Source organism: Capsicum annuum, chromosome 5, assembly GCF_002878395.1.
Source record: "Capsicum annuum cultivar UCD-10X-F1 chromosome 5, UCD10Xv1.1, whole genome shotgun sequence".
Taxonomy (NCBI): Eukaryota; Viridiplantae; Streptophyta; class Magnoliopsida; order Solanales; family Solanaceae; genus Capsicum; species Capsicum annuum.
Genome location: NC_061115.1, coordinates 58916006 through 58978891, shown reverse-complemented (window position 1 = coordinate 58978891; position 62886 = coordinate 58916006). Strand labels below are relative to the sequence as shown.

At 36.2% G+C, this 62886-nt stretch overlaps 1 protein-coding gene across 2 annotated transcripts; it reads right to left on the bottom strand.

The window, feature by feature from the left end:
- Positions 1-3051: 3051 nt before the first annotated feature.
- Positions 3052-30734, bottom strand: LOC107870711 (CCR4-NOT transcription complex subunit 11). 2 transcript variants are annotated; one of them, XM_016717321.2, is made up of 12 exons: positions 30372-30734; positions 28961-29068; positions 26473-26559; positions 25876-25929; positions 25544-25689; positions 25158-25308; positions 24936-25073; positions 5233-5304; positions 5066-5139; positions 4728-4869; positions 3944-4022; positions 3052-3388 (listed from the first exon to the last, which is right to left on the bottom strand). In XM_016717321.2, exons 1-12 carry the CDS (start codon positions 30672-30674, stop codon positions 3291-3293), a joined length of 1452 nt encoding a protein of 483 aa, XP_016572807.2. In that variant the 5' UTR covers positions 30675-30734; the 3' UTR covers positions 3052-3290. The 2 variants fall into 2 exon arrangements, with proteins under 2 accessions (XP_016572807.2, XP_016572808.2); XM_016717322.2 differs by lacking the exon at positions 3944-4022 and having other exon boundaries at positions 30372-30689.
- Positions 30735-62886: the final 32152 nt, after the last annotated feature.

The window sequence follows — 62886 nt, the reverse complement described above, 5'->3', positions numbered from 1 at the left end:
TTTTTTAATAATAAAACTATTATCACATTAATTCTTATATTATAATAAGAAGTAATTAAAATATTTAATTTATTAATTTATTTAATAAAACATTTTTTTTATTTTGATTAGATTATCTTATTTTTATCATTTGTTTTTAGAGATACCAATAAAACATAAAGATAAAGATATCATCTAACTATTTTTAGACTAATAAAAATATTTAAAAAATAATAAATAAAATACAACAATAAATACTTAAGAAAATAAGTGTCTTATTAAAGGACTTGGACAATCCTTTGATACCATCATATTATATTCATATGTTGTAATAGTATCATTAAGAAGTGAAGCAGACATTCATGACAATGTGGGATGAGCTTGTGTTGAGCCCATAGAGTGCTTTCTTCAACTTGTATATTTTGTTCTCCTTTCCTTTCTCTGCATAACCATATATAGATATGATGTGATGATATCGTTACGGACTAAAGCAAACTCCAATGATACCATGTTACTATTACATACTAAATGTATCATGGAGGTCTAACTGAAGAATTGAAGAATACATCAATGATACTTTTACGGTATATAGATATATTCTGATGGTATCATGGAGGTTACAATTGAAGCAGACATCAATAATAACATATAGTATATAGATATATTGTAATGGTATCATTATAGACTAAAACAAATGAAAAGAATGGATATAAAAAGAAAATCAAATTAAATAAAAATAAACAAATAAATAAATGAGAAAAGGCAGAAATAAAAATAGGATCGAAAAATGTGCAATTAGATCGTGGTGAAGAATAAAGAGTATTGTGATTTGAGGAAAAAAATGAATGAAAAAGGAGATAAAATTAAAAAAATGAAAAATAAAGAGAAAACAAAACATAACAAAGCGCAAAAATAAAAAGAACCAATAATGAAGAAAGAAAAGATAAAAATAAAATACCCAATAAAATCTCATAAAGAGAAATTAGAGCAGAGAAAAAGTAGTGAAATAAATTTTAAAAAAAATAAATGAGAAAATAAAAGTAAATACAATAACAATATAAATTAGGTTATGGTGTAAAATGAAAATAAACAATAAGATAATGTGAGAAAAAATTAAATGACAAAATGAGGAAAAAGAAGTTGAGAAATGAAAAGAAAAAGAATTGAAAAAAAAGATAAATAATTAAAGCTACAAGGAAATGAGGCATTTTTTGAAATTAGTTAGAAAATAGTTTGTGCAGGAGGACATTTAGTTGTAAATAATTTGCTCCTATGAGTATGATTTACTTTCCCTAAATATTTTAGATCTATTATTTGATATTAAAGGCTGGCCTTTGAGGCCATTTTAAATTTTTATAAAAAAAAAAAGGGAAAAGGGTTAAAAATACCCCTCAACTTTAAAACAATTGGTCAACTTTATCCTCCGTCATACTATCAGGCCAAATATGCCCTCACCGTTAACAAAGTTATTATTTATACCCCCTAAAATGGATGGAAAAACCCAAATCAACTAAAACTATTCAATTTTGAAAAGAAAAACTACCCATCCCAATTTAACCCGCTCCGACCCAACCCATCTAACTTACAAGTCTCATTGTAGCTCTTTAACTCATTTCTCAAGTCCCCTTAGCATCTCTAATATTTTTGTTCTAATTTCCTCTATATACAAAGTTTCAAACTTTTGGAAAAACTAATCAATGCAAAAGCGTGATAGTTGATATTAGTCCATTTGATTTTGTCATTGTTGCAATTAGGAGAAATACAAATAAATCAGCAAAAAAAAAAAAGACGAGTCCATGTCGTATTGTTGAAAACATGTTTTCCACTTCATAAGTAGGCCATCATAGATCTATAAGGGATTATTGATCATTCTAGTGATGGTATTCTTAACTAATAAAGATGAAGGATATGTATCACTTCTTGGTGTTAGTATGCCCATGAGAATTGTCAGATGGGATTTTAGCTTCACTATAATCTATTTGGAACCCATGCATTTTTGTTTCGCCTGTAATATCTTTCTATTGTCTAGATTGGACATTGTTTTGGTCTACAGCTGATGAAATTTCAGCAGTGGACTATGCTTACAATTTAAAAATTATCCATAATGCTGATTTTTAGTAGGCACAGTGCTATTCAATATCATAACTAATTGTATCGCAATGAAAACTCAATACGTTCTTAAGCTGTAGGTTGCTTTCTAATCAGCAAACAAGTTTGGTGAACACGTTCGATGCCACCACTGATGCAATTGCCGCATTCAACTTTAAAGAAATGTAAAGGGTAGAAAGTGGAGAGGAAGAAAAGGTTGAAGGACCGGAGATGGGAGGAAGCGGGAGAGGAACAGCAAGAGCACAGTTTCATTGGGAGGTTGTTTGGGTTATAAGTTAGATAGGTTGGGTCGGAGCAGGTCAAATTTGGGTGGATGTTTTTTTTTTTTTCAAAATTGAATAATTTTAGTTGATGTGGGTTTTTTCATCCATTTTAGGGGTATAGATGACAACTTTGTTAACAGCGAGGGTATATTTGACCCAATAGTATGACGGAGGGTTAAGTTAGCCAATTTTTTAAAATTAAGGGGTATTTTTGACCCTTTTTCCTAAAAAAAAAAATATATATATAGGACAAGATTGAACTTCGAGCATACGCATCATGAAAAAGGATAGTTAATAGTGAAAAGGATTGTTAATATACATGCAACTGTTGCGACAGAACCTTTCATCATACGAGGACAATTATTTGGATATGCCCAAAATTTCTAGCTCCACAAGTTCTGGCTATTAGGATAGTACAAAAGTTGATTTCCAGCAACTCAACCAGTAAAATACTGGTAAATCTTTAGCAACTCGACCAGTAAAATACTGGTAAATCTTTAGAATCTTCGGCATAAGCGAGCTGTCTTTCGTTTTTGGAACATCTTCCATCATAATTTTATTTTTTTTTACTTATATTTTCCTTTAGCTTATTGAATTGAAATTAGGTGCACGACGAGTATATCCTGACCTCCACCAACTTTCATGCATTTCTAATGCAAAGCTTGTATTACAAGAATGACCATAAAAGCATGGTCCATGATTGACAAGAATAAAACCATTCTTCTATTGTTCCATTTTTAGGATTTGGGAAAATGAATGTACTAACTGTGAAATAAACTTTATAATTATAACTTTGCTGATCCAAGGATACAATGACCCCGAATTGGGTGCTAACTACTTGGAAGAACGGAATCAGAACAAAAGATAAATAAAAACACATGTACACATGCTACATCAAAGAAAACTTTCATCGGAGGAATGGGGTGAACGAGGCAGCATCTACTCCAATGTCTTCAGAAGCCTAAACAGCCCCGCTGCCTCTCTAATCCTTGAGAACTCGATACAAAATGCTTGTACTTCAATGAAGAGATCATGGACTGCAATGAACAAGAGGCAGTTTAGTGCTTGGCCAACAAGTATATTATTTCAGCTTACCTGGTATCTCAGATTTATGTTGTCCTTTAAAAAGCCAAACAAAGAACTAGGAACCAGCTATTTCACCAAATAAAATGCAAATATACACTAGTGAATAACACTAAAATAGATTGAAAGAACAGATTTGAAGCAGGGTGCACTACGAAATGGATAAAAGCTTGGTCAAACCATACAGTCCACACATTTTGCACTTAACAGCAGTTTACCAAGACTAGGCTCAGAAAGTTGCTGCAAGCTGATGTACCAGATTTCGGTGAGAACAGCAAATTAACCCAGGCATTAAAGGTTGTTGCTTTGATGCAACTAGCCTCTCGTAATTACTATCCCAGTCATCCTCCGTTGCAACCCCACAGATAGACTGGCACTCACGCCCCAGTTGGTTGTTCATTTATTGTTGGGTTCTCAAACTACTCATTATAAACGGTATGCAATATATGTAGCTTTTCTATCTATTTATCAAGTCCTGTAACACTGAAGTGATGATAATAGACACTTACCATTAATGATCTTATTCCGGATCAAGCTCTGAAGGAAAACACAGACAAGTCTTACAAGTCGGTTTTGCATATATCTATCCTGAAATTTTGGAAAAGTGGAGTATGTAATAACGCAACCAATGATCATAACATCATAGATTCTAATTATGCTAGTAGAAGGAAATCAATGTGTGTTGTTAACACTCAATTCATATGTCGCAGATCCTCTCCTTCCTAATTTAGAAGAACTATTTTGTAGGTCTTCTGAAATCTTCAGAGGCAATGAGAGTCTGTCTCTTCGTCTCTTCCACCATTACATCTCCCATGTATGCATTAGAGTCATTGCCACCAACTAATATGACAGAAGAATACAGTATAACAGATTCACATCCAATGATATTAAACATCAGTTCACTGACATCTGCTCTATACCAGCTATAACAAAAAGAACTACATGATTGAAACAAAATGAGACACAAAGGCCATTACAATCTTCAGAAACAGGATAGTTGCAGGCAACGATTACACTGTTTACCCACATTAGCAGTATTTCACCCCTTAGAACATGTTTTATGATAGAAAGTCATCAAAGAACCTACAGAAATGTGTCTACCAAAACACTAACCTGAAATTGAGGTGCAAAATATGGGTGAGAAACTAACTCAAGAATAGCATGGTGACCCAAGCAACTCATGATCAGAAAAGAGTTTGATTAAGTCACACTCTAAAGGACATAATAATTGCCAGCCAAATAGATTGAGTGAAAGTTTCAATTAATAAGAAAGAAGTTACGCAGATAGAGGACCTTAATATTCTCACAGGAAGATATACAATTGGTGATGTACATATGTATAAATTCAGTTGGCAATTCAACTGCTTGAGTGAGCCTGTTAACAACTTCCATAGAATGAAGACTCATCTCCATATTAACAAGAACTGTAAAATATCTGCAACCACAAATAAAGTGCAGAATATCAGAATGTGTGGAATTCGGTGCAAAAATCCAAACAAAACACAGAATGCTAGTTCTGCAACTTCCAACAAAGATGGTTTGAATAAACTACCCGACACTTGGTGTGCATACATCACAAGGGTATCAGGTATGCTAATCAATGAACAAGGGAACAAGAAACAGAGACATACTCTGCAATCTCCGGCGAATTGACCAGCTTAACCAGAACTTCAACTGCAATAACAGGATTGTTCTCCACAAGTTCCTGAAAATAAACATAATTCTTCAGAATCAAGCAAAGCCACTAGCTATTAGGCACTCACAAATCAAAATACATTTAAGGTTGCAGAAATCATACTGGCAGCTTCCTTGGTGTCAACCCACAATGGTAGACAAGCTTTGGATCATTTGCCAACTCCAATAGTACTTGCTGCTTGAGAGTACAAGAAACACTTTTCAAAAATGACTAATGTATGCAACAAAAGTCTCAACAAATGTGCGTGAAAAAGAATTATGAGCCTAATGAGCTTTCTCGATAAAGATTATTTTGAAGGAATGAACAACTTTGTTCGGATTTTTAGAGAATGATCGAATCACAGAACGACAACCGAAAAGTCTAAATCAATTGACTTCTACTTTCCCCTGCCTTTGTTCGAATTCCTAGATCTAACCTATTTTGTATATAACATCAGCTAGTTAAAGGGGGAATGAAACCTTTCAATGGAAGAGAGAACTGTGATCTCTTGTTTTTTGCTGAAATTCGACTTACTGATTTATTCCTCAGAAACCCCTTTAAATAGGAGTCTTATTACAGCAATAGGAAGTCTAATCTTGTGAAATAGGAAACACAAATCCTATTCTAAACTAATAACTATAGCTAAATTTAATCCTTAGGGAACTATGAAACATAAATCCTATTTTAGAATAATCAGAAAAGCTACTTAAATAATAATTAAATACTTAATTTAATTTGCTTAAACGAATACACAACAAACTTAAATGTAATGAAGATCTGAAAGAAGGAAACAAAAACAACAAAAAATAGTGTGGTAGTCAAAACAGAAGAAAAAACAGACAAGGATAGATATCACAAGCAGGCACTACAATACTACGGCTAATACAACGACAAACACCAACAAGCCTAAACCCTCAAAAAGCAAGACAACAATCCTACCCAACCTACCTTTAAAGAGCAGGGACCATTGCTCTTTAAAAAGGGAGTTAAGCCTGGAAGGGAAGAATAGCTTCGAGAAAGTTTTCTCATTGAGATATGCAACAAAGTCCCATTACTAGCATACTCGGAGGACAAGGTCAACCACGTGTGTCAGTCACGCCTAATGGAGATGGAGACATCATGTTGGGTTTGAAAATCATATATTAAAGTCAGCTGCTGGATGCTAACTTTGAAGGCTTTTGGGGATGGCATTGGCAAGTGTCAGACATTTTGACAACAGTCGAGAGTCCCATGTTTGTTGAAGGAATAGATTGTTGTTTCCTTGCATGGTATTGGCTCACAAGCTATACTTTGAGGTTGAGTTAAGCCCAAAATCCTTCTTCACAACAAAGGACAAAGAACGAAATTCTTTCTTAAGATCTGTATGCGTCACCCAAAGGCTAGAGGCATCGAGGTTATGGTGGGATACCTTTAAATGGTTTGGCGTTTCTAGGATAATGCCAAGATCTTCGAAGGAGGTAATGTTTTGTGGTCACCAGGTTATACTATGTGACTCATTTAGAGAGAGCAATAGGAGAGATTTTAAAGGAGAGGAGATGAGTTCTGGTCAATTCGGTAATCTTTGTTCCCTTGTTTTCTTTTTGGTGCACCACGTAACTCCTAATAGCTAAGTTGCGCGGACTCTTCACTTTTGACTCCAAAAATACACTACTTTAGGAGTATCCGACATGCACCCATTGACATTTTTGAATATTCCAAGCAACATAGCCTACTAGTATAGAGCATTAGGTGTCTTTTGGGGAGAACCATAATCTGTAGGGCTCTCTTTTGTTTTGTATACGGCCAAGATGGCAATCCAAGAAACTCTAGGCCAAAATGGATAAAGAGAGCTCAACAAGCTAGAATTCCATGTCAACCAGGAGAATGGGGAAGAGATGCAAAGCAAGATTATTACTGGATGGATGAAAACAAAGTCGAGAATCATAATTTGGAATATGAGGGACTTGAGCATTAGCGGGGGAAATACATATGGAGAAAACTGTTGGCTCATAAACAGAGAGCAAACATATGCTACTCGTGAAAAAACAAGCTTGAAGATCACATTGAGAGAGCAGGAAATACAAATTTGAAACAAAATGGGTGGGACATGTAACCTGGTTCTTGTTGAATTATTGTATGGAACTAGTAGCATGGGCAGAATTCTTGCAATCGCTTTTACAACATTAGTGAAGTTCTCGAGCTTGTAACACCATGTTGATTGGCAACTACTAGAGTGTGTATATATGGTCGTAACATTGTTCGAGGAAAGGGTAGATTTTGGTTTGAGATGTCACCGGTTAAGAGGTTGTGTCTGGCTTTTGTATAATACCACCAGGTAGGCAATAGAAAAGAACAACAGGACATACATCACAATGGTTGAATTCTCTAAATGGTAGAAGATTGCCATTAGTTGACCCTTCAGTATTAGGCGGAAATTTAGTTAATAGAAAGCAGACAATGCAAAAGAAGCATCAGGGATTGACATAATTCTATTTTCCACTATGCGGGGTGATGAATTGAAATCAAGCAATCAGTCCTCTTCTTCCTCAAATTGTATCCGAGCTTTTGTGAGAAGTCTCTTCAGGGAAACCAACACCACCATAAGGATCGGAAGGATCGGAAAGCTAAGGCCAGAAGAGCACAGTAAACCCTTCGATAGCTGAACCTCCAAGTGCCCTCACGCGCCAACAATAGTAGTTCTTTATCAGTGTGTCAGTCCACGAGCAGAGTGCAGTGAGGAATTTTTCGACAACTCCAAACCTTTGATCGTTTTTTCCAGAAACACGCCTGGTGATCCCAACTGAAGCCCAATCATTATCCAGAAGTTACGAATCTGGTCATATTTTCATCAAGAGAGAGCCCTTTTGCATAAAATATCTAAGGGATTCCTCAATTCGGGCCGAAGAAGCATTGTCACTCGATCATTATCAAACTGACTGCAATCTTTTTCACGGAGTCCCCAATAACCGAATACTTTTGTCTGTAAATACTGCATATTAGATTCTGTCCGTGAAGATCCCTCCAGAGCGCCTTCTACTTCTAATTGGCCATGAACTAGATCAAAATCATTATTAACAAGTCCATAAGAAGTGATCCAATTTTTTGTCGGGTCCGTATAAAGACCAAATGATCTTGAGCGACCGACAGAACAACTCAAAAGATAAAGAAGTATCATTCATCCATTCTTTTTATTGTCTGAATATTCAGGAGCTAAATTGCATTGATTTATCCTAAATATTTCATTTCAATTGAAATTTGGTTATTCATCATGTACGAGGATCCCTGCTAAGCATCCATGGTTGATGGTAAAAGCACCAAACTCATAATTGGCGAATTCGTTGGTTCAATTCCCTACTGGATGCACGCCAATGGGACCCTCCAATAAGTCTATTGGAATTGACTCTGTATTCTGAATTTCATTTCCATTTTCCACCGGCGATAGCAACCATGGAGGCTCAATCCATTGAAGGACAAGGATAAAGAAGCCTAGGGAACTTAAAGAAGGTCCATGACAAGATCCCAAACAAGGAAATTTTGGGTCACACTCAATTGACTTCAATTAGCAATTAAAAAATATCTTATGGTGATGATACAATATCACAAGGCATCAAATTAAGTCATCAACTTGAAACACTTACAGGTATGAGTTTCAAGACTAGTCTTCTTTTGGTTTAGTGCCAGTTACCTTCTTGTTTGTGGGGTTATTTTCCACCAACATATGGCCGGAACTTTCTTAAGGGAGGAAACAGTTTATTCTATAATGTTGGATTAAAGTCCCGTTACTATAAGCATGTCATAAGTAGTTTTGATGAATGTTTGTTATAATCACCCCCTATTTATAGTTACCCCTTTCCTCAAAAAGGGAGAAAAAAAAAATATCCCCTCTATTTATTTAATTGTTGACACTATTTTTTCAACCAGAGAGTAACTACGTGTTTAAATCCATTACTTCAGTTACCTTGAATCTGCAAAGGAACGATGTTTTAGAGTATTTAAGTCTCTGAGTTCTAAATGACAGAATTTCCTGTCCCATATTTTTCTTTTTTTAGCTGGCTTCAAGGGTTAATTATTTGGTTGTAGAAGGTACAATTTCAACTGGTTTTAATATCCACAGAATTTGAATTCCTCTCCTATTTATTCATGCATTAATAGTCAAGATCTCCTCTTTATTCATGCATTAATAGTCAAGATACCACCATTCTATGTGCACTGATTGTTTGAACTGAATGTTAAATAAGAAGAAGGTTTTAGTTTGTAATGTACCTTTACTAGGTGTAAATATTGTGCAGAAACATGGTATGATTGGGTTGAGTGCAGTCGGAATTTAATGAAGGTTAGCCTTAAAGTCATAAAGTGGTTAGCTTCAGTATTTATTAAAGCCTCAAAGGAACAGGGGAAGCAATTAGGAGATGGAAGATGGAGGACCATTTCTCAAAATTTTATTGCACTCTTAGATACAACGGAACGGAAGATACATCCAGCTTTATGGACATTCAAGGGCGAAGAAAATGAGTAATTATTACACCGGAATCTACATATAAGGTCAGTTGGGGAAACATTGCACATAAATTTGCGAACTTTGTCTATGAACCAGAAAGGGAGCAGGAGCCACACATAATCATTAAGCAGCTGTTTGGACCCTCTTTTGAAGAGGCATTCAACAGCGATAGATGGATGGCAGGGACAACAAAGAAGGCGCAAATACGAACTGTACATGATCGCATAAAGATCACAGGTGGTACATCAACCTCTAAGAAAGATCTGCTGGACAGATGCGTCGTCGGATAATTTCAGAGCCCATCACCGGAGATTCCAACCTTGAATGATGTGAAGAGATGGGCATGCAAAATCTGGAAGTTAGATATAGGTGTTAGATGAATGATGGCAAATTTTCGTTCGGACTTCCATCAAGAATAGCTGCAGAGCACATCTTGTCAAGAGAATGGATGTGTAAGAAGATGAAGCTGAATCTCGTCTGGTGGAAGCCAACTACGGGTTGTCGGCCAGCAGAAGTAAGGTCGCAGAATATGTTCAAGAAAATCGGAGATCAGTCTGGGGGCTTTATTGAGATGGAAGAGGAGACTTCTCTCAAAAACCGTTTGCACTGGGCTCATATCAGAGTGAAAGGGGATGGGACAATGGTGTTGAGGGAGATAGATGTGACCGGCGAGGGCTTTGTATACACACTTCCAATCGGGTGCGAAATACTGGAGACAGTGAAAGGAAAAGAGGAGATAAGGGAAGAAAAGGGTTTCGTTCCGGTGGATAACAAAGGATGAAAGTTCTTTTTGGAGAACGAACCGGCAAATTTCAAGGCAGGCCATGTGGAAACCTCAAGAGATGGAGAAAATTCAAATTAGGGGTTTGGGGTTGGGGGTTGCATGTGGTCAGGATTTGAAAGGAAAGGGGCCATTTTCTGCTATAGTGGGAATGAGGGGGACAATTGGGCCTTGGATTGTCAGAACCATAAGTAGTGGACCACTCCCGATTTTTTTATCTCTGAAGCCCAACCAGATGATATGGTAAATATTGAGTTACATGCAAATACTACAAACATCAACAACAAACAGGTACGAAAACCTGAGTAATCAAGGAGGGAAAAAGGAGAACAAAATAATTCAACTCTAGCAGACTCAAGGGAACTCAACAGCAGAGGGCGCAACATAGGTAGATATGGGTGAATCTGCGAACCACAATCCTTGTTGCAGAAGATGCAATCCCAATCAAAACTCCACCACCAGTAGAAGAAAATGCTCAAAGATTGAGACCCCTGTTTGGATTCAGCAACACGTCATCAGATCGAGAACAGAATTTGGAGTAGACTACAAAGGGTGTGAGGATAAGGCAAAAGAATTATTCAGGAAGACTGAAAACAACAAACAGGAGATCAAGGGAAAACATGGAGAGCAAGAAATCGTAAAGAAGAAGGGGATGAATGAATTGAAAGGATTAGAATTGAATACCAAATTCATGAGAAATGGCACCAGAAGTAGGGGGATATTTGGCTATAAAAGATTAAGTTGAATACAGTGTTCTGGAATGTTAGAGGGTTGAATGTTCTAGAAAAAAGGAGTATGATCAAGAATATCTTACATACCTAGAAAGCTAATGTGGTGTACTTTCAGGAAACAAGGTGGAGCGGAATATTGCAGACATAAGACAAGAAGTTCGAGGGAATAGATGGGTCAACTATTGGAGGCAAGTGGGACTAGGGGACGTATTGTCATAATGTGGGATAGAAGGGTATGGGAAGGTGAAATTAGTAGGGTGGCCCCTATACAGTGTGTTGTAGGTTTTCTAGGCTCTCCGGGAAAAATCACAATTTAATTGGCATCATCCAGAGAGAATGGTGGGAATGGTTGGGTAGCCATTCAGCAGGTGACTTTACCTTTGGTCAAGTTCGACAAGAGAACAAAAACAGTCAGCTTTGGTGGAGAACTGAGGCAATAAAATGTCACCACAAGGAAATGAGAGTTCAGCAAGCAACAATAGTGATGACACAGTGGTGGAGGGAAAAAGAAGTTGGAAAAGATGGTTTTCCTTTTCTCTTTCTTTCTTTTCATTTTCCTCGTCATTTATTTTATTCTGATTCTAACATTTTCTTGTGAAGTAAGATGGTTTCATAAAAAGGTGTGAAGAAGATGCAATAAGTACAAAAGATAAGCAGTACTTTGCTTCACTACATAAGTAAGGCATGCTAAGACCAAAGAGCTAACGAAGTCCAAAAAGATTTCCAGCAATATTTACAAGGGTTACGATTAGGGGTGGCAAATGGGCGGGTTGGGCCGAATTTGGGCGGGTCAAAATGGGCTAAAGCAACAAATGGATCATTGTCCAACCCGCCCAAAATATAGATGGGCTAAGATGGCTTGGGCCAAGATGGCTATACAATGGGTTATTGCCCAATCCGCCCAACTTAACCCATGATTGAACAAGTTACCATTCTAGTAGCAATTTAAGTTGGAATGATATTTTTAATTTTCTTTTTTATATTTATATTATTATATGTTCACGTAAAAATAACATATGAAAACTAAAAAAATTTAATAAAAGCATTTGTATATATATTTAACACAAAACAAAGATAACGAATAAGATAAGAGAGGCTGAAAAAGAAAAAAAATATGATTTTTTTATAAAAATATTTAATTTTTTATTTTTTATTTTTTTTGGAGGGGGGTAGGGAGGGGGGCTAAGAAAAAAGTTTTGAAATTTTTATAAAATACAAATTGAAAAAAATTAATTGTTAGGAGGGGGGCTGGGGGTGGGTCTAGGTATGGAGGGGGTGGGGTAAGAAAAAGTTTATTCTTTAGTAAAAAATTAAATTTTAAGAAAAAAGTATTTTTTTTAAGGGGGTGGGGGTAGGGGGGCATATTTAGGGAGCTGGGGGTAAGGGATCGTGTAAGAATCTATATTTTATTAAAATCTTCTTTTTTGAGGAGGGTCAAGGGTAGGGGTAAAAAATGACTTTGATTTTTAACTTTTTAGAAAAAAAATTTAAGTTTTTTTTTTTTGTGGGGGGGGGGGTGTGGGGGTGGGAGTAGGGGGGTGGGGGTCGGGTAGTGCGATGGTGTAAGAAAAAAATCATTTTTCTTCATTCAAAAACTGATTTATTACTACAGTTATTTCAAGATGAAAAAAGAATATAATAGAAACAACTAAGGATATTAAAAGTAAAATTATAAATAATAGGGTTAAACATTTTTATGGGTCAAAATTGGGCATCATTATTAGCCCATTTGGGTTGATGATTTATGATGGGTTCACTTGGGCTAGCCCAAATCAGCCCATCTTCAAAATCACTCTAGCCCAATCCATTAAAACATGAGCGGGTTGGGCAGGCTAAATGGGTTTGGGCTAATTTTGCCACCCCTGGTTACAATGTTCCAACAAAAGATGGAAGCTAACAACCTAGCTTTCAAGAAGTATGTAGGAGTTTAGATTCCATTAAAACATCTACGATTTCTTTCTGTCCAAATACGCCAAAACTAGTTGTTGAGCTCATTTTCCAGATCCTTTTGATGGCCTTATCAACTCTCCAAAACAATAGCACTCTTAAGCTTCTTTGATTGATTTGGCAAAATCCAACTGAGTCCAAAAAATTGAATGGAAAAAGCTCCAAAGTTTTGTCGCAACTATGCAGTGAAGGAAGAGGTCACTAATACTCTCTGAGCTTTACAGGTACATGTAACTTCTGCTTACAAGCTAAAAAACTTCTATTACTGAGGTTATCTTGTGTCAAAGGGGCACCACCATCGTGTGCTATCCAGGTGAAGCAAATTATCTTGATAGGTAATCTAGTCCCTCTATATATATATGCTTCCAATGTTATCTTCTATCCATTCTGTGAACAAATGTGGTTTTAGGCTACTTAAACTGAACTTGACCTGTCTATACAAGGATCGGTACTATCAAGATTATTACTAGTTGAATATTTAGTTTGATATATTACCTATATAGAACACATAAAGTAAATTATTTTCTGATGTGCCTCAAGTTATAAATACTTATTCCAGGAGGCCAAAATAAACAATTAAAAGACTTAGTAACTGTCTCAAGTAACTATCATGAGACAGTTACGGGGTAGTTCTTTCTGTAGAAAAAGGGGAAGCGCAGTAGAGGAGGGTATGCAGGAAAAAGGAAAAGGGGATTCCAGAGAGTTCTAGCCTCTCGAATGTCTAGAAATGTGGGAGAGTTCTAGCCTCTCGAATGTCTAGGAACGCTGAAATCTATGTAAATTTAGTGTTATGTATTGTATAACTGAAGTTCATTCAAGTAGTAGGATATAATTTATAGTGTTAGTAGTGTTTTTAGTGTTAACAATATCCGAGTGGCTGTTTTCAGAATTCTGGTTATAAAATCAGTGTATTTAGTACTACCTCCGTCCCAACAGAATTTAAGAAATAAGTGATGACTTTGTAAAATTTACAAAATTGCCTCTCTTAAAGTTATTTTAATGTATACTTTTTAATTGTCTTTTCTTAATAAGTGAGACCCACTAAGGATAAAATGGGAATGATACCATTAAATAGTTACCAAATAAGGAAAGGTAACATTCTTTTTGGGACGGACCAAAAAGAAAATGGCGACACATAAAATGGGACGAAGGGAGTATAAAAGATCAATATTTGTTCAAGTATTTACTATTTTTCTACAGAAAGTCCATCAATTTTGCCATCAGAGTAGTAACGTTCGGGTATGGTGAGTAAAATAAAGGGACGCACCGAATAGGTAGAGACTAATTTGACGGGGGTAAGAGAAGATGTCAGAAAACTAGAAGGATGGTTAGAAAAAAAAAAGTCTCTTGCAAGAATTGAAACCCAAGGGCGAACTGTGACGGCAGAAGCATCCCCTTCTCATACCAGATCCATCGGAAACCAAGAAGAGGGAAGCAATGTCAAGAAGAGGGAAGCAATGTCAACTTGGCTGGAGGAAAAAACGGGAAGAAGTTTCAAAAACTACAATTACCAGTTTTTGAAAGAGAGGATCCTTTAGGATGGATTTTCAGAGTGAAACGATATTTCGCAGTGAATGAAATTTCTGAAGTGGAAGATTACGGGCAACAGGTGTTTGTTTGGAAGGAAAAGCCTTACCAATGGAATCTCGGCAACAAATGTCAACCTGGGAAGACTTTAAAAGAGAGTTTTTGAACCGATTTCATGATTCTCAAAAAATCAACCAATATGTTGTCTTAATAGGGTCTGAGTCTTAATAGGGTTGAAGCAGACTACCACAGTCACTGTGTTTCGTGAAGAATTTGAAAAGGTGTCAGCATCTATGAATGAGGCGTCTAATGAAATCTTATCGGGAGCGTTTTTAAATGGTCTGAAAGAGGAAATTTGTGAAGAAGTGATACTTTTACGGGCTCAAACATTGAGGTAGATAATCGAGATGGCTCAAAAGGTGGAGGATCGAAATTCTGTTTTGCAGGAAGTTCAAAGTTTCAAATTTGAACCAAATACGGGAAGTTCATGCAATAAACCAGTTGGGTTTTAGACCCAATTGTCCTCGAGTCGCAAACATACTTGAAACACGTGACTCAAGAACTGGATCAGTAGTATTAAGTAACACTGATTCACCAGTGCATACTGCCACAAAGTCTGCTACTTCGGCAGAAAAATCAGAGGGACAATTCAGAAGGTTGTCCGATTCAAAATTTGCTCGGAAAAGACAACAAGGGTTGTGTTTCAGATGTGATGAAAAATTTGGCCCCAATCATCGTTGTAAAAATAGGCAACTTAACCTATTAATTATTTCAGAGGCACCCAAAAAAAATGAAGGTGATATGGACGAATTTTTTGAGTCTACCGAAGAAGATATCGTCGAAAGGGAAACTAAGAGTACTATGATAGTGTAGAATATGCAATTATCGATCTGCTATTTGCAGATTTTCATCTTGAGGACAAGGTGACTCTTATAGAGAAGGGTAATGATGATCCTCAAGTTATAAATACTTATTCCAGGAGGCCAAATAAACAATTAATAGACTTAGTAACTGTTATGAGACAATTGTGGGGTAGTTTTTTCGGTAGAAAAAGGGGCAGGGCAGTAGAGGAGGTATTCAGGAAAAAGGAAAAGGGGATTCCGGAGAGTTCTAGCCTCTCAAATATCTAAAAATATGGGAGAGTTCTAGCCTCTCGAATCTCTAGAAATGTTGAAATTTGTGTAAATTTAGTGTTATGTATTGTATAACTGAAGTTCATTCAAGTATTAGGATATAATTTATAGTGTTAGCAGTTTTTTAAGTGTTAACAATATCCGAGTGGTTGTTTTCAGAATTCTAGTTGTACGTTTAGTATAAAAGATCAGATTTGTTCCAGTATTTACTGTTTTTCTGCAGAAAGTCCATCATTTTCCTACTTTTCTACCTTCAAGAGCAGCAAGGAGGCTAGTAGATCACTGATTTCTCAATCTTGCACCTACTCCTGAAGGGAGATTCCAAGTGTTGCCTTCCCTGTTTTGAGCAATAGTGGAACCTGACTTGCAGTAAATTTGAGATGGGCGAGGAAATGTATCCATCAGTAAGGAGCTTCCAAGTATCTATCCTCCCAGAATTTAATATGGGTTCATCCCAAACTTCAGAAGTACTAAAAAGACTCACTTCCAAAGCTCAATTATATTTTTCCAAAGACGAACACCATGATGGGTTGTGATATTTTTTGGACACCAGTGATTGTGAACCCCACATTTAGCATCGATGACTTCCTTACAAAAGTCAGGTTCCTTCACTGTGTCTCCATAACCATTTATGAGCATGGTCTAATCGTGGGACTTCATATCACTAATAGCCAACCAACATTGAGAATTTGGTCAAGTAACACCGGATCAAGTGAAATTTGGGACTTTAATGCTTCCTCGACAATGAAATGTTTTTTCATATATGTCCAGCTGCTTAAGAACTGAATTTGGAATGGAAGATAGTGACATGTAATAGCTTGGTGTGATGTCTAGAGCACTATTAATATTTCTGCTTTGAATATTTTTTTAATTGCAATAATAATAGCCAGCACTTTATAAGAGTAATTAACACTAACGTTGATCACATCAAAATTCGTCACCACTACATAAACATGGCTAAGCATCAAAGAGGTTTATTAAGACATTCCGTCAGGTTAAGGTACTTAAACAGGAAAACCAGGAGTTTTAATGCTGGTTTTAAAAATTGGAACAAGTGCAGACGTTGATTTAAGTATGAAGTCAAGAATTAAATTAGGGGAATGGTGCTGAAAGAATATGATATTGAAACAGTGAATGTTGAAGGCCAGGTGCCTCTCAATTAGGGGTGCGCATCGGTCGTTTCGGTTCGGTTTTTTATATTATCGGTTCGTTTTATCGATTTTCGATTTTCGATTTTCAAATATGTTATAAACCAATAAACAAACCAATAAGATATTTTTATCGGTTTTCGATTTATCGATTTTTAATCTTTAACAGTTCGGTTTTCGGTTTAACCGATAAGAAAATACTCATAAAATAGAACTAGTAGTACCTAATATGAAAAAAAATCGAATCTTAGTTGCAACCAAAAATCCTACATGATGTGTTTTAATTTACAAGAATCTTCAAATTTAAACTAAATGTTGTTAGGAGAAATTAAGAGTTTGTATAACTATTTTAGTTTTGTCAGAAAAATTAAGAGAAATATATAATAAGTCATATAAAAGTAGGTGGAAAGTAGTAATTTAGTGAATTCTTATTGGGTTATCGATTTACCTAATAACCCAATAAGAAAAAACCCAAACCAAACCAATAACCCAATAAATTTTTTTATAAAACCATTAAAAAAACATTAACCCAATAACAATAAACCAATAACATTTTTATCGGTTCAGTTTATTGGTCGGTTCAGTTGTTGCATACCCCTACTCTCAATTTACTATAATACAGAACGAGCAAGGAATAAAACTATTCATGTTGTGTTACATTCTATAGGCGACAAGTAGTAAGAACAGTAGACAGTGGAGATGGACAAAGCAATTAGGTTCAGAACCATCTTTGATGGACTCATCCAAAGTAATGAGGAGAATTCTGCAAGTTTTTATCTCGAAGTTAGATGAACAAGAGTTTCTCTTTAGGCAGAGATCAACACAACAATGAACATAAAAACATAGACTTGCCAGAAAATTGCCATTCCTCCTGGGGACAATGCTATGTTATACATCTTTGGATTGGTCAAAAAAGAGTCACTGGAGATGAATTATATGTTAATACAATTGCTGCAGACAAGGACATAGGCACACGCATTTTGATAAGAAGTTCCCAATTTTGAATTTAGACATTCAAATGATAAGCATATACATACAAGGCAGCCCAGTGCACTAAAGCTCCCGCAATGCGCAAGACTCCGGGAAAGTTCCGGACCACAAGAGTCTATTGTACACAACCTTACCTTGCATTTCTACCAGAGGGCTATTTGGGTTATGGAGATTTCACCACTGTTAGATACCTTCCAAGAACGAAAACTGCAATAGAATTTACCAAGACTACAGATTTCTCTGATTTTATTGAGGATATGGAGCTGGTGGATCTGGAACGGTCTGGGGGAAATTTCACATGGAAGAAAGGTGATGAGACGCGCAATATGTTCAAGAATGGACAGGTTTCTCCTCTTTTTTTTTTTTTTTAAAAAAACGAGATGCCAGCTTCAAAAACAACCGGCAGTCTATTCTACACAGAATGACTTCTAATCAATCGTAATTGATGTTGCAATGTGGAGAATGGGAAACTATAAAGTCCTATTTCAAGTTTGAAATTTGGTGGCTAAACATAGAAGGCTACAATGAAAAGACTGAAAAATTGGTGGGACTCTTTCAACTACAATGAAAAGCTTGATTACATACTGGCTGCCAATTGAAAGCTCTAAATGGGAAGTTGAAGTAATGGAGTAGGACAGTTTTCCGGAACTTGGGCATCCAAAACCAAAATGTCTTAATCCAACTAGCTGACCTGGAGGAGATGCAGGAAACACAAAGCATTAGAGGAAGAAGAGATAGCCTCAAGGCTAGATCTTACTATTGAATTTGAAGATATAGCCAAACATGAAGAGACCGCATGGAAGCAGAGATCCAGGGCAATATGGCTCAATCAAGGGGACAGGAACACAAGCTTGCTTTTTCCACAGACAGCAAATGCTCATAAAAGAATTAAACAATTAACAAGCTGAAAGTTAGAGGAGAAATCCAGAAGAGGTGAAGAAAGAGATTGTACTGTGGTTGGAGAAATACTACACTGACTAGAGACCACAACTAGAGATGAGGAACTACCCCATGATTGATGAAGGCGGCAACACGTTCTTGATGACACCATTTGAATCACAGGAGATACGGAACGGTATTAAAGCATGTTCAGGTGATAAAGCCCCAGGTCCACATGGCTTCTCTATGGCCTTTTTCAACCAATGTTGGGAATTATCAACTCAGACCTAGTCGCAGCAGTGCTGAATTTTCATGAGAAAGAAGTTTTTGAGAGAAGCCTAAATGCCACTTTTGTGGCTTTTAATTCCCAAGGAGGTGGGAGCAGTGGAGCTAAATGACTTCAGACCCATTATCTTGATTCTTTGGTTTACAAGATCATTGCCAAACTACTCGCAGAAAAATTGAAAAGGGCTATATACAAAGGCTAGTGCATAGATGGCAGATGTACTTTATCAAAGGTAGACAAAATATGGATGCAATTCTGATAGCAAAAGAATGTGAGGTACGAGCAAAGAAGTCAACAGCCATGAATTCTGTGTAAGCTGGACACACAAAAAACTTATGACCATTTCAACTGGAATTTTTTAGTTCAAATGTTGCAGAAGATGGGATGTGATGGATCAAACCATGCATTAGCGAAGTTAAATTCTCCGTATTGCTTAATAGAACCCCAAACGGTTTTCCCTTCTCAGAGGAGTTTTGAGGCAGGTTGACCCCCCAATCTCCATTCCTTTTCAACTTCCCAATGGAAGGAATGAGTAACATGATACAGGTGCAGGTGCAGATCTAGAGGTCAGATGATCTATGTTTTAAGATTAGGGGTACGGATACAGAAATGCAGTTAAAAAGAATTCAAATATCTAAAATAGTTGCTTCTAAATTATGAGATTATGTGGAAAACATACAGCGTATTATGAGGAAAAAATATTGATCAAGAGAAGAATCCCAAAAGGTGATACAAGGAAAAGGACTAACATAAAAATTTTTACATGTACTCAAATTTCTTCAATTTCATCTCAGATTTTGTTTTGATTCCCGAAATCATTATATCCGTCCCGCATTTCTCCATTGATTTTGGTCAAAGTACCCAAAATTGATTGACCAAATCCGGTACGTATCCCACACCCATGTCTTGTCGACACGGGTGCGGCACCAGAGTGAATAGTCCGAAGAAATTGATCGGAGACCACCTCTCTACCCTACAAAGGTAGGATAAGGTAGGTCTATGCATACATCCTACCCTCCAAGACCCCACTTCTGAAATTACATTGGGTATATTGTTGCTCAATCAGCTTCAAGTAGCAATTAAAAAGTATCTAACGGTGGAAGAGGAGTTCAAAGCCCAAGTGAGATACTTTATTCAAGTATTGCAACTATTTGGTACCCAAATTAAGGACCAAAAGAAGGCAAGTTGGGCCTGTGCTCCCACCCAGAAGCAACGCCAACAATCCAAAAGATCAAAACTAATATTCAACTCTAGTTCTCTAGAATCTTCCATTAAGGCTTTGACTAATTAAAACCTTGACCCCCTCACCCCCAACCCACCACTCGAAAACCCCACCTTATTTACATTAGTTTGACCACTTTTAAAGCTTATTGAACAAAGTGATGGCAACATTCTATGCAACTAGGGATTCCACTAGCATATTAAATTGTCTGACTATTCCCATTGCATTCCATGGGATGGCAACCCTCTTCTAGGCTCTTATATAAACGGGAGCTTTCATCTTCATTGTAATCAAGTTTGAATTAATAGTAATATTAGTAGCCTTGTGGCTGTGGAGACCTCTAAGATTCTCTTTACGAGTTTACCTTTTTGTTCTATGGTAGCTTGAATTTCTTCAATGGTATGATTCCTTATTTGAGTTCCCTCCCTCATATTCTTCTTCTTCTTAACTGAATCACTGCTTCTTCTAGGGTCTGTCTGGGAAGCTACTAGGTAAGTGGAATTGTTGTAATTACTAGGGTAGTAATTACACATCCTAGAAATTGTGACGACTAGTTTGTCTGTCATAACATAATTACAGTGTAATTACAAGCATACTGTTTAGTTGCACAAATGTAATTACACAACTAAATTACTTCTAAAATGAAATTTAATCATCAAAAGTTTAAAGTTATTATTGGACAAATATGTCATTAACTAGTACTAAATTAGGTATTTAAAATACATATTGTTTCTTGAAAGTATTTTAATCAATAATATTGTATTTGTAACTAACATCGTAAAAAGTGATATATAAGGGATTGGCTAACATATATATATATATATATATATATATATATATATGGCGGAAAAAGAAAGAGGCTTAGAAGTACTGCAATGACAGTGACAGATTTGAATTGTCCACATAGATTTGTGCAAATAGTTTTTTTGGAATTTGTTTGCACTCTATTGAAGGTGGAAATGAAACCCATCTATTTAACTTTGACATAATGAACTCAAACGTTTAATCCAATACTCCTATTAGGATAAATAAATGATACATTTGTTCCTGATTCTTTTGTTGTCTCAGTCCACGCTGGAGGGGTTAAGCTGGATGGAGGAAGCTGGAAGGAAGTTGGGCTTTTCTTATGAAATGACAAAAATGTATTTAATTTTAGTGTGTTGGAAACAAAAGCAGGGGCATTTAAGGAAATTAAGAAATGGGTATATTGCTAGCATACTACCTTCACGTAGAATGTTAGCAAAATCCATAATAAATTAAACTAAGTAATTTAATATATATATATGTGTGTGTGTGTGTAATTTATTAAAAAAATTAAAAGAACACAATTTGTAAGAACACGGCATGTTTAAAAAAAAAAGATTAATATTTGTCAACATAATGTCATAATACTATTCATATATTTGACAAAAGACAATCTATGAATTGTAAGTGAAAAATGAACATGTGAAATAACAAGTCAATAATACTACAACAAATAAATTGTACCAAAAATACAATTTAAATTCAAAATTCAAAACAAACAAGTTTAACATAATACACTTACGTCAAATTTCATTATAACATAAAATAAGTTTCAACATAACTTAAGTAAATACAAAAAGGAAAAACTCAAGTCTTCAAGGAAGGGTGTTATGGTTAGCTAGGCCTCAGAATAGAAAACAACTAATTACACAATCTTTGAAGTAAACTATGACATCTACAAGCTTTTTTTAAGCCTGTATCCCCCTTCTATCCTAGTCGAACCTCCTTTGGTATCTGTTCTACTACAAAATTGTATTTATGGTTATATTTCTAAATTGTTTCCAGTTCCTAGCTTTCCATATATATGAACTATGGCTCCCAATATGGCAGTGATCAGATCCTTTTGTTGTTGCCTCCATGGCCTCCTCTTGATCCACTGGATAGTCTACCTTACTACTCCCGTCTGCTGTTGTATTTCTGACCAAGTTGCCAATGTGTTCCTTACTACCATTGTCCAAGGGCATTCAGCAAGCATATGCTTCTGAGTTTCTATAAGTCCGGTATCACACATGCAACAAGTTTCATCCTGCACAGGCATCTGTAATCGCTAACCGTGTTGTTATCAAGCAATTCCGACAACTTCTTTCTATGGTTGTGTTCGTCAGCCTATCCCAACATTCCCCAAATTTTTTGTCAAGTTAAACAGTATTTTTTGGCAAATATCGTCAACTTTTTCAGATTTTTTCACTGTTGCAGCATGTATCTTGCATCACTTATCTTCGACGGTTATATGAACCTAGGTTACAAAAATGGGATCCAATTTGTTGAATAATCAAATGAATTCTCTATCGGATTATATTGAGTTCCTATAGTACAAAGCAAGTAAGTAGACAACCTCTAAGATAGCTTTGATTGTTATACAGGTACTAACTAGTATTGTCAAAGGCGTGCTTAAACCCCGATGAGAGGCTCGAAACGTGTTGAGCGCTTCATCTCACTTAATGTGCACTTCAGTGTCGTCATCAAGGTTCTAAGGCATTCTTTCCCTTGCCAATGAGCCTCTTTTGAAGAAGTGACACTAAACAATTGATATTTCACTATATCATAATTTTCTTTCAATTTCTTTGTTCGCATATTTGTCATTCATGCTTATAATTATTAGTCTTGGACTAAACATTTGTACTTATATTTGTTACTCCCTTTGTGCCTTTTTTTAATTAAAGCCCGCATTTTATTTGGCGTTTTGCGCTTAAAGCCCCAACGGAGCTTTTGATCATATTTCTAGTGATAAATTTGTTTCCACTACTATTTCCTACTCAATCTCTTCCAACAATCACAATGGCCAATACGTTGGTCTCAAAACATAGCAGCGGGAATAGGTCAAGCTAGTTCACTTCCTTACCTTTGAATCCAGTTATTTACGTTCCTAGTAATCCTTTTAATCTCATATTCAAGTCACTTGGCCAAAACACTTAACTACTCTGTTTTATTTTCTGACGACTGTTTTTTTACAGGAACGGTGTCCAGGGATGTATCATTGCTGCCGAACGTCAATCACATTGACTTCATTACCTTATCCTTCCTAAATCACTCACGTCTTGTCCTACTTCAATAGCTTGTCCTATTACCTGGTCACCGAATCTATTAAAAGGTCAGGACATCCACGTTTATCAAAACTTCAAAAACGGTACCTGGTTTGTCTCACTTATCCACTCTAGATTGTGAGTCATGTTAACTCGGTAAGCATACTCACTCCCATTTCCCTCGATGTCCTGATAATTGGAAAGAGTAGTTCACTTTAGTCATTCAGATATTTGGGCCTCTGGGCAGATCAGTTCAACCTTGGAATTCTGTTACTTTGTCAGTTTCATTAATGATTATTGATTATTCCAGGCGCACTTGCATATTCTTGATGAAAAATCGACCTAAGTTGTTTCTATTTTCCAGACCATCCACGCTGAAATCAAAAATTAGAACTGGGGTTTCTATCCAGACATTGCGTAGTGATAGTGCCCCAAAGTATTTATCTTCTCCATTTCAGCAATTCATAAACTCTCATGGGATCATTCATCAAAAATATTGTCCTTCTACATCTCAGCAAAATGGGGTAGGCTTAAAAGAAAGAATAAACATCTCACTCGGACCGCTCGGACCGTATTCATATAATCTCATGTTCCAATGCATTTTTGGGGGATGCAGTCCACCACATCCTGTTATCTTATAAATCACATGCCACCTTCAGCTACCCAGAATCAAATTCCATACACTATTTTGTTTCCTCACTCACCTTTGCTCTCTTTTTGACCCCGTGTCTTTGGGAGTAAAATGATTGGGACAACTCATCAGTTAGGGATACGACAACATATTAACTGGAGCTCAAAGAACAGATCCTTTGACCGTTTATCAGAATACAGAAATAGAGTTGGCCCTGCATCCCTGTAGTGGCATTTTGTCTAAACCTTTTCGGTCTCAGATTGGTGATTGCCAAGAAACACCTAGGAACTTAAACAGGAAAGGTCTGAGAAAAAACAAAAGAAGAAAATGGAATACCATCCCAGCACGCATCTGGTGGACATTATAGAAGGAACGAAATCCCCTAGTGTTTTTTATGACAAGGCTGACTCCAGTTGAAGATTAAATGCAATTGCATACTTTTGCTTACTCTCTTACGTAGAATGGGGTATGTAGACTCTATTAGACTACCAGTTCCTTAGAGTAATACATATTGCACCACCTGGTACCAGACTTGATAAAATTAAATTTACATCACTGATATAAGAAAAAACAAAAAAAAAATATCATCCATCCTGCTTCGATCTACTAGATAGCTACTTACCTGGTTTGACAGCGGTCAAAGTTGGCATGGTCAACTTGCAAAACTAATGAAAATAAATGTTAATCAACCCAGATATGTAGTTGAACCTCCAAATCTTTCTTCTCTTTTGTGGAAATTCAGAACCATAAAACCAAGGATGTTTAGCAAGTACGAATAAGCAAACTTGACCTACACCACATAATCAGTTCCACGTAGTCACTTTTCTCATTGGTATGGAACCCTACATTTTTTTCACGAAGGTCAATCATGATAACATATCACAAGGAATGGCCACACAAATCCAAGACTAAGATTGGCTTTCTTATCAGGGGAAAAAAACCTTTAATTTGTGAATCATCTCATTTAGATAATAATAAAACCTAAACAAGCATGCAGTTAACAATATCCAGCAGGAAGCATATGCACCTCTTGTTGAGCAGGTACAAGTGGACCTTTTAGAGCTTTTGCAATCAAATCCCTGACTGCCGCTCCTCTGCTTGTATCGGCACACATCCCATGATCCCATAGAAGCTCATAATTGTAATTGGGATTTAGCCACACTAGCTGCACCAAATTCGAGGGTATATCTAACAGAATCCCAGAAATTGATCAACTTATTCCCTAGAAATAAACACATGTAATCCTTACCTCTCCATCCAATACAGGTAGCCTGGGAGGATGAGGCCTTATCCATTGAGGTCCTAATCCTTCCAATGACAAATTTGATAACAAACCAGTTATAGTCTCGTCAACATCCCCAGATCCAATCTTAGGCTTAGATCCAGGGAGAAGATCAAACCTGAAATCGCCCAATGTCAAATATTACACAATGTCCAACAAGAAACCAATGACTGACTTGAGTTCTCAATGCAAGATTAATATGACAATTAAAAATTCACTGAAAACAAATTGGTGTTGGTGGTGCCTTTTTTTTTTTTATTTTTCTTTTTTGGGTGGGGGGGGAGGGGGGGTATCTTTGCTGATAAGATGGTAATCTAAACGGGATATCAAGAAATAAAAGTGTGGAGCTATACTCTAGTGAATTGCTGTCACAGCCACGAGGTACATCACGGTCTGGAATGCTATTTTTCACAGAATTGTTCCTGAACAAGCATTGAAACTGTTCTGGTAGAGCTTTGTTACCATATTGCTGTTGCAACTGCTCTCGTTGTGGGAAAGACTGTGAAGTTCAAAATTGAGGCCAAAGAAGACAAGTTATATGTATATGCAACCACCAGTAATAAAAAAGAAGATATGAGAATACCCCGGAAATTTGCTGTTGACAGTTTTTAATTATTTGCATTACATATACCCATATTGTGTATCAAATTTCTTATAAGCACAAAAAATATTATTGGTCACTTACAAGTTGTGAAGTATCGAACATTTTCATGTGATCTGTTGCCGATTGTTTAAGAACCTGCAATGAGTCATTACTTCTGATACGGTTCTAATACGAACAAAAACAACAACATACCCAGTGTATTCCCACAAAGTGGTATCTGGGGAGTGTAAAGTGTACGCAGTCCATACCACTACCTCAAACGAAGTAGAGAGGAAACAATAGAGCCCCAGCTCAGGACAAAAGGTTCAAATACGAAATAACCTCAAAATAATCACTCGTGGTACTCGAGTTATACATCAAGATATTTTAAAACATACCAGAATTATAAACCAAATAACACTGACCAAACTTGTAATACTTTTTTCCCTTTCCTAGTGCTCGGAGTGAGTGGGACGTGACATAAATTAATTCCTCACTTCTGACAAGCTTATAATTCAGATTCTCCTATGATTTAGGAAATTCATCACACAGACAACTACATCCCTTGGGTTAAAAATGATCTCACGCAAAATACCACTGGTTTAAGCGTTGAACATCAGATAAGCACAAAACCAAAACCAGGGTTTTTACCCTCTAAACAAGACCATTGTACATACAACAGGGAAACAATAGTTAAACCTCTCTGCTACTGGTTGAGCTGGCTGAGCCCAACAACTGAAGAATAAAAGCCCTTTCACGTTGTTCAGCTCCTTCGTCACAGGCTGCCTGCAAATAAGCAAAACAAAGAACCACAGTGAAAAAAATCAATGGCCAGTAAATCACAACTATCAAGGAATTTAAGCAAGAATATACCATGCAAGTCACATTAAGATCTTCTCGCTTACAGGTGAAGAAAGTGATTACTAACTTCATAGCGCTTGCAAGCTCATTAAAACATAAGTGTGGCTGGGGAGAGGTGAATGTGAAGGGAGAGAGTAAAATGAGATGGACAGTTTGTGAAAAAGAGATCAGCTACCAAAGCAGTACCTATTCTGAATTCTCTCAGTATTGGTCTACAGCTCACAGAAAAATGTATTGTCTTTGCCTCTTCTATTTATTTATTTTTTTGAGTCCGGAGCCTTACAATTTCCAGTCTTGACATTTGAAAGTTACCCACATATATAGCTATTTATACTACCCCTTCTCTTGAAAATATTGACAAATTGCATGCACCTAAATATCCAAGTCATAATAAGAATTTTATCAAGTCCAAAGCAGGTTAGAAGGACAATCCAGAATCTGCTCAGCTCCATACCGTACCTCTTCTTTTTACCATCTCGTCAGCAACTAAGTTTGATTACCTCTAAGCTTCCCCATTCCATACCGCGAACAGTCTACATAAGGATAATACATAAAAATTTCTTTATACTACTACTTAAAATTTAATGAAACATTTACCCATATGCGTAATGCATATGTTACATGTTTTACACTGCTGCAATAATTCTTGGGTTCCTTTCTCTTTTATGGAAATGTGGTTTCGGGTAAGTTTTCACACAACTCAACTAATTCCGTTAGGTACTTGCTAGTTGTTACCTACCACTAACTCAGGTAATTACTGTGTATCTGCTAAGATCCGATACCTGGGACCTCATGGTTCTCAACCCACTTCATTGACCACTAGCTTGGGTTTCACTTTATATGAAAAGATGACCTTACCTTCTCGAAATTATTGGGTTTTTTCCTCGTCTTCTTCAGTTAAACCTTGAAAGCAGTAATTTAGTACATATTGCCCGTTATCTTCTTTTGTTGAAAAGTCATGCTATAGCTAACTTTAGGATTAAGACAATTATAGGAGCTACAAATGCTAGAGGCAGCAGGAAGATGATTATATTTATATCCAGAACAGGCAAACTATAGTAAGGAGTTGCAAAAGCTTACCCTTCCACTTGCACTCTCTCTGCATCCTCACCAAATCAATTGCTGCACATTATGTTGATCGGACTCGGGTGCAGTTACCCAATACATGTGCAGATCTATAGGTCGGGTTCTTCATCACACAAAATTTTAGGATTCAAGGGTGTGAAACCGAGTGCGGGACAGGTGAAAGGATGCAACCAATAAATGTATAATATGACATTTTTTTTGATAATCATGGTTTCCGGGCCAGCTCCGCGCACCTCAACTAATTCCACGGGATACCTGCTACCTCCCACTAGGTAACTCTGTATCTAAAAAAGATGGGAAAAAATCACCAAATGTTTCTCTGTGTTGGCAATTGAAACTCAACCCAACTTCATTAAACCACAAGGCCACACTCCCAGGTGCATGTATATTATGACATATATAAGTATATATTTCAATTAATTAAAGTTATTAAATAAAAGCTAATTAAATTTAATTCTTTGTAAACACATAATATTCATTCATAATTCCATTTTTTTTTATAACCGTGGTGTTCAGACCATACACCTCGACTGATTCCATGGGATACATGCCACCTCCCACCAGCAGCAGGTACTAGGTAACTCTGTCCACCAAGGCTAGAACGGATGGGAAGAAACCACCTAGTGTTTGTCTCTATTGGGAATTGAACCTGAGACCTCATGGTGCTCAACCCAACTTCATTGAACCACTAGGCCACACCCTTGGGTACCCGTCAATCCATTTTTTCATGAATAACTTTCTGCCATCGCTTAGTATTTTCTAACTCTGTAGGCTCATCACCTACCTCAAGATATAACTGAGATTTAGGGAAACCTGCAACAACCCATTTCTTCAACTCACTACCTGTCACCATTGTGGTGTACAAACTTAGTTTATGGAAACTAAGGAAAATAGAAGAAAAGAATTTCCATAGAATTCTGCTTAATTTTTAAATTTTTTTTTTTTAAAAAAGGAACCACAAGCAGGAATGCATGAGATATTATATTGCTGGTCATCCTAACATTGCAAAATCTGAAATGAGTACAGTTCTAAACATTATGAGAATCCACAAAAAAAAAAATCAAAAGAAATCTTTCAGAGAACATATGCAGCTATTATTAGAATAAATACATTTTGCATATTACCAGGCATCAGCCAAATTGCAACACATGAAATGAGAGCTTACCGGGCATCAGCCAAATTGCAACACATGAAATGAGAGCAAATGGAATCATAAGGAACATTTAAAACGGGCACTTACATTTACCAGCAACGAAATGAACGGATTTGAAGAAGGCACTTGAGGGGAATAAACCTGCTGAAGAATTGCAAAAGCAACTAATCTCTGAGCTGGTTCAAGAAGTTTTTCCTGCAGAGAAGATGGTATGTTTAGTTGTTAATAGCTGTAAGTTGCAAAACTTTCCTTTTCAACAAGATATAAACATCCAACATGAGAAAAGGTCACCTTATCATTCAACTAAACAAACATTTGAAAACCTTCTAATATTCTACTACATGAATCTATCAAGAACAGGCACAACCTCAGCGTATCATGAAAAAGATTACAGTACAGACGAAATAGATAGTTTCTCAAACAACTTTTGAATACCACTTAAAAGACCAAAACAAAAAGGACGGAAGAATGTTGTGGCTTTTCCTAAATGTGGAACACAAGGACCATGGGAGAATCTATATCCGAGCCAAACCTCTCCGCTTGTTCCAAGTTCAAAAGAATGGAAGACGGTTCCCTCCAGCATGCAAAATCCTGATAGCAATTTCTTTTCTTTTTCTCTCTAGTGCACACCAGCTTGCGTGCACCTCAACTATTTCATTGGATAACTGTTACCTCTCACTAGCACAAATTCCAACTAACTCTACCCACCAACAGTTAAGCTAACTCTACCCGCCAACACTTAAAACAGATGGGAGGAATTCATGCACTGTCTCTACTGGGATCAAAAGGTTGTTAATTTAACCCTCAACCACTAGGCCACACCTGGGTTCCTGATGGCAATTTCTTCAATTAGTTAAATATTAAGGTTGCACAAACACCACCCTCCCAAGACCCCACTAGTGGGATTTCACTGTGTATGTTGTTGTTGTAGTTAAATATTAAAATTCCTCACATAAATCTCATAAAATTAGTTATTCTGATTTGCTTTTAGCAAATCTTGCAAGTCAAAACTTTCTGTGTGCACTACAATTAACTATTCCGTTATTTTTCGCTTGAAAACTCAGTTACTGTCACAATAGCAGGTCTTCTTAAAGTACCAAAAACAAAAAGAACATTTTATTCCCTGCCATGAAACATTTCTTCTTCTTTTTCTTTTCTTATTCCTTTCTGTTTCCAGGAAATTTATAAGTTCCATATGGTAGTTGGAAACCTGTATTGCTTTAAAGTTCAGAAATTTAATGCCTCTTCATCTCCAAATTCTTGGTTCGAATTGCTTAAATCATTAAATTCAATCGCGGAACGAAACAAGACTGCCAAATGAACTTTACAAAAAGGCGGGAAAATGTCAAAAAGTAGTCACCAAAACCCTATATGGACAGGAAAAATCCTTCTTTTACATCACAGCCCGATTCAAACCCTAAATTTATTTCAAAGGTACTACTCTTCTAGCCATTTGGAAAGATATATAAATAAACAGAAAGAGAAAAAAAAGATTTACGTCAAGGATTAAGGCGAGAGAGATGCAGGCATAAAATTGTCGATGGGGACGGAAACTGGATATAAAGTCGGCGACGATCTCATCGAACGGGCGATGATCTCCGGCTTTGAGCAACGTCAACAGCGTGTTGGATTCTTCTTTCCCTAACATCTTCTCTCTCACTCGCACACACTCAACTCGCCGCTTTCTTGTTCTATCTTTTGCAACTCCTTTTCTCCCTGTGATAAACAAAGGAGGCAAAATAATAAGAGAAAATTGAACAAAATGTGTCTTTTCAAGTTTGTATTTGGGTATTGATGACATTAAGCAACTTTCCGAACACAATTAGAGCCCGTTTGGCGAGGGAAATTTTTCCCTTTTTTCAGAATTTTTCCGGAGTTAAAAATTATGGTGTTTAGTTATAAAGCTTCAGAAAATAATTTTAAAAAATTTTCCGAAAAGGAAAAATAGGTTTTTGTTGTTTTCATAATTTTTCAACTCCAATTCCAACTTTTATTATTATTACATATAACCCTAATCTTTTAAATTTTTACATAAAACTCTCCTTATAATATTACTTTTTCAATATTACGTATATAGCAGTTTTAAAAAATAACATAATTATAATTTCAAACTTAATGCTATCCTAACTAATATATATCTATTTTTCTCTCTCATCATTATTTTTATCCCTTAATTAATTTTCTCCCTTATTTAAGACATTATTTTACTGCTAATTTATATTTATACTCATAAATATATAAAGTATTATATTTATACCCATAAATATATAAAGTATTATATTTATAATAGAAATATACAAAGTATGTTATATATAAAGTTTAAATCATGTATATATCATATACACATATATAAATATACAAAGTATTAAGAAACATACTAAGCATATTTATAATATAAATATACAAAGTATCATATATATGAAGTTTATACCATTATATACCATATACACATATAAAAAAATACAAAGTATAAAGAAACATACTAAGCATATTTATATATTTATGGTATATGATATAATATACCATAAATATGCAAAGCATGTTTTACGTAGAAATAATTTATTCACATACGGTAAAATCTTTCATGTATAAGAAAATTAAAGAAATAAATTAGCGGCACCCTAAAATTTAATAACAAGTCATCATTTACTATTTTTTAGGAACGAAAAATGAAGGAAATAAATTAAATAAATTTCTAAAAAAATAGATTTGTTTGAAAGATAATATTTGTTGCCTAAAAAAACAGAAAGCAGTGATCTGTTAATATAACATCTATATTTAAAATTTTTAAATATGATAAAACGGCTATTAATGTAAATATTATATATGTCATAATTGAAATTCATTAAATATGGCCATGTATATGTAATTATTTTTATAATAGTGGCTAATTGTGTTCTTTTTCCATTAGTAGGTAAATTTTAGTTGGGTGATTTTGATAGTTTGTAAAAGTTAGGGTACAAAATCATATTTAAAAAAGTTTTTCAAAAGTCAAGAAAAAAATTCAAAAAAGACATGGCCAAACACAACTCCAACTCTTATTTCAACTCCAACTCCGAAAAATTTTAGTTTTCATGGTCAAACGGCTACTTAATAAATTTGATTAAATTAATTATGAACTTAATCAATATTTTTAAAAAATTTATAATTTTTTTAAAAAATATAAATTAACCTACATCACAAAACTCTTCTCTCTCCAAATCGATTGTCTTTTCTCTCTCGAGATAGTTTTTCTCTCAAACTTCTCCCAATTAACAGTTATGTAAATTTCTTCCTTTAATTTCCGGCAATAAATAATTGAGAGTTCTTGCGCGCATTTCTACTTTCAATCGTCAGTCGACGTGACAGCATTCTCCGGCGACAACAGTTTTAAGTTCTTCATTGTTCCTTTTCGACTTTCACAGATAAAAAAAATAGAATTTTTAGTTATGAAGAAAAAGAGGAACTTGAGTTAACTTCTCTTCTAGTATGAGTAAACAATTTCCATATTTGTTACTTAAATTTGAAATGGGAACTTAAGAAAATCCTAATTTGTGGTATTTCTTAAAATCCTAATTTGTGGTATTTCTTAAAATCCTAATTTGTGGTATTTCTTCTCCTTTTTCTAGAGTGAAATATGATTTTTTTTTGTTACTGTAGTTCTTGTTGTCAAACATTGATGTAAAAATAGCGAGAGTTGAATTTCAAATTTTTCTCTGAGACATCTATTGTGATCAAATCTAACAAACAACTGTTGATTTGTTGGTGTTTGTTGTTTTTTGAAAAAAATAATTTGTTGTTTGTGTTTGTACAATGTTAGTGTTATTGATAAATGTTGATGTTCTTAGTGTGTGTTTGTACAATGTTATTGTTGTTGGTCTTAGTAAAAATGGTGTATTGATAAATGGTGATATTGTTATTGTTTCTATTGAATAAATTTTGCTACTGATTTGTGAACCATATATTGTAAAAATAAATAAATTATTCCAATAGATGAGTCATATATTGCAACAGATGGTTCATTTGTTGAATAAAATACTAATAGTTATTCCAACAAATAACAGTCCAAGACTTTTTATTTCTTTCAACAGATATGTAATCTGTTGCAACAGATGACTCATATGTTGGAAGAATCTAAACCATATTGACAGTTTGATTTCTTCCAACAGATCACTCATTTATTCCAATAGATAAGTGATGTGTTGGAAGAAATCAAAACAGTACTGAAACTGTTTTTATTGTTTCCAATAGATGAGTGATCTGTTGGAACTCTTATTTTAATGTGTTGTACTTGTTAGATTTACTATTATCTTTTATTAAATGATGCATTAATCAATTATAATCTTTTTTTATTTTCCTCTTATTTCTAGGTAATACGGCGCTCAAAAGAAAAGAAAATAAATTAAGCCCAAGTAAAGGAATAGGTGAAATAGCTAGGCTACATCCACCACTATATGAATTTGTTGTACAAGCGATATCTCAATCTAAAGCAAAAGAAAATGAACACAAGGAAAAGGAAAGATTCAAAAGGGATGTTGAATTTATTTCAAAAATTCAACATGATCCAAATGATAATAGCCCTTACATTGAAAAGTTTGTCAAAACCCTAGTATTGATAGTTTTTCTGTGAGAATGTAGTGTGTGGTACCACATATTTAACTGGTGATTGTGTGGTAAAGTCAGGCATGGAAAAATCTTTTGATACCTTCAAAAAAATATTTCGAGAACAAAAATTAGATTCTTATTAAGGGACAACTGCTTCGGGAAATATCTTGATTTGCTGGAGGACAACAATGCTCGTTTCCAAATGACCATGGTGTATGATCTTCTCAAGCATAGGTTTATATATGAAAATAAAGATAAGATGGATGGGGTGTGGATAAATTACTGTGGCATGTCAGTTTGTTATGGTTGGAAGGAGTTTGTCATGGTTATTGGACTAAAATGTTATCCTCATTCTCAACTTATACATATTCTAACACAAAAAACACCCCGCACACCATAAGGCAAAGGTAAGTCAAGTGATGGTGATGACTTGTTGTCCCTTGTTGGTCCAAGCTTCAAAAACAAAAATATGATAGAAGACTTAAAAGGTAAAAGACTTTCAAAGAAGCATAAGCAATCATTGTACTTGATTTGGTTTGTACATAATATTCTTTAGGAGAGAAACATTAACAACAACATACCACTTGGTTTAACAAAGCTCTCCAAGGATCTTGAGGCATTTAACAGCTATCCTTGGAGTTATGAAAGCTTCAAAATGACTGTCAAATATTTGTTGACTCCATTAATGTCAAAGATAGTCAACTTATATGGCTTTCCATGGGCTTTTATGGTAATCTTTTTTATGTTTTATTTATTTTTTATTGAATGATGCTTTTGATTTATAAGCATAATTTTATAGGATTGGGCATTTGAAGTAATTCCTTATCTCAGACAATATGTGAAGTACTAAGAAGAAGTTTTATGTCCAAGAATCTTGAGATGGTTGTTGGCCAAAATAATAAAAAAGTAAATTTTCTTGATCTTTTCAACTCCTCGGAGAAAGCAATAAGTCTAATTTTAATTAAATTTTTATTTTAATTAATGATTTACTTAAATAATTTAATCATCATTCTAATATATGTACTTATTTATTTTAGATTGTACATCTATGGCTTGTTCCAGCTAATTGAGAGTTGAAGATGACATTTTTTTCCTACTTGACAATCTATGCAAACTTTATCGGACCCTAAAGTAATTGATAGAATAAAATAAAAATTGACTGGAGCAACAACCATTAAAAGAAAATCACTTTGTGAGGGTGGGCTTATTCTTGGTGTTGTTGTTATTCATGGTGCTACTGGTGATGGCGGTGGTGATGGAGTTGTTGGTAGTGATGGTAGTGGTGATGGTGCTATTATTGATGCTTCTCTTATAGTTTTTTAAACAACAAATCAGTATGATTTTGATCAAATTGGTTTTACTGATTTATGTGGTCGATTTTTCCTTTCTTTAATTTGGCATACTACAGATTTCTCACACAGAAAGGGTAGTCAATCATTTGAGATCTTGTATGTCCTAACTTATATTGTGCATGCAAATGTCAAGAGTGCAAGGCAAAATATTATGGAGTGATTAATTCTATTAATACATTAACTGTTGTTGTAAAAAATTGACATATAAGAGGGGTGTGATTCCATCAAAGAGGATTTCAAATTCATTCACTCCATTAAAGATTAAGGCTAAAAGGAAAAACAAACAATTTCTAAGGTATTATTAACTAATAAAAGAAAAATTGCAACTCTTTTATCTTGCATTGTTGAGCAATGTACAAGGGCCACAAAAGAGCAACATAAGCTGAAAAAGGTTATGTTCAACATCTCGGATGAGGATCTAACACAGTTGATCAACATTTATTCGAATGAATTGCGGATAGACTGTTAAAGGTTCATGCCAATAGTTAACATAAATCATTTTAAAAAATATTAATTCATATAATTCTTCTTATACAAACATAACATGATATTATTAACACAAATAAATCATACAGAAAACAAAATGACGAACACTACAAAGTGAACCAATTGTGATACAAGTCAAATAGCCGCCTTAGCTTTTGATGACATCTTTAGAGGCCAACATCTAAAAGGTTTAAGACTTGTTCACCCTGAGGGCACAATGATATGCAAGGAAGGCCCGTTTTAAGCATGACTTAAAGAAATCCTATGTGTGGAAGGTTGCTTGGATACTTACATTGATGTTAACCCGAGAACCACAAGCCTTGAAGTATGATCCATACTCGATTTTGAGACCATTGAAGAGGCACCATTCATTCAAGTTATAACCCACCTTGGTCGCCCCTTTATTAAGGGTATTTTGGATACTGCACATGGTTATTTACACACTATGGTCGTCCCTCTCATTAAGGACAAGGTGGTCTTTTTGTCTTCTTTTGTAATATACTATAAGTAGGACATTTTAGGTCTTCTCTCTTTAGTTTATGAATGATGAATGTATGAAATATTTAAAATCCTCTTTCTTGAGAGTAGAACACCTTAGTATAGTCTTAGTTAGGGCTTGGAATAGCTATTGTAGTTTAGGGCTTGGAAAAGCTAATATTGACCTTTGCTTGGAAACGGTGGATCTTGAGGTGAGTTGATTCCCTTGGCGGTCACCGTAAGAGTGTGGTGTCGATTATTACATTCATTAGGGGTTAGTGTTGATATACACTTGATTCTTAATCTTGTAATAACCTATGTCTCACTAACTATCCTTTTCTTTCTTGTATTCGTATATGTGCTTGTGTTCTAGTAATCCAACCCGTGAGTTATTATTACTGTTCATCTTGTTGTTGTTCATTATCTCGTGGTTGTTAACATAGTTTGCGTTGGCTGTTTTGGTGTGTTAAACACCTTTGTTCATCTCATTTTGTTGGTTGTTTGTTGAATTCGAGAGTTGGTCTCTAATAGGTCCTCGGATCTTATGATTTGTGACTATTTGGAGTGTGATTTCGTGTAACCCTTGTCTTTCTTGTATCATTTGGTATCAGAGCATAGCTTGATTTTGTTCATATAAGATCAATATTGGGCTAGCTTGCTTGAAAATACAAAAAAAACAGATTTGGTGTTCTTAGCCGAGAAAGTTGTTGTTCTTGTTGTTGTCTTGGCCGAGACTTATTTGTAATTCTAGATCTAAGTGTCTTTTGTTTGTCTTGTTGTTACAAGTGTTAGTTTTGTTATTCACTAACACTTTGAGTCTAGATCTAGATTTGAGCTTGAAAAGTTGAAGTTGTTGTAAACAAAAAAGGTGGCTGTGAGTTGATGTTATTGTCTTGGCTGAGTGGTGACATTCTTGTGGACTTGGGTTGGATGTTTTTGTTGATGTTGTTTTTGTTGTGGTTGTTGTGTTCTTGATGTTCTTCACATCTTTCATACCTTGTTAATCATAAGGTGAAAGTTTGATCCAAAAGGGTGAAGGAAAAAAGTGTGAGAACTTGTTAAGTCTTGAAAGACCTTTCACCCACCAAGGACTTGTCAATCGCATCTCAACCACTTTCCATGAGACAAGGGTCCATGTTTTAAGGAAAAGTACTACAAAAGTCAAGTTTTGAAGTTTAAAACTTGAAAAAAGGCTCCAAGACTTATTTTTCCCTCCTTAAAACAAATTCCATCAATCCAAATTAAAAATGGCTCAAGACTTGGACTTTGGAAAATACAATTATAGAAACCGCAACTAATACGTGGTTGCCACGTCATCATTTTACTGTTCATGCGACTTTATTAAGATCAAATTTTAGATTCTTAGTTTCATTTTATTATTTCATTAGTTTCATGTATTGATTCTAGAATTAATTAACAACTAGTAATCACCTACTTAGTTGTAGATTAATTGTTCAATCCGTTTCTTTCGTGTCTTCTTTATTTGTGTGCTTTTCTCATTTTTAACTCGTAGTAACTTCTTTGTTTAAAGTTCATTAGTAAATTTTATTTTTGTGTCTTGAGTCGATCAAACAAGAATCCATTTCGGCCGCCAAGTAGAATTGAAATACTATTGACTACCGGAGTATAAGCAACTTTCAATATTCGCCGCTCCAATTGTGAAAATCATAAATATGAGTGTATACAAGTGTTGGTGAAAAGCTTTTACTACTAATCTTGGTTGTTCATTGTATAGATACTAAGGTGATATAAGGGGAATATGTCTTCGATAGCCGGGGATTATTGTGACTACAACATGCGAGACTATGATTATAGTAAAGGGTTTTATGGCTACGAAGTTGAGGGAGATTGCGGAGGCTATGAAAATAGCCATGATACAAACTTGGGCAGATTGAAGGGACACAGTTTTTGGGGAGAAAATGAGGGGAATGAAGTACCTAGTGCTTATGGTGAATTTGGAGATGATGTATGACCTCGTGATGGTTCTTATAATGACGTTGGGGCATGTGAAGAGTCTTACACTTCCTACTCCGAACCTAGACTTGGTGTTAGGTATAACCCTTTTATTCGCAAAGCTTATGAGAGCTATGATGAGAGTGCACGTAAGGAGTGTGAAAATTTATATTCTTCACCTTGTAGTACTTCTTATCAAGGTCAATATAGTGTGAATAGTGGGTTATAAGGGTAATCAGAATCGTTCCACAACTCAGTCCGGTCGCCCGAACCAGTGGGTGCCAATTCCAGTGCTACTAGTGGGCAACACCCAAACAGACTCTATGCTCTTCAGACTTGACAGGATTAGGAATATTCTCCTAATGTCATTACTGGTCCATTACAGATTTTTCATGTTCATATTTATGCTTTGATAGATCCAGGTGCATCCTTGTCTTTTGTTACTCTCTTCATAGTAGGCGATTTCGGAATCAGTCCTGAAACTTTAGCAAAGACCTTTTCAGTCTCTACCCTAGTGGGTAAAACCATCATAGCTCGGTGGGTATACAGGAACTGCTCGATTATGATATTTCAGAAATCTACGTTAGCAGATTTAGTCGAATTAAAGATGACTAATTTTGATATCATTCTCGGCATGGATTGGCTTCATTCCTGCTATGCCATAGTCGACTGCAGAAATAGGATAGTTCAATTTTAGTTCCCGAATGAACCCATCCTTGAGTGGAAAGGTAGTACTTCAACTTTCAGGGGTCAGCTTATTTCCTACCTTCGGTCAAGGAAAATGATTTCTAAGGGGTGTATATGTCATCTCGTGCATGTTAAAGATTCCAGTTCTGAATCTCCCAGTCTTGAATCAGTCTCAATTTTTAATGAATATTCAGATATCTTTCTTAAAGATCTTCTAGGCATTCCTGCCGAAAGGGAAATAGACTTCAGCATTGATCTACTTTAAATACTCAGCCTATTTCTATTCTGCTATACAGAATGGTACCAGCAGAACTTAAGGAAATCAAAGATCAGTTGAAGGATCTCTTAGATGAGGAATTCATCAGACCCAACATTTCCCCGTGGGGCTCACCAGTCTTATTCATGCGCAAGAAAAACGGTTCTCTCAGGATGTGTATTGATTACCGTCAGCTCAACAAAGTTACAATCAAGAACAAGTATCCTCTTCCCAGGATAAATGACTTGTTTGACCAACTTTGGGGTGCCAGTTATTTCTCTAAGATAGACCTCAAATTAGGCTATCATCAGCATAGAGTCAGAGAATGTGACATTCCAAAGATAGCTTTCGTACTCGATATGGTCACTTAAAATTTCTAGTCATGTCCTTTGGTCTTACCGATGCCCCTACAGCTTTCATGGACTTGATAAATCGTGTGTTCAAGCAGTACTTGGACATGTTCATTATAGTTTTCATAGATGATATCCTGATCTATTCCCGCACAGAGTGTGATCATTCAGTCCATCTCAAAATTGTTCTTCAGACACTCAAAGATTACTAGCTATTTGCCAAATTTAGTAAAGCGAGTTTTGACTAAGGTCAGTAGCATTCCTTAGCCATATTATTTTTGGTGATGGCATTAGAGAATATCCTCAGAATACCAAAGAGGTAAGAAACTGGCCTCGCCCTGTCTTTCCATCAGATATCAGGAGTTTCTTGGATTTGGCTGGCTATTACAGGCGGTTTGTTGAGTTATTTTCTTCTATCGCATCCCCTATGTCCATATTGACTCAGAAGAAGGCCAAGTTTCATCAGTCAGATCCTTGCGAGAAGAGTTTTTAAGAATTGAAGACTCGACTCACCTCAAATCCAGTCTTAGCTCTTTCAGATGGTTCAGATGGGTTCATAGTATATTGTGATGCATCCAGAGTGGGATTAGGTTTTGTCCTCATATAGCATGGTAAGGTCATAGCCTATGCCTCCAAATAGTTAAAGTCCCATGAGAAGAATTATCCTACTCATGATCTTGAGTTAGTATCCGTAGTATTTGCCTTAAAGATTTAGAGGCATTATCTTTATGAATTTCACGTAGATGTCTTCACAGATCATAAGAGTCTCCAGTATATCTATTCTCAAAAAGATCTAAATCTTCATCAGAGAAGGTGGTTAGACCTTTTGAAGGATTATGACATGAGTGTCTTTTAACTCTCCATAGGTAGTTTTTCTCATGTTGATGATAGCAAAAAGAAGACAGCTCAGGAAATCTATCAGCTTGCCAGACTAGACATTCGCTTAGTCGACTCTTCAGAGGGTGGTATATGTGTTCAGAGTAGTTTAGAGCCATCTCTAGTTTCTGAGGTAAAAGGGAAGCAAGACAGGGATCCTAGCCTTGTCAAGATAAAAGAGCCAGTTTAGAGTCAGAAAGTAGAGGTTTTCTCCCAAGGGGGAGATAGTGTTCTTCATTGTCAGGGTCGTCTGTGTGTTCCAGGTGTAAATGACTTGAGGCAGCGAATTCTTACAGAAGCGAATGGTGCACGATACTCTATTAATCCAGGGGCCACTAAGATGTACTGCAACCTATGGGAGATCTATTGGTGAAGTGGGATGAAGAGAGATGTTGCAGAGTTTGTGGCTAAGTGCTCTACATATCAGCATGTTAAGATAGAGCATCAGAATCCTAGTGGTTCCATGCAGAAGTTCACCATTCCTACTTGGAAGTGGGAAGAAGTGAATATGGAGTTTGTGATGAGTTTGCCTACAACTCATCATCAGCATGATTCAATTTGGGTCATTGTAGACAGAATGACCAAGTCATCTCATTTCCTTCCAGTTTGTACTTCTTATTCAGCCGAGGATTATGCTAAGCTCTATGTCAGAGAGTTGGTTAGATTACATGGTATTCTATTATCTATTATTTCAGACAAAGGTACCCAGTTCACCTCTCACTTGTGAAAACCATTCCAAAAGGGTCTTGGTACCTAAGTTCATCTCAGTACATCATTTTATCCTCAGACAGATGGACAAGCAGAAAGGACCATTCAGACTCTCGAAGATATGCTAAGGGTGTGTGGAATTGATTTCAAGGGAAGTTGGGATGACCACTAGCCTTTGATTGAGTTTGAATACAACAATAGCTATCATTCCAGTATTCAGATAGCTCCATTCAAAGATCTCTATGGTAGGAGATGTAGATCTCCAATTGGTTGGTTCGAAGTTAGTGAGGCCTCAGTTATAGGTCCTGACTTAGTATTCGATGCCTTAGAGAAAGTTCAGTTGATTAGACAGAGACTCCAGGCTGCTCAGAGTCGACAGAAGTCATATGGAGATGTTCGTAGAAAGGATCTTGAGTTCAAATTCAATGACTATGTCTACTTTAAGATCTCTCCCATGAATGGATTGAAGAGGTTTGGCAAGAAAGGAAAAAACTGTCCCCGATATGTCGGTCCCTTCAGGATTCTCAGTCGCTTCAACAAAGTAGCTTATGAGCTGGAATTGCCTTTAGCTCTAGCCTCAGTTCATCCAGTCTTCCATGTTTCTTTGCTCAAGAAGTTCATAGGTGACCCAGCAGTTGTAGTCCCTATTGAAAGCATTGACATTCAGAACAACCTCTCCTATGAAGAGATTCCAGTCAAAATCTTAGACTATCAGACTCGTAGATTGAGGAACAAAGAAGTCCCTTAGTTAAATTTATTTGGTGAAATCAGTCTCATGAGGGAGATACTTGGGAAACAGAAGCAGTTATGCATACCAAGTATCCTTACCTTTTCCCCGCCAATTCAGATCAAGCTCAAGGTAACAGTCCTCCTTAAGCTTATGAAGTTCACGTTTGGTATTCAGTTTCATGCTCATGTTCCCATTATAAACTTGGTACCTATTACCATTGCATACTCAGTCATGCATTTATGTATCTGTCTAGCATTTAATCATGCGTCAGATATGCATTCTCATTGTGAGAACCTCAGTCATGCATTCATGAATCAGTTACACGTGCATCAGATATGCATGGGCAGTATGATGTAGTCATTTTATCAGTCATGTCAGTCATGAGATCATGTTTTAGATATTCATGTCCAGTTCATGTTCCGCTTAACTTTCATCCTCTCTCAGTTAATTCTCATTCGAGGACGAATATTCCCAAGGGGGAGATATTGTAATGCCTCGTATGTTTCAAAGCTAGGAAGTGAATCAGTTTTCCTACATATGAAACCTCCTATCTTGTGATTCATATTTGAGTACATGACTTACAATGAGTATCCTAGTGATAAGATAGCTTATGATGTGTTAAGCATGCTCATATGAGTCACTTAGAGTATGGAAAGCTAATAGCTTTTGAATCCATCAAATTTTAGTGTGTGAATCCGTAAGAGTAACCTTTGAAAGAGGATAACTTAATTGATATATGATATTTTGATAGTTTTAGACCCACCAAATTTTAGAAAATCAAACTAGCTTTCCAACGATACCAATTTTATCAAAATCCGACATCCGAGCAAGAAGTTATGGACTTGCAAAGTAGTAGTGCGACGCATAACAATCGCACATGGCTATTGGAACAAGTGTGTGATAGGTTGTGCGGCGCACACCCTCAAGTGTGCGATAAACTTATGATTTCAGCCACGAAAAAACTTAGTTTTTGAGTTATTTTGAGGATAATTAAGTCTTTTAACACTCCTTACACGTCCCAAAACTTAACCTCACGAAATTTATAGCTTCTAATCACATTACAACCCTATTAAAATCCTAATTTCTTTATCCAAGAGCACAAGAAGAATAATAAAACTACTAGGGTTGCATAATCAAGCTTGAAGGTCCAATCTTTCAATAATTTCATCACTATTAAGGTATGCGTAGTGTTCATCCACTGATTCCTTTCGTCCGTGGAATTCAAGAATCAATCTTTGATAACTAAATCATGAATGTTTTGTGGTATATGGTTGTATTCATGTTGTTGTTTGTGGTTTGTGCTATAGAGTGGAAATTTGATGAACTTTCATGACGATTGGGATCATATGGTTGGAACCCATGAATTTGGGTGGATTAAGGTGGTGTAAATTTGTGAATACACCTATGACTTAAAGAGTGCATGCAAGGTGTTTGATAAAATGCTTAGTATGTGATAAACCAAGTTTCCATGACTCAATAGTATTTGAATGACAAGCCAATGTTAACTATTATAGTTTGATATGAATTCCATGCTCTATGCTTTATGATTTCACATGAATTCCACGTTGTTGTTATGTGTCATGGTTGTGGTATGGAATGAGCATGATATTGAAGCCATGCAAGTATATTCATGTCGTATGAATTCCTCTTTCCATGTATAAGGTGTTGAGAACTATGATTAGTATGAAATCCCTTACTTATGATATTATTAGTTGTGGACTCCAATTTTGTGAACAAGTCATGTCGTGTGTTTCTGTTTCCTTCTATCGAGTCCTGGGGGTATTCGTACCCGAAAAATATAACTGTGTGCCTAGAGCCATGTCATGTTTCATGATATCCGAAATCACGCCATGATTTAGTAGAATTCAGTCAGTCATGTGACTTAGGAAACCTCATGATCTCAATTAGTTATCAGATATAAGTAGTATTCCATCATATAATGAAATTCAGTAAGCTTAGTCCACGCACAGTCAGTTATTCATGTTCAGTCTCTTTAGATGGGAGTAGAAGTTAGCACTGAGTGAACCCAAGGATGGGAACACACACTGCCAGATGAGGGTATGATTCTTAACAGTCATCCTTGCATTCCAGAACTATGTAGCCCGCATAGGTTGAGATATCAACACTGTCAGATGAGGGTTGATGAGGTGGCTTAGCACTGTCAGATCAGGGCCCCACCATTCTCTTTTGGGAACACTATCAGATGAGGGTTACCTACAGTTGTCTTTACCAGTGATGCGGTATTGACACCCTTCCAGTCAGGGTAGAGATTGGACCCCAGCTTAGCTATACTGGCATATATAGAGGCATGTTGGTTAAATAACTACCTCCCATAATTTCAGTATCAGTCTCAGTAAAAGAGCTCAGATAGTTCTTCAGATTTTAGTGTATTAGGACTATCAGATACAGTTAGAATCAGTTACAGTACGGAACTTAGATAGTTCCATCAGATTCGGGACAGTCAGATATAGTCGGCCATTTTATCAGAACTACAGTATCAGTCATGTTAGTCATCAATAAACCATGTATTAGCATGTAGGTCTAGCTATCATGCACCCACAATTTCAGTTACTATGTATGCATGTTTGTACTCTTACGTTCAAATCAGTCAGTCACTTAGCATTGTTCATGTTTGTAAACCCTGTTTATATTTTTCCTACCTCACTCGTATTCTTAGTACATTCCCACGTACTGATGCATTTACACTATGGTGATTTCTTTTCATGTTACACGATAGGTCCAGAGACACGAGCTCCAGATCAGCAATAGCAGTAGTATTTCCAGTCACAGAGTTACAGTGAGTCCTATTCATTTGAGGACTAATATAATATGATTCATTATTTATTTTAGTTAGTTTTCAATTTTACGGAGTTAATTGGAGACATGTTCCTTCAACTCCTTATTCAGACAGTACTTAGAGGCTTTTAGATTTAGTTCAAACTTATGTTCAGCTTTGATTCAGACTTCAGTTATTTTAGTTTTTTTTTTCCACCCATATGGATAATATATTTATTTCAGTTGAACCTTATAACTGATTTTTCATGTTTTTCGCATTCTACAAGTATATTATGCAGTATACAGGTATAGATATCAGTTATGGGTTAGCTTGTGGTCCCTCGGGGTCATAAGCACCGTGTAACATTCCAGTTCAGCAAATTGGAGCATTATATTCTGCTTCCCAAGTAGCTCCCTCGATAGACTAATTTCTTATAAGAACTTTAACTAGAGGGACTTCTTTGTTCCTCAGTTTATGAGTATGATAGTCTAGGATTTCGACTGGAATCTCCTAATAAGAGAGACTGTTTTGAACATCAATGCTCTGAATAGGGACTACAACTGCTGGGTCACCTATTCACTTCTTGAGCAAAGAGACATGGAAGACTGGATAAACTAAGGCTAGATCTAAATGCAATTCGATCTCATAAGCTACCTTATCAAATCGACTGAGAATACTGAAGGTACCGACATATCGAGGACTGAGTTTCCCTTGCTTGACAAACCGCTTCACTCCCTTCATAGGACAGATCTTTAGATAGAGATAGTCATTAATCTCGAACTCGAGATCTTTTCTACGAACATCTGCATAAGACTTCAGTCGGGTCTGAGCTGCCCGGAGTTTCTCTATAAACGACTGGACTTTTTCTAAGCCATTGAATACCAAGTCAGACCCTATGACTAAGGCCTCACTAAATTCAAACCAACCAATTGGAGATCTATATCTCCTACCGTAGAGATATTCAAAAGGAGCCATCTGAATACTGGAATGATAACTATTATTGTATACAAACTCAATCAAAGGCAAGTGGTCATCCCAACTCCCTTTGAAATCAATTAAAAACGCCCTTAGCATATCTTCTAAAGTCTGAATGGTCCTTTATGCTTGACCATCTTTTTGAGGATAAAAGGCTGTACTAAGATGAACTTGGGTACTATAACCCTTTTAGAATGCTTTCCAGAAGTGAAAGGTGAACTGGATACCTCTGTATGAAGTAATTGACAATAGAACACCGTGCAATCTGACCAGCTCCTTGATGTAGAGTTTGGCATAATCCTCAGCTGAATAAGAGGTATGAACTGGAAGGAAATGAGCTGATTGGGTCATTCTATCTACAATGACTGAAACTGAATCATTTTGATGACGAGTTCAAGGCAGACCCATCACGAAGTCCATGTTCACTTCCTCCCATTTCCAAGTAGGAATAATAATCTCCTACATAGGACCACTAGGCTTCTAATGCTCTATCTTAACCTTCTAATATGTAGAGCCCTTAGCCACAAACTCTGCAATATCTCTCTTTATCCCACTCCACCAATTGATCTCCCGCAAGTCGCGGTACATCTTAGTGGCCCTTAGATAAATAGAGTAGCTCGCACCATGCGCCTCTACAAGAATTCGCTGCCTTAAGTCATCTACACTTGGAACATAGAGACGACCCTAACAATGAAGAACACTATCTTCTCTTTAGGAGAAAACCTTTATTTTCTAATTCTGGACTGACTCTTTCAACTTGTCAAGGATGGGATCTCTATCTTGCTTTTCTTTTACCTCAAAAACTAGAGATGATTCTGAGCTACTCTTTCTAGATCTCTAACCACCTTCTCTGATGAAGATTAAGATCTTTTTGAGAAAAGACATACTTAAGGGTCTTATGATCTATGAAGCCATCTACATGAACTCCATAGAGATAACGCCTCCAAATATTCAAGGCAAAGACTATGGCTGCTAACTCAAGATCATGAGTAGGGTAATTCTTCTTATGAGGTTTGAGCTATCTAGAGGTATAGTATATGACCTTACCATGCTGCATGAGGACACAACCTAAGCGCACTCTGGATGCATCACAATAGACTCTGAACCATTTGGTAATGGTAGGACTGGAGATGTGGTGAGTCGAGTCTTTAACTACTAAAAACTCTTCTCGCAAGGATCTAGAAACTAAAACTTAACTTTCTTCTGAGTCAATCTAGACATAGGGGATGAAATAGAAGAAAATCCCTCAACAAACCGTCTATAATAGCCAGCCAAACCCAAGAAACTCCTAATATCTGATGGAGAGACAGGGCGAGGCCAGTTTTTTACTGCTTTGGTCTTTTGAGGATCTACTCTAATGCTATCACTGGAAATGATGTGACCAAGTAATGCTATTGACCTTAGCCAAAACTTTCACTTACTGACTTTGGCGAATAGCTGAGGACCTCTAGAGTATGAAGTATTGTCCTGAGATAGTCTGCAAGATAGCGCTCACTGCAGGAATAGACCAGAATATCATATATGAAGACTGTGAAAAACATCTCCAAGTACTGCTTAACACATAGTTTATCATGTCCATGAAAGTGGCTAGGGCATTGGTAAGACCAAATGACATGACTAGAAATTCAAAGTGACCATACCGAGTTCGAAAAGCTGTTTTTTTGAATTTCACATTCCCTAACTCTGAGTTGATGATAGCCTAATCTAAGATCTATCGTAGAGAAATAACTGGCACCCTGAAGTTAGTCAAATAAGTCATCAATTATGGGAAGAGGATACTTGTTCTTTATCGTGACCTTATTGAGTTGACGTTAATCAATGCACATTCTGAGAGAACCATCTTTCTTGTGCATGAATAAGACTGGTGCACCCTATGGGGAAATGCTGGGTCTGATGAATCCCTTATCTAAGAGATCCTTCAACTATTCTTTCAGTTCTTTGAGTTTTGCTGGTGCCATTTTGTATGGCAGAATAAAGATAGGCTGAGTATCTGGAAGAAGATCAATACCGAAGTCTATTTTACTTTCGGGAGGAATTCCTGGAAGATCTTCGGGAAAGATACCTGGATATTCATTCAATACTGGGACTGATTCAGGATTGGGAGTCTTGGAATGGGAATCCATAACATGAACAAAATAATAGACACATCCCTTAGATATCAATTTCCTTTCCCGAAGGTAGGAAACAAGCAGACCTTTGAAAGCGGATAAACTACACTTCCACTTTAGGACGGGTTCATTTGGGAACTGAAACTGGACTATTTTATTTCTGCAGTAGAATGTGGCATAGATGGAATGAAGCCAATCCATGCCGAGAATAACATCAAAATCAGTTATCTCTAATTTGACTAAGTCTACTAAAGTGACTTTCTGAAATATCTTAACTGGGTAGTTCCTGTTTACCCACCGAGCTTGATGGTTTTACCTACTGAGGTAGAGACTTTAAAGGGCTCTGCTAAAATTTTGGGACTTACTTTGAAATCAACCGTTATATGAGGAGTAACAAAAGACAAAGAAGCTCCTGGATCTAGTAAAGCGTAAACACGTACATGAAAGATCTGTAACGTACCAGTAACCATATCAGGAGAATTTTCCTGATCTTGTCAGGACTGATGAGCATAGAGATTATTTGGGCATTTCCCACTAGTATTATTGGAGGTGGCACCCTGCTTATTTGGTCGATCAGACTCAGCTGAGGAGCAATTCTGTTGACCCTGAGGACCTGGCTGAGGACAGTCTCTAACTATATGGACTGGCTTGCCACATCCAAAATAAATACCACTGCTAGTTCTGCAAATACCCTGATGGTGCTTGCGACAAATCTTGCAAAGAGGATAGGTACGAGTACTGCTAACACTACCTGGGACTTAGAGTCTGGCGCTCTGTCTTTGGTACCCTCTCTAAACTTAGGAACTAGAGAACTGGCTATAGAAGGAGCTGGAACTGATAACTTAGGATGAAACTGAGAACGATTTCCTCCTTCTAACTTAGGCTAAGTGAAGTTTAAACTACCTGTCTTCGCGCTTTTATTCTGTTTGTCCCTCATCTTAATCTTTTACTCCTCAATATTCTGAGCATGAGTCATAAGCCTGTCTAAAGTCATGTCACTATTCAGTATGGAAGATCTGCACTCATTAACCATACTATGATTCACCCCTAAAATAAACTTACTCATACTGCTATCTACAACCATATGAGGGGCATATCTCACTAATTGAGTAAACTAAAGAGTCTAATCTTTCACTATCATATTGCGCTACCTGAGGTTGATGAATTCTAACACCTTAGCTTCTCTAAGATCTAGGGGAAATAATTTATTGAGGAAAGCAGATGTAAACTCCTCCTACTCAACCGACCCTACATCATCTGCCCTTTCTAACTTTCGCTGCTTGAACCAAATGTGAGCAACATCATGCAACTGATATACTTCTAGCTCAACACTCTAAATAGTAGTCACCCCATGATGTCTGTCACCTTCTACACCTGATCTAGGAATTCCTGAGGATCCTCATTAGTCTTAAACCCGAGAAAGGATGAAGGATTCATTCGAGTGAAATTCCAAATTCTGGCTGCAGCTGAATTGGCCACTGGATTGGTCGAAACGATAGCTGGTCATTCATTCTGAGTAGTAACTGAGTTAGAAAGAGTAGTGAATGCAGCTTGGAACTCTGCATGAGGAATATCTTCGCCCAAAGGTTCTTCGGGCTGAGGGGCTGCCGGATTTTCATTTCTTCTTTTAGGAGGCATGTTCTGTAGAAGAAAAGGTAAAATAGATTATACTAAGAGATTGACTTTAGATTATTCTCATTGGCACGACATGAATACTAAAAGAGGGGAAACTGTTCCTAAAACATCTTATAGCCTCTTGTATATAATGTGGCGCGCAACACACCCATGTACAAAACTCTATTAGATGTGGCTTTCAGACTTCCTAGGATACTATTAAACCTTAGGCTCTGATACCAAGTTTGTAATGCCTCAAATCTGGTACCTGGAATGCTACACGGTGCTCATGACACCGAAGGACTATAAGCTAACCCATGACTGATATTTGTACTTGTATACTGCATAAAATACTGAATAATTCAAAAACATGAACTAAAAGGCTGTAAGGTTCAAAAATAACTATGATCTAAATAATATAACATCTACGTGGGGTAATAGAATACCCAAAACATAACTAAAACTACTGAAGTCTGAAACATAATAGTCTGGAAAGCCTCTAAACATGACTATCTGAATGAGTAAGGAGTTGATAGGACATATCCCCAACTAACCCCAACTAATAACTAATTAATGAGATAATAGAGAAATCATCTTTTTCTCGAAGGATGAGGACTTACTTCTAACTCTGATGGCTAAAACTTGAATCTACTGGTGATCTGGAGCTCGTGTCTCTGAACCTATGGTATAAGACGCCATAGAGCGAATGTATCAGTATGACTGAATATACTAGTATACATATGAGGTAGGCTACATGCATGGGGTTCATATGCATGAACAATTTACTAATATTTGACTGACTATCATGAGCGTGAGAATACATACATAAGACATAATAACTGACACTGATATCGTAAATACCTGACTACTGAATCAGAGTATTAATAAAATAGCATTTTGATAACTGATATGACTATTAACATAAGTGACTGTATCTGACAGTCCTGGGTTGACTGTATCTGATAGTCTTAAATCTGATTGAACTATCTGAGTTCCGTGCAAAATTGAGTTGACTATATCAGACAGTCCTAAAATCTGAAGTACTATCTGAATTGTTTTACTAAGACTGATACATAAACTGTGGGAAGTAGTCATCTAACCAACATTCCCCAAATATTCCATAATAGCTGAGTTGTGGTCCAATTTGTGTCTTGATTGGAAGGGTGTCAATGCCACGCCACTGGTAAGGACAAACTGTGAGTGACCCTAATATAATAGATAAATCTAATGAGAACAGTGGGAACCCTCATATAGCAGGTTAATCAACCTCATCTACCCTCATATAGCAGGCTATGATGTCTCAACCTATGTTGGCTATATAGTTCTGGAAAACATGGATTTCTTCTAAGAACTACACCCTCATATAACTGGTGAGTTCCCATCCTTGGGTTCACTCAGTGCTAATTACTACTCGCATCTGAATAGAAATTGAACATAATTTACTGAACTAAACATGGACTGAGTTACTAAATTCAATTAACTGACAGAACACTACTTATATCTGACAACTGATTAAGTTCATGAGATCATGGAGATTTCCTGAGTCATAAGACTATCTGAGGTCTAAGGATCATAGCTTGACTGAGATTATCGTTAAAACATAACATGGCTCTAGGCACACAACTAATGTTTTGGGTATGAGTACCCCCAGGACTCGATGAAAGGAAGCTGACCAAGCATAACTTCCTTGAACATATAACTAACATCATAATCCATAATACATTTATAGAAGCATTTTATCAAAACATTTGATAGGCATAACTTGTACATGCATGGGGATTTCATGGTATCATGCTAGTAAGGGACTTTTCCTTCGTCTAGGCATTTAATCAAACATATTGTAGGCATCGTACATGTAAACATCATTGTACAATAATTAAACATCATGGTTCAATTCTAATTTCATCATTCAAGGGTTTAGTCATAGGTTTGCATGAATCTATGTTTATAATAATTTAACCCACATAGAATTTATCACCCAACATGGAGTAGGATTCAATTTCTTATTATCCATATAAACAAGAGCAGCCCAATCAGGAAATTCATAAGAAAATCCATAAACTAGAATTTAGAAAAGATATTCTTGGGCTTCGTGGACGAAAGGAATCCATGAATGAACACTATGCATTCCTTAGTTTGTGATTTTGTGAAGATTGATAGAGGAAATTCTTGATTTTGAATCTTCTATAAAAAGCCCTAGGTTGTTCTTGAGAGGCTTTTGAGAGAAGGGAGTGTATTTTGGGTGAAAAATGGTTGAATCATATGTTAAAGGGCTTAAATAGGGGTGGAAAATTGACCCATTTAACCCTGGACGCGTCTTGTAATTTCAGTAAAAATTTCCCAAACTAGACCCCTAGCGCGACATGGCGCTATCGCCCCGTGTCACTATAATTTGACAATTGGGAAACTATGGGATGGCGCGACTCGGAGCCATTGCATTGCCATTTTTTTTGCGACCTGTAATTTTGGCGCGATGTAGAGGAAATTGCGCTGATACACTGGAAAAGGACAACTGCCATTTTAGCTTGTGGCGCGACATGCCACTGACCAATATGACACTATTTTATGATGGGAACTTGAAATAGTCATAACTTCTTTCCTGGTTATTGGATTTTGGCAAATTTCATATCAATGGAAAGATTATTAAATTTTCCACATGTGTACAAAATGGATTCATCTTTTAAATAAAGCTCTTAACATTTTCTATATGATTTCAAGCTAGGAAAAGGTACGGGGTATTACATAAACTATGCATCCACCAAGTGTTTGTAAAAATTCTTAAAAGAGATAGGGCAAAAATAAAAGGTATGGGTGGATGAAAAAGTGTTATTTGGTTGTTGGAGATTGATTTAAAATGTTTAATATAGTGTATTAAAGCGCTTAGAGAGGTTAGCCACTATTCCCAAATAGTTCCTACCTATCCTTTAGCCTACATAACAACCCAAAAAAGTCCTAATATTCCTAAGCTTTACATTTCAATATTAGTGGAGCATACACTGAGGGAAAACCTATGGTTCATTGTATGTAACTTGTTAATTCTTTATGAGAGTGAATGTAACTTGATTCCTCTACTTATCATGTTATGAATTGCGTAATTTTTAGTGATTATGGGTAACTCACTTGTTGTGAGGGGCACATGTTTGATGAATGTGGGTGATTTTTAGGATGTCCTTGATTAAACGACATTCTTGAGTTTGCTACTTGTGGAGTTCATTATTGAGGCTAGGATGTTTTGGAAGTAGGATTCCTGAGCTTTCAATTGTGTATAACATGCTTAGTGTTGTGAACTTGCATTTCGTGTTGTCATTGTAGTGCTTGCTTAAATTTCTTGCATATAGTAGAATTTTGGAGTCTAGTTATCTCATGGTTCTTATAGTTAAGATTTGTTTGAGGACGAACAAATTATTAAGTGTGGGGTGGTGATGTTGGGTGTATTTATGCACTCTAGCATTACTATTCTAGCCTTTTTAGCCTTGTTTTGAGGATGATTCTTATCCTATACGTGTTGATTATGATATAAATGAGCATTTATGTGTCCAAGTATATGTTTACAATGTTTAATGGTGGTTTCATAGGAGTTTTGATTCAATTTAAGCATTTAGAGCAACTGAGAAAACTAGTGTAACTAGCTTTATGCGTTTTTCTAGTCTATTATGTTGAGTTCTAATGTATTTTAATGAGTTACTAAGGTTTTTATTATTTATTTATATGTACAACAACTTAGTTATAATGTCCGAGGGTCAATTGAATCATTAAAAGAATCAGAACAATGAATTAAAGATCAATGTGAATGTAGCCTATGGTTAGCTCATATTTCTAGTTTATTATTGAGGATGTTGGGTTATTTTGAGCTCTGAATTATTGTGTTTAATGATATAAGATGCTTTGTAAATAGATTTTTATGTTATATCAAGGATATACAAGCTTTAAATCAAGTGGAAACAACTTAAAAGCGCTAGAAAATGACCACGGAGGCACAAGATGCAAGCTGGACACCTATTTGGACCCCTAGAGTGTTTTGAGAGTGTGTGGCGTTTGTGTTTGTCTAATTGGCAAGTGTTTCATTCCATTATATTCATAAGGGGCCTAAAATTGTGCAACACTACATCGCAGGGCCGTCCCAATTCACAATTGTCCAAAAACAGTGTCTTAATGCGATTGCACCACTTAGCACCAATGACCAAAATCGGGAGTTACGTGCCCAGTTGTGCCCAGGATGTGATTTGATACTGTGGTGCGATGCTCCAATGATCAAAATCGGGAGAAAAATGCCAAACTGAAGGAAAACGATGTTGAAACCTAATCCAAGTGGGGTTATGACTTATATACTTTAAATATAACGTCTTAAAACACATTTTGGGACATATTTGAACCCCTAGATCACTTGGAACAGTATTGGAGGCTACCAAAACTTCTTTTTTGGTTTTTATTTCTTTAATTTAGCTTTCTTTTATGGTTTTAATCATTCATACAATTAATTGGATGTTGATTATGGCTATGAAAGGCTAAAAAACTCTCTTTCCAGGGTTGAAGCGAAGAACATGATTATTATAGCTATGGATTAAGTTCTTTTTCTTTGCTTATCAATAGTGGTTGTTTGTTTATTTTCATTTTAACTATTTAAAGGATTCACAACCCTTAGAATACATTTATTGTCAACCTTGTGAACTCTAGAGAGGGAATAGGGAGATAAAACATGAGAATAAGTAGAGTATGGTTCTTGATTCTTTATAAAATAAGAAACCTGAATTAGTACCTAGGACAGGGATGCACTTAGATACCTTACTTGATTCATATGTAGGATGATATTTGTTGAGAACTTAAGTGAATTATTATATCTTCGCTCAACGATGTAGGTGTAAGGTTCAACTTAGGTAATAGATTAGAGGTTGGAAAATCATAATCGCACAATTTACCCTACAAATCAATAACCAAGATAAGCAAGTTAACAAATGAACTCCAATAGCATATTATGTTTGTTCAAAATGCTTCAACCCTAGGTTTTATCCTATTGATTATTACTAGATCTTTACTTTACACATTATTTGATTTACTTGCAATATATAAACTCAATTCTCTCTTTTGGTTACGTTCGCATCAATGAATCTAAATAGTGAACTGAAATCAAATTGTTGCCAAATGTAGTCTCTATGGGATCAATAACTCGGCTTTCTTGAAGGCCACTATTTTACTTGGTAGGCCATGTACACTTGTGTGTGCATTTGGGTGCTCGCACTTTTCTTTATCTTCTATGTCAATCTATAAGGATAAGGTTGTGTGGTCTCGGAATCTGTTTGACTTCTAGCTCAATGATCGAACCCATACCTTTATTTTTAGTAACTGTACCTTTATAACCTGTTACCTTCTCAGACTCAATCGTAGGTGTCTTATCATCAACAGATTCAATAACAGGTAGTGGGGGATACATAGTAGTGATACCTCTTCTCATGGTAATAGTAAGTACATGACCATTGTTTTTTGAATTTTGCACAATGATGCTCAGAAGGGTACCTGGCTGCCTCTAGTTTAGAGTTATTGACATCTGCCCAAACTGGTACTCGAACTGATTGATAGTAGTGGCATATGACTTGACTTTCTTGGTCAACCCCGAATCCTCTTGATTTTTCTGACCCTTAAACAACTTAGCCAACATCACCTTTATTCGGGATTCTGCATTGCATTTTCCATGCAGTATATACTCGTCTCACTTCTCTTTGTAGTCATCATTCTTTCTCCAGTCATCATCATGCTCTATGCTATTGTCTCTATATCTATCAAAGTAGTTTTGGTCTTTATTCCCTTTCCCTTGGGCTCAAAAATGAACCATCTAATGATCTAGATAGTTAGTTTCCTTTTTACATCCTTGCTTGTACGCTTTGAAAGCTGACCCTTGTGCTTCTACTGCATTCACTTTCTCTAAATTATCTACTGCAACCTCCTTTTCTATCACCCCTAAATTAGTCCTAAGAAATGCAATTACTTATGCTTTTATATCATTAGATGCTCTCTCATTACAAAAGGTACCAATAGCATAAGTACCAGATCCCCTCTCAGCCTGTTGACTTTTCCTCCCTAGGTGAGTAAGTGAGATCTAATTTAACATCTCTTATGTTATCTTTCATCGTAGTATTATAAAAGCTCCTTTAGAGATGGGTCTACTATGGCTCTGGAAATGATGGTCAGGGCTTTGTAGAATATCGCTGATAAGCTCGTCCCTGACAATTGATGATTTGGCATCATTCTCAACTTCTTCTTAAACTTGAATCAAGCTAAGTATATGAAATCAGACTGCAGCTTCATGAAATTATAGATCTCATCCATGAGCTGCAACATCTTTGATGGAGGAAAGAACTAGTTTACGAATTACCTGCACAACTCGTTCCAAGTGGTGATAGAGCCTCTTGGCAACTACCCTAACGATAAAAATGTTTCTCCTATAAGTAAGAAGGGGAAAAGCCTCAATCTAAGTGCTTCCTGATCTACCCTGAAATAGTATACGAGTTGTAGATCCCAAGGAAATTTTCAAGGGGCAAATTTGCATCATCTGTAGGCAGACCTAAAAACACACCCTTCAAATTCAGAAGTTGGATCATGGCACTTATGATGTAAAATTTGATTCCTGAAGTAAAAACATGAGGTACTATGGCTCCAGTCTTGATCGGCTTGATGTATCCAAGATTTTATTCATCATAAATATATGGATAAATGTACTGATATGTTAGGATTACTTGAACATGGGAACCTTTAGCTCTGTTCTGATTCCCATCGGATGCTGCTCGACGTTCTGCTACTTGTCTCTGCTTATTAAGATCTTTTTCTCTAGCTACCCTATGAGCTTCTTCCATATCCTATTTCTCAACTTCAACTTGAAAAATAAGCTGACCAATATGGCGATCAACAATATCCTACACTTCTTTTGGAGTTGGTGGAGGTACAACATAATGAACCCCTTCAAGATTATCAACTCTCATATTCTTAGACATCTTACCAGGTAATTGTAGGATCCTCTCTGGATTTGGATTGACTAAGAGTAAGGTTTTGTCTCTACTTCTTATGCTAGGCATACACCAGCTTATGTGCAACTATGAAGAAAAACAAAAAAAGAAAAACCTAAAAACTGCAACAACTTTAAATCACTAATAACATTGTGTTCCCCGAAAACAACACCAATTTCTCGATGATGTCCAAGCAACACCTCTCTTTAGATGATGATACAGTCACTATCAAGATATAGTAACCCAACTAAGGTTAGGGCCGAATACAAAGTGAACATATTTCTTAGATGTCAGCAGGTGTAGTCAATAGGTAAAGTAGGAAAAGTAAATGGGGGGGGGGGGGGGTTTGTTTGTAGTAATTTAGAGCTAAGAACAGTATTAACTTGGTTTGAAATTAGTCATAAGTGATTACTAGGATTGTGTTCCCCTGGATTCTCAACTCCGTATGCTTACCATACATTGTTAAACCAATCTAATACCTTACATGTGGAATTGATAAGTTATGTACCTTCTACAGTATTTTGGACGAGTTGAATCCCCTTACCTTTTAAGTCTCAAGGTGTTGCACTACTATCCTTTATCTTGATCTCAGTTAACTATTACCTTTTTAATCTCTAGTTATTAAATGAAACCTAACCATCTTACCTATATTGAAACTAGAAGCATGGATCAGCAGTTAAACTCCAAATTACTATCGTCTTTATCTTTTCCTAGTCACTCCTCCTCCTTTAGAGTAAGTACCAATATAGAGATGGGATCCTAATATATGCACCCATTAACAATTCAATCATAACAAAGATGAAGCAATGCATGCTATTAGTATTGGTTTATATCAACAATCGCACTTTCTCTACTTCGTCAATTTGCCAGGGTTTCCAGAACCCTAGCTATGGGTTTTAGATGCTCATAACTGTGAAAAAATAAATTACGATCATAATTGAAAGCATTAATGTGATCATAATGATAAGATGAATAGAAACATAGAACTATAACTGAATAAATCAATAAAAGTTAATCTAAGAGAATCCTACTAGTACCTCCGAGACCTTGCACCAAAGATTGTATCCACCAAGTACTACAAACCAAGTCAATCTTTACTCCCAAAGCTGAGAACAAGATGGATCTAACCATTCCTCACTCCACCAAGTTCCATAAGGAGGACTTAGAACCCAAATTCCATTCCTAAAATCGAATCCTCCACTCCAAAATCCTCCCATTCAAAGACCTTACACTCCACTAAATCAAATGTCTCCTTCCCAAGCTACACTAACCTGGAAACACCCAGTCTAAGTAGAAAAAGAGGGAGAGATAAGATCCAAGGAGAATGAGGCCAAGCCTCAATATAGAGAGAAACTTAGTAGTGAAATACAAGAAGAATGTGAAGAAAAGAGGGAAAAGAAAAGGGAAACTGCGGGTAGTGAAGTAGGAAAGAAAAAGAAAAATATGCTTGTGGAATTTACCAACAAAGGATCTTTGATAATCACTAACCCATATGCTAGCACTTTTCCTAGTATTTATCCTTCTTATGTATAGGTTCAAGTTCATATTCTATCAAAGAAGGATAAAAAAGGGGTTCCACATAATAACATGGGAAATGATCTAGTGACACCCTTGGTAGAGAGCTCCAAACAAGTGGTCTATCGTGGCATAAACCAAGGTATCATTGCTGCACTCTACACTTCCTTAGGCTTTAAATATTGTGATAAGGCTAGTAGTATCCAATGTGAAGTAGCTTCAGGTTTACATAGTGTAGAAAAGCATGAATCTTTCCTTGGTAGTTTTCTTGTTGCATATGTTGGTCAATTTGCTCTTAAAGATAGTTCACTACTTATTCATGTGAGTAATGTGATTCAAAATCCTCAAGTTAGTGTTCATTCTTGTAATATTGACCATTATATTAGACATATCCCTTTGAGCTTGTGTGATGCAAACCATGTGACTAGTTTTGTTCATGGTAATCATATACTTGAAAAACTTATGAATAAAGGTGTGATTTCCCTTAATATAAGACTTCTAGGTCACAACTATTTGGTCTTGGATGATTGACTACTAAAAGGATTGGCTAATCTCGACTTATACCCTTGGTTACACCATCCCTTTGATCCCGGAACACTAATGGATTCTAAAAGGGATTGCCTCAACTTATGCTTATATTTCCTTGATGATTATATTATCCCTATCCCTTGTAATGTTCAAACTACATGTTTAATGGAAAAAATAAAGGATTTATGGTTATATTTTAAAAGTGTACCCCCTCAACAAGATGTTTTCACACTTGATTTCTTACTATACTACCTCTTTACTTATGATGATAACGATGTTAATTTTGAATTTGTACTGTGTAGTAGTAGTAAGTTTGGTGGCTAGTTTGTTTGTTTGAATGATAATGATATGTGGGTAAGGTTGACCTTGGGATCAATAATGGCACCATATTTGATGAGGTCCTTTGTAGAGGTAATGAAACAAATCTCTCTTATGGTTCCTAAGACAAAGGTAGTCTTACCTTTCGGGTATAGTAAGGCTATCAAAACCATTGTAGTTTCCTTATCTCTTGGTATTTTCAAAAACCACATCCTTTGTGCCATTCATGCTAATATTTTCATGTCACACAAAGAGGACCCACGGTTGTATTTCAAATGTGAACAACCTTGGCTTATTGACATATGTAATGGTCTCAAGTTGCACTTCTCTTCCCTTAATGTCTATCTTAGCCAAGTCCTTTGCGATTCTTGTAGTAAGTGTTTCATGATCATAACATGGGATTGTTGAATGTATTCCAAAGGCGTACCCCATTGGTGTGATTATATAATTTTTGAAACTAATGCTAACCCTCATAACATGAGGATTATGTGCTTGTTTTCCCTATCTTTGGTTTTGCAAGTTATAAATTTAAGGATAAATTCCTTTAAGGATGTAGAGGATGATACAAGCGTAAAGAGCACAAGGATTACGAGTGATACGAGTGCAAATAGGGTACAAGAAAAAGAAGCCACAGTCAAACCATATCTAATAAGAGGGAAGAGTGTGAAGGCCTTTGCAAAAGAGTGGCAACGGATATCAAGAGTCAAGACCATTCCCTAAGAGCCAAGCTCGGGAATTTCAACTTATTCAAGGCACATTCATGAAGATGGATGTGTTTGAGCATGTCTTAAGTTTGTCCAAGGGAGTGTATGTATTAAAGTGTGAAGACATGCCTTGAGTGTCTTTAAAACACTACAAGGTATCCCCATTTATACACTCCAAACCCACCCTCTTCATTAAGGGTAAAAGTGTTATTTGCCATCTTTTTTGTAATAGAAAATAAGTAGGAAGCCCTTAGTCTTATTTGCTTAGTTAGCTTATTTTTAAAATCAATATTGTAACATTAAAACACCCTCCTCTTAAGAGAGAGTAGAACACAACTTTGACATCGCAAGAAATGGTTTCTTCTTGTGTTGTGTGTATTGGATAGAAACATGAGTGCTTGAGTGAACCGAGTTCTTATTGTGTTTGTGAATTTGGTTCTTGTTAAAATATTTTGTAGAGTTCTTAAAGTTTGATACACTCTTGAGTTGCTACATTACAATAACTCTTTGTGTCAAGTTATCTATCTCCTTATTTTTCAAGTATGTGTGTTTATTGTTCTCGTTTGATGTTTTGTATGTGTAGACTATTTTTGTGAGTTTGTGGACTGTTATGTGCTCTTATATATACCGCTTGGTATCATTTGGTATCAGATCGAGGTTGATTTTATTCCTACGAGATCAATCTTAGGTTTGTTTACCGAAAAATAAAAATAAAAAGTGTTGAAGAGCTGAAAAACTCAAAAATCATAATCTGTCCACGTTTTTGTGTTTAGGCCAAAATTTGAAGCTTAGTTTTATTGTTATTTTATTGTTTTTTTGTGTTCTAGTGTTATATCCTTATTTCCTAACATTAGAAGAGGTGTCCAAGGTCGAAAATCTCACAAAAAGAAGTTATTCTATAGGTTTGGTGTCTTGACCGAAGTGTTGTTATTGTTTGGCCGAATTTGTGTCTAGTTTTAGGTCATATTTTACTTGTCTTAGTAGTTTAGTGTGTTACATTATTTTTACCCTATCACACTTGAGTCTAAGGTCCAAGATTTGAGCTTATTTTAGTGTTGTTGAAGGGTTGGGCGGATTAGATATTGTTGTTGTTCATTGGTGTTCTTGTTGTTGTTAATATTGTTCTTGAAATGAATGTTCAACAAAAGGCTTGTTTGATTTAAAAAAGGGAAGAGAGAGGCAAAGGTTTGTATTTGTCTTGTGAATACTTTCAAGAAAACACTTAAGTGTCAAAGAAACAAAGACTCACCAAAATGCTTGCTTACCCAAAGAGAGTCAAAACATCTTTCAAGAAATGCAAAAAGGGGAACAGGACAAAAACAAGGCATAAAGGTGTCAAGCCATTTTAGTGCAAGTTGGTGAATGATGATGTACAACTTTTGACCTTGGAAAAGAGAATATAAAGTCTTGCTTTCCTCATTTCAAAACCGAAAATCCTCAACAACAAACAAGATTTAACCCTTTAAGTCTTGAAAAAGAAAACATCATACTCCACTTCAACAACAAATTCAAACGGCCAAAAAGACAAAAAAATGTGGGCCACACCAACAACAAAACTCAAGCCATAGGGCATTCTTAGTTTCTTTCCTTGTCTCTATTAGTTTCATTTTTATTGAATCCTATAATTGACAACTAATAACAACCTTCTAAGTTGTGAACTAGTTTTTGAGTACTTCTTTCGTGTTAAGCGTTACTTATGGTGGTTTGCTCATTTATAATTCGTAGTTTTTTTGGTTCAAGTGCATAAAAAACTTCTTTGAGTCTTCAAACCAAAATCCACTCCAACTCAAGAGTAGACTCATTTCCAAGATTTCACAAGTTGATAGCCGGCTTACAACACTTGAAGAACCAAGTGAGGAAGCGTGTGAAGATGTGTGAGCGTATTTTGAACTAACATTTGTTTTTTTTGTGGGTAAAATTTCAAATGGAATCCAAAAATTCCAATGCTCCGACCATGGATAATACTGTTATGAATGTCCTCTTAGCTAGTCTTGAAACTTTGTCTTAAGGCATTGCTAGGATGAAGGCAAATATTGGGAAGTTGGGTTTGGATGTGGCCTCAACAAGTAAGAGGTTGGATAGGATGGAAAGACAAAGGATTTCTCAACATCATACCCCTCAAAACACCTCATCTACTATTACCCCTGAGACCTTGCACCAAAGATTGTATCCACCAAGTGATACAAACCAAGTCAATCTTTGATCTGAAAGTCGAGAACAAGATGGACCTAACTGTTCCTCACTTCACCAAGTTCCATAAGGAGGACTTGGAACCAATATTCTATGCTTAAATCTGAATCCTCCGCTCCAAAATCCTCCTATTCAAAGTCCTTACACTGCACTAAATCAAATGTATCCTTCCCAAGCTACTCTAACCCAAAAATACCCAATCCAAGTACAAAAAGATAGAGAGCTAGGATCCAAGGATAATGAGGCCAAGCCTCAAGATAGAGAGAAACTTAGTGGTGAAATACAATAATAATGTGAAGAAAAGAGGGAAAGGCAAAGGGAAACCGTGGGTAGTGAAGGCAAAGGGAAACCGCGGGTAGTGAAGTATGAAAGGAAATGAAAAACGTGCTTATGGAATTTGCCAACAAAGGATCTTTGATACTCACTAACCCATATGATATAACTTTTCCTAGCATTTATCCTTCTTATGTATAGGTTCAAGTTCATATTCTATCAATGAAGGATCTAAAAGGGTTCCACATAATAACATAGGAAATCAGCTAGTGACACCTTGGCCGCGAGCTCTAAACAAGTGGCCTGCCGTGCATAAATTGAGGTATCATTGCTACACTCTACACTTCCTTAAGCTTGAAATTTTGTGATATGGCTAGTATTAGCCAATGTGAAGTAGCTTCAGGTTTACATAGTGTAGAAAAACATGAATCTTTCCTTGGTAGTTTTCTTGTTCCATATGTCGGTCAATTTGCTCTTACGGATAGTTCACTACTTGATCATGTGAGTGATGTGTTTCAAAATCCTCAAGTTAGTGTTCATTATTGTAATATTGACCATGATATTAGAAATATCCATTTGAGCTTGTGTGATGCAAAACCGTGCTTCTAGTTATGCTAAAGGTAATCATATGCTTGGAAAACTTGTGAATAAAGGTGTGATTTCTCTTAATAGAAGACTTATAGGTCACAAATTTTTAGTCTTGGATGATTTCCTAGAAAAATGATTGGCTAATACTGGCTTATACACTTGGTTATACCATCCCTTTGATCCTGGAACACTAGTGGGTTCAAAAAGGGATTGCCTCGACTTATGCTTATCTTTCCTTGTTGAATATCTTATCCCTATCCTTTGTAATGTTCAAAATACGTGTTTCATGGAAAAAACCAAGGATTTCTGGTTATATTTTAAAAGTGTACCCCCTCAGCAAGATGTCTTCACACTTGATTCATTTCTATACTACCTCTTTACCTATGATGATAACGATGTTAATTTTGAGTTTGTACTGTATGGTAGTAGTAAGTTTGGTGTCTAGTTTCTTTGTTTGAATGATAATGATATGTGGGTAAGGTTGACCTTAGTATCAATAGTGGCACCATATTTGATGAGGTCCTTTGTAGAAGTAATGACACAAATGTCTCTTATGGTTTCTAAGCCCAAGGTAGTCTTACCTTTTGGGTATATTAAGGCCATCAAGACCATTGTAGTTTCCTTATCTCTTGGTATTTGCAAAAACCACATCCTTTGTGGCATTCATGCTAAGATTTTTATGTCACACACAAAGAACCCATGGTTTTATTTCAAATGTGAACAACTTGGCTTATTGAAATATGTAATGGTCTGAGGTTGCACTCCTCTTCCCTTGATGTCTATCTTAGACAAGTTCTTTGCGATTCTTGTAGTAAGTGTTTCATGATCATAGTAAAGGATTGTTGGATGTATTCAAAAGGTGTACCCCTTTGGTGTGATTATATAATTTGTAACACTAATGCTAACCCTCATACCATGAGAATTGTGTGCTTGTTTTCCCTCTCTTTGGTTTTGCAAGGTGTAATTTTAA

Excerpts from the sequence above, each read along its gene's own strand:
- LOC107870711 (XM_016717321.2), bottom strand. The coding sequence starts at position 30,674 with ATGTCATCAATACCCAAATACAAACTTGAAAAGACACATTTTGTTCAA. Across the intron at positions 26,560-28,960 it reads TCATTTCGTTGCTGGTAAAT|GCAGCCTGTGACGAAGGAGC; the intron begins GTAAGTGCCCGT and ends GCTTATTTGCAG. Across the intron at positions 4,870-5,065 it reads AATTCGCCGGAGATTGCAGA|ATATTTTACAGTTCTTGTTA; the intron begins GTATGTCTCTGT and ends TTGTGGTTGCAG.